The following is a 72,089-nucleotide window of genomic DNA, read 5'->3' on the forward strand; positions in this document are numbered from 1 at the left end:
ACAAGTGCCCAACAAATATGGAGTAAATGAATACATACTAGTTTGGTTTATTTTTTAATTCCATTAAATAAATTGCTTCACTAATCTTCACGGTAGCCTTTTGTAATTACTGTTCTAATCCTTATTTTACAGACAAAGAAAGCTAAGCTCCAAGAGGTTATATAACTTGGCCAAATCAGACAGGAAAAAAGAGTGATGGGGTCCAGATTCAAACCCAGACCTCCTTAATTTTATTGCCTCTGCTCTTTCCACTCTACATCTTAGGTGCATTTGTGGGCACCTAGAGACAGAACATCTAACTCAGATTTCTGTGCCCAATACTTGCTCAAAGCTAACACTATGGAGCCCTTAACCCACACCTTCACAGGTGGCATTATCCTTTTACGGGTGAGAAAGGGAGACACGTGTAAGACGTTAATGTGACCTGGCTGAGCGCCTCAAACAAGCAAGAAGTAGAAGGTATTGAATCCAGGACTTGGGCCCAAAGCTCATTCCCTCTTCTTTGATGTAGGAATTGATTCCAGAAAGAAACAGGGAAACTTCTACTTTCACATTAGTACGTGACTCAATGAGACAGAAGAAGTCTGGCTGGAGGGGCTGCTTCCTGAAAAGGGGCGGGGCTTTGCTGGCACTATGTCTGGAGACTTCAGTACTGGCAGGGTCCACATTTCCTGGGACTGTTGCCTTAGAAACTCCTTTCATCCCTTGCTCTGCTCATCTGTATGTCTGAAGCCTTCTTGAACTAGAACCATGGATGGAGTTACTTGCTTGAGACCTTGGTGAGCAACTCTGGACATAGTTTGTGGTTCCGTGGTTTCATAGGTATGCTACAAAACCTAAAGGGGTGGTTTGAAACGTTGGTGTGGGGATATTTTGTCAGTGAGGCAGTAGGGGCTGGAGGCCTCCAGAGCTCGGCATTGGTAGCACCTGGCTCCAGGTGGGATACAGCTCTTGCTAGTGAATGCTTGATGTATGTCGGGCACTGGGCTGGGCGTACTGCCTGTATTCTCTCACTCAGTCCTTCTAACAGTCCTAGGAGTGGCGTTACGATCCTCACCTAGAACAGTGCCTGGTCAATAAATATCAAAAAAAAATTTGCGAGTTTTTAATGAATGGAGGAGGAAATCATGGATCTGAGACGCTGAGTCCTAGCTGGTGCATTTCTGAGCTTGGGTCTGAACTCAAGTCATTCTGACTCTGGAGGCTGCACTCTTTCACCACACTGTGTTTCTTCTGCACTAAAACTCCTGACCGGGTGATGATACGTAGAACTTGAGCTTGTGGATCCTTTTATCCAGCTGCCTTGTTTAAAAGAGGCAAAAATTGCCTACGAGAAAAGGTGCTGCTCTGAACACTTTAGATGGATTTATCTTCACATTTGACAGATAAGGAATACGAGAGGCAGTGAAGTGGTAGAAATGGGATTTGAGCACTGGTAGTCTGTGCTCTTTGCTATTCAAGTTGATGAGATTCTGGGACCTGTTTAAGATCCTGGAGTTACTTGGCAGTAGAACCATTGCCATCATCATCATCATTGTCATCACCACCTTTGTCATTATCACTGTCACTGTTGCTGCCTTCATAACAATGATCTCTACTGAGTCCAATTTTGTGCTGATGGGCACTTTTCATAGTAATCCCTTTAATTCTCCAAACAAGCTCATATTCCTCTAGAAGGAAGCTGAGGCACAATGAGGTTAAATAAGTGCTGAGATTTTTGTGGCCAGTCAGTGCAGAACTGGGGTTGCGACCCTTTATGTTTGATCTTATCTGTTCTCATTTTCATTCTCCAGACTCTTTTTTTTCTTTGCTGTTCTTAAAACCCAGCAAAGCACAAAATGATGAAATTTTTCTTGGCTGGCTTTTCATTGTTAGCCCAATGCTCAGAGGATCACTGTCTAAAAAGACACAGGCTTTATCTTTCAGGGACCTGAGTTTTTCCTCCTATCTTGCTGTCAGGTGGACGAAGGGTTACCTGAGGGTTCCTGTGTGTCTTTCAATTCCCTGGAAATGGAATAATAATGTTACTTGCCATGTTTCCTAATATGGTGATGGGAATAGGAAAATTGGGGCCCTTGTGAGTTTACCTTCCACTTAGAGAACAAGAAGCATCTTGTGAAAGAGAGAAGGGAGTATTTTTCAGGTTGAAAACAGCTACCTTGGGCTGCTCTATGACACTGATTAGCTTGAGCCAAAAAATGGCCATCACTCAGGCTCTTTGGTGACAGTGCAGGAATCCTACACAGTTAATATGTACACTTGTGACTTAAAACAGCCATACTGTGGATGACAAGAGACCCAGTGACATCAGACACACTTTCAATTTATCTAGCAAAGCACATGCAGTTCCTGTCTCAAAGGGGGCAGAATTAAATAAGAATGAATACCAAATAAAGAATTCATTTGTATTCATAGGCTTTTAATAAATAAGAATCTTTTTTTTTTGAAATGAGCTCTGAGCCCTAGGTCTTGAGACTTCTTGTTTAATTAACATGCAGAATATGACTTCTTCTTGTTTCAAAATGACCATTTTTTTTTTTTTTGGAAGCTTGAGCTTAGATCTTTAGTGACATTTTTTCTGCAAGCAAATATTTACAGCCGAGTTGGAAACTGACGGGAAGGAGGGTTTAAAGTGAAAATGTTACCCAACTGAAGTTTACATCTGAGTGAAACACATGGTGTCACCATGGACAGAGTCCTAAGAACTCAAAATATTTGTCAATTTGTAAAACTTGAAGAAACCAAGCTGCTTTCGTTTGTTAATGTTAATTCTAAAAATCACATTTTTTTGTACATGCATTATGGTGGCCATTTCTACTTCTCATCTCTTTGGTTTTACTCTGGTCCCGGAACTGCAGCTGTTTGCATATTCTTTATCTTCTGTTCCAGATGAGATGGATGCCTGGTGGTAGCCCCATGTTTTCCACTGCCATGCTTCTGACTCTACAGTGAACACCCTCCTTTTTCAAATCTCCTCCCAGTCCAATAGAATCTTAAAGTCAAGTTTAGATCCCATGTCCTGCATGAAGTCTTCTTAGTTAACTCCATGCAATATTGACCAGCACTGACATTGGTTGTTTTTCTCACTTTATTAATTTTTCAATCATATAAGTAAACCAAATTAATTGTAAAGAATGAGCAAGTATAGAAAAGTATAAGAAGCTAGTAAAAAGTCATTTGAAATTCCAGTTGTCTTGCTTATAATTTGGTGACCATCTTTTCATTTATCTCTTTAGACACGTATACTAAAAAATGTAGATATAATTTTACTGATTCTGCCTCATTATGCAAACCATTTTCTGTTTGTTTATCCTGGACAGCAATTTTTTTAATATAGCATTTTGTTTATTTACTCTCCCTTGCCCTTCAAGCTAATCTAACAACCAGGATGCCTTCCATATCTTCCTCTAAGCTTCTTATAACATTTACACATGTATGTCCACACACACACACATATGTTCCTACACACACATATGCAAATGTAAGGATTTTTGTTATTGGCTTAAAACATGAGATCATATATACATTCCTTGGCATATTGCTTTTTATCACTTTAAATACTAGAAAACTACCCCATTCTAGCTCTCCATCAGTCAGATGGTATAGATATAAGTCACTCTTTTCAATGGCTGTATAAGTTTCAGTGGTATGAATATACCACAGATTTTTTTAACCACTTCTCTGCTGATGGGCATTTACTTTTGTTCCACTAATTTTTATAAGCAATGCTGAAATAAGCATCCTGGTACATTTATCAGTATCTGTTGATGCTGTAAGTTTTATGAGTAGATCCCCAAACCTAACACTTCAGAGTCAAAGGAAGTGTGCTTTTTAAAGTTGTAGTAGATGGCACCGTGTATCTTTCTGAAGAGAATATAGTAATTCCCTCACTTCCATTAGCATGGATGCAGCATTTCCTTATTTTATCTTTGCCAGCAGCACATACTATCATTCTCTTTTACTTTTGCTACCCTCAAATGTAACGAGTGATATCTCACTGCTATTCACTTTGTATTTTCTTTCTTTTGTTGTTGTTGTTAACCACTAGCAGCTGCCAATTTATTCTGAATAAATAAGTTAATATTACAGCTGAAAGCTGCCTCCCATTGTCTGTGCCATTGGACCCCAGGTGGAAACAATGGGCCCTACTAGAGTCCGGGTGCTGAGAGTTCTCAGCATCCTGAAGAAAGCAGTGCCAAGGTGGGCCAGTTTCAGATGCTTATGGTGCTGGGGCCTGGGGCTGCACATGAGGTGAGGGAAGGGCTTGCAGGTGGCCCCTTGATGGGGAGGACCCGGCTGAAGGTGTCTGTGGGCATTTGCTCAGGCCCTGTCCAGGTGGCAGGCTTGGGCTCTTCCATGGGAGGTAGGAGCACCAAACCTGGTTCTCAAGATGTTACAGACTCAAAATGCAAATCCCACTGCAGGGACGCAACGGCTGTGCAGAAGCCTGGGGTGGAGCTGAGAGTGATGGGAGGGAGATCTGGTTGTATGGAGGCAGGACTCCTGGCTCCAGGCATGAGTGACATGAGACACAGAGGGTCCACCCCTCTGCCCTGCGACACCACTGGTACTCAGGCTGTACATGCTCCTCAATCTGTAAGCTTACTGAAAACTGCGAACGAGCTACAGTTCCTTATCCTAAGTTTAAGGTCCCCACCACGTCCTCGCCAAGTCTGTATACAGATTTGAAGCTGCCAAATGTCCCAACTTTTCCTCAAGCATCACTGATATTGTCGAGATGGAGGCTGTGGCAGGATGTGGCAGCCACGAGGTTCTCCCCAGCCACCTCAGCGAGCCATGAGCCTTCTTCCCACCCTCCTCCTCCTCCAGAATGGACTGGATGGGGCTACAGCCTTATCCTGGAGAAGCTGGACATCTTGAAGGCTGATCAGCACAAGAACCCTCAGAGAGACCCTGAGTAAACTGATGGGTGAGTTGACGGGCTGGCAGCCACGGGTCAGCTAGACATACTTGACTGACTGACCCCAAAAGGAAGGTGGTCCCTCTATAGGAAGCACTTGGCTGTTGGAGTATGATTTGGGCTCTCCAGGGTCTAGCCTCAGGTCACAGAACAGGATTTTTGGTGGAGTGGAAAGGATACACTGACCCCTCTCCCCTTGGTGTGGTAGAAAGACAGTCTGGGCCTCAGGCTGGACATCTGGCTGACTGGAGTCTGGGGGAGGCAGTAGATTTGGGCACTGGCCCAGGCCAGAGCCTCACTGGACACAGAAGTGGCTGTGGGAGGTAGGGGATTGGTGACGGTCACCACACACTCCAGCACCTCCCCCGCCAGAAACACAGGACCTCTGCTGGCCCTGCTACCGCTTCAATCATGGCAGCTCCGGAACTGGATCTAGAAGAAAACAAGAGGTGTCAGAGGTCAGTACCACGGCAGGGAGGGATGTCTTGGCTCGCCTGGGGGTGAGGTCCGAGGAAGTGGGCGGTCAGCACCACGGTGTCAGAGGGAAGTGTCCAGATCTGGGGAGAGGGAGGGCGGAAGGGGAGGTACGGTGGCAGCTGACGCAGCACTACCAAGGTGGAGGCCGTCGCTCCGGGGCCCAGCCCTCGCCCCCTGTATTTTCTTGATGCTGCCAAGGAGGAGCGTCATTTCACATTCATGGGGCATTTGGATTTGCTTTTGGCTGGATAGCTGATTCATTGTCTTTGCCCTTTTTTTGGATGGTTTTTCTTTTTCTTATCACTTTGTAAGGATTCTTTTATATTATAGATAGCAGTCTTTTTTTCTTTTATCTACATTGCATCTGATTTTCCTTCCTTAGAGGCTTGAGCTGGTGTTATAATGACTTCCTTATTTGTCTATGTCAAAACTAGACCAGGAGTTACCAGACAGCAGTGATGTGTCTGAGCCATTTTTAGGACATCACATCTAGGGCAAAGCCTGAGAAAGTGTAGGTTTAGAATGAATGGTTTTAACACTGACTACATGTATGATATCCAAGTGTATTCTGTTGAACATTGACTTGTATGAAATAATTTATAAGTGTGGCACCACACAGACTGAGGTATTTCAAATAAGCCAAGTTTCAACATGACCAATGTTTTGAAAATTTGTAAGTGAATTATATCCTTCCCTGCTTTTTAAAAATAGATCATGACTCGGGAATATCATTTTGAACATCAACTGTTCTGTCCAGCTATATATTTGGTATTCCTAAGGGCTATTTAGAGATGCAGGACCACTTGCCTTTATAGATGAGTGGCTCTCAACCTGTGGAGGTATGAATTTTAAATTCTCCTTCTATTTTTCATACCTTTGTAGCCTCTTCCCTCACTGTTGAATTGCACTATCATGTCTTGCTACTGTCAGTTTTCCTGCCTCTAAAAGCAGTCTTCTTCCCTTTCTCTCCATCCTTGTGTTGGCTAATATATTTCGGGAACCATGCTCACTGGAGACGTGGCTCTGATAAGGGTCAATAATCACCACCCAAGTCCTGGCCAGGGTACCACTTCTATGAATAAAGTGCATCAGCCTCCAGTGAAAATATAAGTCAGCTTTTTGGGGGTGTTTTTTTGTTTTTATCTTTGTTTACAGCTTTTCTGGAAAGCTAAGGTTTCTAGGTAAGTGATGGGCTGGCGTGCCATCTGAATTAATTAGGATATAAACCCAACTGCATGTAGCCAAGACACCAAATAAAGCAGTTTAAAATGTGTCTTTAAAATGGTAGAAATGCATGTCTCAGTCTTGTAAAAGTCTGAGCGCACAGGGCAGCTCCCAGCTGTGAAGTCATTCAGGGTCCAGCCTCCTTCCAGCTTGCTGTTCCCCATCCCTTGGACTTTGTTGACATCTTCATGATGGTACGTCACCAACTCCACATTCGAGCTAGACGGCTGGGAGAGGGGAAGGAGGTCAGAGGAGGGCCTCCCTATTTCTTTTAAGGGCACGGCTAGAAGTTGGACCCATAGTTTTTTTAGATTCTCATTGGCCAGTGCGAAGTCAACTGGACACTCCTAACAAAGGGAGACTAAGTAGCACTCTTTTAAAACAAGTTTTTTAAAATTTATGTATATTTGTTTATTTACACCTAGATTTCTATTCTTTTTAAAAATTTACCCTGTGGCTTTTTTCTTCTTATTTTTTACTGAATTGTAGTCGATTGACAATGTTAGTTTCAGGGGTACAGCAAAGCAATTCAGTTGTACATATACATATATACATATATATATATATATATTTTTTTTTTTTCAGTTTCTTTTCCATTACGGCTCATTACAAGAAACTGAATATAGTTCCCTGTGCTATACAGGAGGTCCTTGCTATTTATCCACTTCACATACCGTGATGTGTATTCATCAATCCCAAGCTCCCAGTCTATCCCTCCCCGCTTTGCCTGCCTGGTAGCCAGTTTGTTTTCTCTGTCCGTGAGTCTATTTCTGGTTTTTAATAAAATGTGTATCTTTTTGTTTTTTTAGATTCCACATATAAGTGACATCATTTGTAAAGAGCATTGCGTTTGTTCCAGGTGGCCATGTGTTGGAATTGGGTGCGAAGATGGGGAGAATGGACGTTGGGGGACACATTAGAGGCCTCTGTCCTCCTCCTCCCATCATTCCTGGTGTCCTCTCAGCTTTCTTGAAGGGTTGCCAGCCCTTAAGTGCGATTGCCTATAGTTTTGCTCCCCACCTCCCCTTGTTGTATAGAATGTAAACTAGTTACTCAACAAAGAAAGCTTTATTTACAGTCGTTCTCTCCTTGTTTTGGTGAGGGGAATGTTGAGCAGTGGGGAGAATTGAGCTTGCCAGTAACAGGAGGCTCAGGGACTAGAAACCTTTGGGCTTCCTGGCTGATACTTCTTTCATTTAGCCCATGTCCTGTCTCGTCCTTTATGGCTCCACGCAGGGTTAGTTACTCTTGTTTCTTATTCAGCCTTCATTTTCAGCTCTAAGAGGTTCAGGTGTGGAGACCACATGCTTTGGAAGCAGGTGCCTTGGGCAATTCTGTGAGTGTCAAGGGGGAAATCAACCCCCTGCAAATAATACAAGTGAGCTGAGAGTTGGAGATTATGACGTCTTTTGCGAAAAAAGGGTTTCCTGGTAATCAGCAGATTGCATTTCTGAGCAGAAGTTTCTGCTCCCCATGGGCTCCCATTGCCTTTCTGATTAATACAGAAGCATCCCTTCCCTTACTCCAGACTGACTCTGGAATTGGGTTTACTCCAGCCAAGCGGCTGATTCTAACTGGTCTCTCTGCTTCCAAAGCACAAATGTGATCTTGTTATTTTTTTTTTTTTAGTTGGGGGAGGATTTTGAGGGATGAGACTTACTCGCACCCCGTCTCTCTCCAAGTTAAAAACCAAGGGGGAGATAAATACTGGAGTTAGAAAAAGATGAAACGTGGGTCTGATATCTGTTAATGCTTGATTGGAGAATTTAGGTTGTGCAGCTCCATCGGACCTCTCGAACTTTCTCTTTACATTGGCCTGGGCTGGATATCTACATGTTTCCCTTCCCCCGTAGGAGCAAAAGTGGCCTTGCAGGCTTACTTCGTGGGTGAGCAATGAATGAGGATCTTCTGAAGTCAGAGAGCCACGAACAAGGGAAGAGAAAAAACTGTTCTGTTGTATCAATTAGGTTCTTAGTTGCAGATGCAATAAATTAAGCAGAAAGGGATTTATTCATGGGTGTTGGGTAGCCAGTTGCATTCCAGGAGGGGCCTGGGAGCCAAGCCTGGCCATCAGCACGGTTACCCAGACACCATGGAATGGTGGAGATGACACCGTTTGCTCGAGGCAGATAGGAGGATCTTCATCTGAGCTGCCCCGGAAGAGTTGTTCTCCGCACACCCGGCAGATGCCGCCTGCCTTTCTCTTCCTCCCTCCAAGCCTCGTGCAAGCTGTCTGCCCGGTCCCCAGAGCACCCTGCAGTCACTTCTGGATCTTCCGCAGAAGGATAAAAAAATGCAAATATGGAGCTGGCATGGTGCTGGGAAAGCCCAGAGCATATCTGCTCTAGCCACACGTGTTTGCTCTCTTCTGATTTCCCCCAAAAGAGAAATCAGTCCCTTTCCTTTGAGGAGCGAGGATGGACGCTCTGCTGCCCTGCTCTTCCCTCCTGAGGAGTGGAGAGGAATTAGCCAGGAAGCCTTTCCCTTGAACATCACACATAGGCTTACAAACCTTACAGGCCACCGTGGGTTTCAGGATAAATCTCAGACTCCTTAGCATGGCAGAAAGCCTCTCCTTTGTTTCTGTCCTGTTTTTCAGCCTTGTTCCCCTCCAGTCTTCTTTCCATTCACTGTCTGCCTCTCTCCTCTGGGTGCAGAACTGTCTGAGCTACTTGGAAGACCTTGCACGTGCCTGTGCTCTCCCACGGCGCCTCGTCTCTGTGCCTCCTGCCCCCACTCCTCCCGCCGTGCGCGAACTGCCCCCTACGCCCTCCTGCATGCGACAGACTTCTACTGGCCCTTCCAGACCGAGGCATCATTTCCTCTGGCAATCTTCTTCAGCCCCTCCTACACTGACTTAGGCATGTCCCTCCTGGATATGCCCAAAGAACCCAACATCCATTCTGGGACTGCACTTCACACGTAATATGTGCCCTTGAGTTTATCCGACCGCTCGAGTTACCGTGTGCTTCCTGAGGGCACGGTGTTTATTTTTTACCTCTGTATCCCAGCAGCTAGCACAATGTCTGGTACACCGTGGTTGTGTTAGAGCAGGCAGGTAGCTGGATATGAGCAGAGAAAGGGGGGTGCAGACCAAATGCCAGGAATTGGGCAAAAAGGAGGGGCAAGGGCCAAATGCAGGAAACCTTACATCATGTAAACACCATGGGTCCATGGGCGGAGAAAGAAAAGCAGGAACCCCTGGCTGATAAACAGTCACACATTTTGGGGTGACAAGTGGCCTGAAGGCCAACAAAGAAAAGTGGGAAAAGGCAGGAATCTCCAGTGTCTGAAAGTAAGACCTTTGCTCATTATGCCCTCATTTCAATAAAATTAGCCTTGCAGATTAGAAGTACCCATCATGCACCGACGCCATGACACTTCTGATCCATACTAAATAAGGACAAAAATCCCTCCTCCCCTCGGGAAGGTGGAGTTGGGATGAAAACCAGGGAATACGACCCCAAACCCTTCCCTCCCCAGTGAGTATTCTGCTCATTCATTTTCACGCTCTATGTAACCAACTTGGCAAAGAAACTCAGGGCAGCTGCTCACCTGAGCCTGCCTGCTCTCTCCTTGAGAGTGTGCTATCCATCCCTTAATAAACCCTAACTATACTTTCTTGACCTCCGTGTCTTGTCTCTGAATTCTTTCTGCAATGGGACGAGAATGTAGTCATTGGCAACAGTTGTACAAACGAATAAAAGAATGAATGAGAGAGTACTCGTAAAGAACATGGGTTTTAAATTTGGAATCTGACTTTGCCACCATGTAGTTATATAGCTTGGGGCAAGTTGAACATCAGAGGGTTGTTGTGTGAAGGCTAAAAAAAATTATGCATGTCAAGTGCTTAGCATAGAACACATAGCAAACATACAATAAAAGTTAGCTGTGCTTTTGATTATAAGATAATCATTGTCATTGCAGGTGCTCAATAAACAGTAGTGACCACTGGAACATTTTCTAGACCAAAGTGTAACATGGTGACCTGTGACATTTCCTACCTCCTGTGGGACTTACCCCTCCCACCCCCCAATACTATGAAGCCACCAGTGGATTGAAAGGAGGAGTGAAAATAGACAGAAATTGACAGGAGTCACCATCAGGCAAAATCCTTTACAGAGCAAGCTCAGTGACAGTGTGAGATGCCTCCTGACATCAGGTTACAGTAATTGCACTGTCACTAGGATTTTACTAACAGTTCTGCCTCCTTTACATACTTCTTTCTTGACTTCAGAATTTTTCCCTTAAAAAAAAAAATTGACGCTGAGGTGACACTGAAAACAGTGTCAAAACTTCAGTGAAGGTCAAACATTTTCCAAGGGATTGCCTGGAAGCACACTTCCCGCTGTGTTCTCTCTGCGAGCGTGCGATGTAAAGACAGTGGGAGCTTTAAGCTGATGTCGGAAACCAGCTTGGAACGTGGCAAATGTCTTCTTTGTGCCAAACTCCCAGCACAGTGTCTTACCCAGAGTAGATGCATTTCCATCCATGTATGTGCAAAATACCTTCTCTTTTTTCTCTTTTCCCTGTGGGTCCACGCTGATTTCGCTACATTCAATTCAGCAAACATTTATAGAACCCCTACTGCGTGTAGGGAACACTACTGATTCTTTTCTTCTCTGCTTGTTCCTCCTACCACATTAAGGTTATTGCTTTATTAGAAGTAAAAGCTCATGTCAGAAAAGAAATACATGAGTTGCTGGCATCTACTGTTTTTAAGGGGACAACATAAAAGTGTTTTTATTACTGGTGTCTGTAGAAAGAGTTCCTTGTTATTGGGGACTGAACGGAAGGAGCGTGGGCAGAATATTGACCTGGAGGGAGTATGAAGACCGAGGACCCAGTCCTTACGTGTGTTAATTTGGGCATATCGCATAACATCTCTGGGTTCTAGGTTTCCCGTAATTATTAAGAACCTTTTCAGGGACCTACTGTATGGCACAGGGAACTATGTTCAGTTACTTCTAATAACATATAATGGAAAAGAATCTGAAAAGAAAAAATATATATAGATGTATATGTATAACTGAATCACTTTGCTGTACATCTGAAACTAACATTGTAAATCAACTACATGTCAATAAAAAATTAAAAATAAATAAATAAAACATATAACCTTAACATCAGGGGGGAAAAGAACCTTTTCAGCCCTCACATATTATGATTCAAAAGAAATGTAAAAGGAATATAACAAAGGTTGGATCTGATGTCCTACATGGAAGGTGCAGTGGCTTTGGAATTCAAAGGTTGGTTTGGACTGTGGCATTGACACTTGGCTTGTGTGATGTTGAGCTTAACCTCACAGCCTCCTTTCTCTCTAAAAGGGGGACACTGCTGCTCTCCTTTCCTGCTGCATCAAGTTGTAGTGAAGCAAAGAGATGATGCATGTGAAAGTGAATTGTGAGTGACAAGGGATTACACACATGAGTCCAATCTATGATTGCTGTTCATAATCATTTTGACTTCAATGTTTTATTTCAATCGACACTTCCACATTTTACCTTCTGTGTTGTTTGATGGGAGCATCTCCTTTTGGCTTTTGTGGGTTTCGCTTTTTTTTTCTCCCTCCTGGAAGCAGTCAGGGGATTTCTCCAAGGAGCCAATGCTGTGTCCTCTGCATGTCTTTCCAACCGGACTTGGGCCCCTGTGCTTGTCTGAGTGCATAATGTTTTATTTGTTGGCCTGAAAGGAGACCATTTGTTCCCTGCTAAATGAACTGTTACTGTGCGCCTCTGCCCCTCCTCCCCTGTCACCTGGGGCTGTATTCATGGGAGAACCCAGCCGTGGATCTCAGGAAAAAGTTTATTAGAAGGGAGAAAACATTTCTCTGCAGGTTGTGTCCTCCATCACTGGCCTCGGCTCATTAGGCAGAGCAGGGTGGGTCACCGGTGGGCAGGTCTGTATGTAGGCCTGGGTTCCCACAGGTGCTGCCAGCGGGCTCGGGGACCAAGGGGAGGCGCAGGGCTCTCCCAGCCTCTTTCTGGCCTGTCTGCCGCCCCTGCCCTGCAGGTGGCTAATTGGCTCTAATTGGATGGTGCCTTGCTGCCTGTGGTTTGGGCGGCTTATCTAAGCTTGCCGCCAGGGGCATCTTTCCCTTATTTGGCCCCGGGCCTGACCTAATCTCACAACCGACCACAGAGAGACCTCTCTCCTGCAGACTGGGCCCTCTGGGCTCTGTCCACCGTGCATGGACTTGGGACAGCTTCTATCCAGACTGTGGTGGCTGGATCTTCTCAGCACAGACCACGCTGCCAGGTCAGCCCTGGTCAGTTTGGGCGTTCAGTGCGCTGCAGTGATGCTGTGGTTATAGTTGTACCAGGTGTTGGTCCTCCCAGTCCTGGGTCTCTCATGACATCCTGTTGACAACATGAGCCCAAAGTACAGGAGAGAGACCCAGAGAGATTATTTCACAACCACATCCTCCCCACTTCCCCTGTACACACCTCACACTCACTCTCCGTTCAGGCAAACTGAACTTGTGGTGTCACCAGGACTAGAATTCGGGGCTCCCAACCTGATGGAGAGTGTGTGTCTGTCTTCTGCCCTGGGGGAACCCTGCTTCTTCGTCTTTTTACCCTCATAACCCAAGTGCTCGTGAAATCCTCATGCAATTAATTTCTAAGGGCTTCAAAATAGGAAGTTTTCATGGTTAAAACATTTGAATACTGGATTCAAATCCTGGTTCTGCACTTAATACCTGACTTTCATCAAGCTATTTAACTTCTCTGAATCTTAGTTTTCATGCTGTTAAATAGGGATGTTAATAATTGGATCTACTGTGCCGGGTGCTTGTAGGCATGATATGAGATACAGCACTGGGCTCAGAGTAAGACTTCATTGAATCTTAGTGATGATCATTTTCATTTAGATCCCTAACCCTCCACCCATCACACAGACGAGGATACTGAGGCTCGGGGGAGGTGGGGGAGGCCACGGGCGTTGACTTGTCCCGTGTTAAACAGCTAATGACAGACAGAGGCAGGTACAGAATCTAATCTTCACTGTATCCTGTTCCACTGGGACCCAGATCTGAGACTCAAGTCTACCCTGGAGTTGTCCTTCAATTAGATGCACATTTGTCTTTCTGCTTTCTCTTGTCCATGTCTCCTTGGTCAGGCCCCTTCAGATTCTAGGAATCCCACCAACATGGGGCTGGGTGAAGGTCACAGGCGCTGGAGTTAGTCATTCAGAGCTCAGAGCCTGGCCTTTCGGTCTCACTCTCTGAGTATTGTCTGGAAAATCCCAAATCTGAGGGTGTTACTTCCTCTGCCTGCAGCCTTCAGTGGCTCCCCATTGCCTCAGGACCGAGCCCAAGTCCTTCCCATGGCTGACCCTCCGTCCCCTGGCTTGGGCAGCCCAGTCCTAGGGACTCACTTGCAGGCAATCGTGTGTGCCACACTCGCATTCTCTCCTGAGCCTTCACATGTGCTGGGACATGGTTTATTAGATGTATGGTGCTGAGTGACTCGAAGCTCTTCCAGCTTTCCAGAGCTGTGTCTCCAGAACTCCCAGGACAGAATTCCTGGGGACTAGGGAGCAGCAGGGGGAAGGCCCACCCTTTCCACAGCTGCCGGTCCTTTGCCCTGGCCACCCTTATCTTGCTCCCAATGGCGAGCACACTGCCTGCTGGGCAGGTTTTTTGTCCACGGGACTGTTTTCCACGCAATGTGAAAATATGTTTTTGCCGGACTCTCTCTCTGCTCTGCCTCTGAGCACCCTGCACGTCCCCATGATGTCACCCATCACAAGGGATCACCATCCTCTTTGCCTGTTTGGGAGCTCCAGGAAGCACAGACCACATCTATTTTGCCCCACATTGTAGCTTCCGCCCTTGGCAGTAGGGAACCAATAAATATTTGCTAAAGGACTGAAAAAATGAACAGATCCAGGGTTGGAGCAGTGGCAGAGAGGCAGACAGGCATGCGTCCAGGAGAATGTGTGGTCCCCAGTCCTGGCACATCTGACGTCTTTTGCACAGCTGATGCTAAACATCGGGCCTAGCCTTTATTTTTCTCATTATGTTTAAAACCCACCAGTTGCCCGATAGTATAATTTTCTAAGTGGTTTCATTTCAGCTCTGCTAATTGAAGAGAACCAAGCTCTTTTTGAAGGCTTACTTTGTGTGTGGCTGTCACTGGTGAGAGGCGAGACTGGTTGTCAATCACTGACAATAGCTCGCCGTTCTGGAATAATTTAAGTTTAGGTCTTTCTTTCACTCAGGCATTCATACCCTGTTATATGTTTTCATACTGAGCTGAGAACAATCTGGGGTGAGAAACTGCCATGTGTTCCAGGAGCTGAAATGTAGATTTCTTTTGCGGTTTCAAATTCCAATGCTCCCTGGCTCAGAGTCGCTTGTGGGGGAAAGTCACAGGTTTGGAAGTCAGGCCTCCTGGACCCCAGATTTGAATCCATTGCTTCCCCACCCACTTCTCCAGCCGAGAGAACTTGATATAATTTAGTCAGTTTCTGAGTATATTTCCTTAGACCGTTAAAGAGGCTGTGAGAACTTTGCACCAGAGACGATCATGAGAATTAGGGAGATAATGAGAAGACCTAGCTGAGAACAGAACCTTGGGAAGCAGCTGAGCCACACACTGCATGCAGATTCCCCAGGCATCTCATTGTAGGCGGGCCCCCAGAGGGAGCTCTGTGTGGTCACTGTGCAGGCCCTGGGGATCAGGCAGACCTGCCTGCAAACCCTAGCCCTGCTATTTCACTCACCAGCTGGGAGACTTTGAGTAAATCCTGTGCATCCAGCATTTTCTCACCATTTGTTGGGGATCATGATGCCCACTCATCAAGTTGTTAGGGAGATGGAAATTATGTGAACGTTCAGCATAGTCAGTCCTCCAAAAAGGTGCGTTCCTTGTCCTGAGTTTCATTTCTGGCTCCTCCACTTCCTGGCCAGGTGACTTCCAGCAATGCACTCACTGCCCCTGGACTCAGGCTCTTCGCGTGTACGGCAGAGATGGTGACTGACGCAGCAGGGCACACGTGGTGAACCTTGCCCTGTGCCGGGTATTCTTAGTATTTATTACTTTACATCCATTAACTTATTTACTCAGAGTCATCCTATGAAATTGGCATCCTCATCATCCGCATTGCACAGCTGAGGACACAGAGGCACAGAGAGGTTGAGTAACTTGCTGAAGGTCCCACAGTTAATAAGAGAGAGGTGGGAGCCTAACCCAGTCTGTCTGGCTGTGGAGCCCACAGTCTTAACCATCACTTCACCCTGCCAACCATGATGCTATACCTCTTACCTTGCAGAGCTGTTGTGAGGTGCAGGGAGACTAAATAGAGAATATCTATGATGTTTTGGCTGTTCAATCAGTATTACTATTATTATGTTATACCTCCTTGGAGCTTTGCACAGCCTAGGTTTAATAAACACTTATTTTATTGCTGCTTTTGGCCATATGTCTGCTTCTGATTAAGCTTTGATTTTCAGGACCAGGCATTTATCTGGAGCTGCTGTCTTTTTGCAAAGCTGGGATGTCATAAGCAATACACCAGGACCTTCCCAGGAACCCTTCCACTGTGCCCTTTGTATGGGTTCTTTGTTGGTGGTCAAGCCGTTGGAAAGAACGACATTAAATAAGGAACTGAGCTGTGTGGTAGAGGTGGGTCTTCCTTGAGCACAGGGAAGGCGAGGTCAGGTCTGCAATTTTTTCTGGCTCCGGGAACAAATAGTCCTCCTGCTTCTCTAAGCCGGAAAATCTCGAGAGATGTGGGGATTGAGGGTGACCTCCAGCCTGCTAGCGATGACACACAAAGCTGAGAGCAGTTTTTAAGGTCTCCTCATCATTTTGCGCTCTCTTTAAAAATTAAATGCCTGACACAGAGGTGTTTTATTCCCAGACCAGCTGGCCTTTAAAAGGATGGCTTAGAAGTGAGAATGCCTTGTGGCTTCCTGACCTCAGGAGTTTTCAAGGGTGGAAAAGGCCACGGGAAGGAAGTGTGACCTCATTCTTTGTGTCAACTTAGTGAAAAAGAAATGAAGGCATCAGTCTTAATGACTGAGTTGTCTAGTGAGGAAGCCATGGGAGAGATCCAGGAGCAAGTATGTGGCAGGGGATTCAGGACTCAGTGGGACGGGAGGTTGGTCGGCTCTGTGTGACACAGTAGGAATGGGATGGGCACTGGGCTGGGAGCGGGAAGGCCTCAGTTCTCACCTCAGGTCTGCCACTAACTGTCTCTGTGATTGTGGGTAAGTTTCTGATCCCTTTGAAGTTTCTAACACCTTTGAAGGTGTTATATTCTGTGTTTAGCCTGTGAACAATACAGTAAAGTGATTAAAAGCGAACTTCTTCAGAGTAAATCCTACTTGCACCACTTCCCACCTGGGTGATTTGGGTAAGTTACTTATCTCGCGAGTCTCAGTTTTCACATCTGTAGGATGAAGGTCTTGGAGGCCGTGCTTTTGCTTACTCTGCCCTTAGAATGCCCCCATCACCCTTTTCCACCCTGATCCCTACATTTTCGCCTGGCTACGCCATGTTCCTCCTTTGGAATTCAGCTCTAACTGTCCTTTGAATGGAAAATCTTTCTTGATGCCCAGACTGATTGAGATGCACCCCAACCCCGCTGTCCTGGTGCTCTCATCACCCCTAGGGGACTTCTCCCTGTCTGTGGGGACCTTGGGAACCTGAGTCCACTTCCTCCCCAGCTCCTCAGAGCCTGCCCTGGACCTGATCCCCAGGTGCAGTCTGTAAATGCTTGTTGATGAAATGAATTTCTTCTCAGTTCTGAAATTCTATGCTTCTGAGTTTGTTTGCCTTACTGGTACCTAATTTCCAAAAACAGACCCCCCAAATACAGTTTTCTTCCTTTCCAAAGAGGTAATAATTATAATCCTTTACATTGGTATAGAAATTGATACTTGACAGAACAGTTTTCACACTTGTTACTTAGTACCCTACTACTGAGTGGTTTACAAACACTTGAGTTTCAAAATAATTCAAGGCCACAGCTGGATTTCATCCAAATAGATCTAGTTTTTGAACTACTGGAACCATCTGCAGGTAACACATCCTTGCCTGGAACTGACCATATTCACAGGACTACTGCCCTGTCCTCCACCCCAGATGGTCTTTTCATCAAGCTCTGAGGTCTCAGTGACTCCCAGGTCATGGGCCAGTTTAGGCTGCTGGTCTGGTTTCTAAGCAACAGTGTCTGCACCAGGTACATGACCTCCAAATTCACAGCCTCCCAGAGGAGCCTGCTGTTGACAGAGTTGTCAGCAGGGGGATAAAAAGAATGCAAGATTGTCCAACAGGAATAGATCTCAGAGAGTGTTTTGCCAAGCCATCCGAGGATTCATACATTTGCTGCTGCATGCAGGATACTGGGGAGGGAAGGAGAAGGAATGGGGAGAAATGGGCAGAGGAAGAGCCGAGACTGCCTTGTGGGCAAATCAGTGCTCTTCTCTCCCACCACACCCAGCTTCTCCCTCCCTTCCAGAAAGCCTTGTGTGAGCTGCATATGGTATCTTTTCCTTCTTCTTATTTTCTCTCTGTGACTTTTTCCATTGTTGCTTAGGCTCCTGATGGGCTACCTGAATGGTCTCAATGCCGTTGGTGTGGGGCTTGAAGACACTGCTGAACACAAGCTGTAATTTACTAAGCAGATCTTCCTCAATGACGTGCTGTCTTACCTGGGCTCTCCTTTGCTACTTGAGTCTGTCTCTAGACCTCACTTTAATTTTGAATCTGCTGTCCCCCTGCCTGGAATACCCTATCCATCCAAGTTTCTTCCCGTCTTCAAGGCCCACATGGAATTTTGTCCCTCCATAAAGCCTCCCCAGATGAATCCATCCTTTGGCAGAATCCACCCTCTCTGATTTTGGATAGCTTTGGGATTAGAACAGAGGGCCATGTGGCTCCGTTACCTCCAGTTTCCCTCTTTGTAACTTTTTCCTTTGTGTATTTCAGATCACTTACTTTTAGAAGATTCCAAAGTTGTTGAAGGAAGAATGAACTTTTCCCTAGATACTTCTATGTTTTCAAATGATTCTGCTTTTAGAAAGTTCTGCAATCTTGGACAGTCAAAATCTCTTAGCCACAGTTTCCTCCTCCATACAATGGGGTAGCAATGTCTATCTTTTGGAGCGCTTGTGAGAATGAAATGAGTCAGGATAACTATCATGGAGGGCTGCGTCTGGCGCTGAGTAACACTCAACAAATACCATCAATAAACACTAGGTTTCTCTAGAAGACTTTGGTAGGAGATTGTGCCAAGGATTAAACAAAGGGTGGTATCATTAGGGTCTGTGGGGTCATAATGCCTGGGTTCACATCCAAAATCTATCATCCTGTGCCCAGAGCTAGCTGCTTCACCTCTCTAAACTTCAGTTTCCTCATGTGTGAAATAAAGACGATCAGGGGACCTACCTCATAGGGGTGACACAAAATTAACCACGGAAAGCACTTGGTAAAGTGCCTTGCGCTAAGCAAGCTCTCAGCAAATGTCAACTATTTTTGAGGAGGTGGATGGTATTTTCTTTCATTTTCTTAACAGTTCCACTGCCTTCCAGCTGCTCTGATGAGGGAACTGTGGCCCCATCTGGCATCATGCCTTTGATGAGTCAGATGACTGCAAGTTAGCGAGAATTTCTGTACACCCACCTGAAACCCAGCCTCTGTGCCTTACTTATTTTGTGGCTTTGAGAAAGTGAACCTCTTTAAACCTCCTTTTTTAACAGCTGTGAAACAGGATAATAACATCTACCTTTAATGGTTAAAAAAAAACCCTAACAACAAAACCCCCAAAACCTAGTACCAGCATATGTGAAAGCACTTGTGAACTGATGAGTGTGCTACAAAGGAAAGTTACCTATATCTGCTGCTATTACTCTTATTATAATCAACCAAGCAACATTAGCGTAACATCGCTTGTGTGCCACTGTGGGTTGGGTCTGAGGAAGTCTCCAACGTTTTTTCTTAATAGAGGTACTGGCCAACATTTTTTGAATAGAATAACTGTAGTCAGTTGAAATGCCTTGCATTCTGAGATGGCCTGAGTTAGTGCTCCAATCGCAGGCCAAGCCCGGGCCATCCTAGAATGGTTGAAGCCCAAAGCAATCAAGAACTGGGGGCGAGCAGTTCAAAGGTCCACCCCATCCTGGCTCTGCCACCCATGGGAATTTAGCCAAGCCACTTCATCTCTCTGGGTCTCGGCTTTGTTTTTGTTTTTTTTTTTTTTAATGTACCAACTGGGTAGACAACAAGTCTTGAAGGGTTCTGTGAAGGTCAAATGAGATGGCCGATGTTAAATTACTAGGGACATTGGAGCATGTAACATGTGCTGTGACATTTCCCAGTTTCCCCGCTGGTGTGCAAGATTTTGGAAGGGAGCAACTGTTGTCCGTATTTTCTCAATGCTTAAACAATGCTCATAACATCACATTCAGCAGATGCTCAATAGCTGGAAATAGATAAATAGAGCATGGTTGCTGTTCATATTATTAATAAGCTTCACTCGTTCACCCCCTAAACTCCTTGCTAAAAAAAGTGCTGTTCCTCTAATGAGGTGGCCTTTTAAGCTTTACTAGTTGAAGCTACTACCGCCCCTACTACTGCTGCTAATTGCTATTGCGTATTAAACACCTCCTATATTGTAAACCCTTGTGTTAGGCTCTTACTGTGCAGTATTTTTAGCACTCAGGGCACTTCTGCTGTGAGGCAGGTGCAGAACCTAGGCTCACAGAAGCAAGAGGAAACTTGCTCAAGGGCACGCATCTTACGAATGGAAGAATGAGGGTTTGAACCTAGTTTGTCTGATTGCAAATTCTACGCTTGTTTCCCATACCCCGCCACCACTGCGAAGCCAACAAGCGGCCCAATTGTCCTGTAATAGCCCACAGTTGAGTGAGGCAGTGATTTCTCCTGTGAGTGGATTAGAAGTAATTCCCACTTTGAGAACGCAGGGGGTGGGAGGAGCAGACAGGCCAAGGTAAATAAATAAATAAATAAATAAATAAATAAATAAATAAATAAATAAATAAATAAATAAATAAATAAAAAAGCCAGAGAAGCAATCCTTCTTTCAAAGGAAAAAAAAATCACCTGTATTTGGATTCTTTTTTACACATCCAACCCAGCAGAAAATTGGTTTGTGGAAGATGTAGGTCGTGGCTCTGGCCCCAGCATCTGGACGCCTAATATTGTACACTATATTACCGGAGTAATATCGTGCACTTTATTAGCACCTGCAGGATTTGGGATTCCCATGGGGACTGTTCTTTGCTGTCAGATGTATAAGGCCATTTAATCTCCTTTATCAGATCTGGTACTGCCGCCCCCACCCCCACCTCCTCTTGCAGACCAATAAAGAGAATTTCTTCAGATGCATTGGTCTGAAAACGGGCTTTTAAATGCTCCTCCATCCTCCCCAACCTTTGTATTTAATAATCAAGCCAACCAAGGAGGTGTCAATGCCTTGAAAAGCAGCTTTGTGCAATTGAGTAGCAATTTTCTCGGGAAATTTATAATTGGAACTTCATCTTCCTTAGGCAGAGACTAGAGGAAGAATTGGCTAATTATGCCCAGCCAGCTCTGGTCTCACCCAGGCGCTGTGATCTTTGGGGACAAGGTTGGCATTCTTTCCTCAGAAACCCAATGACACCCTTGATTCTGGCTGGGAGAGATGGCTAGAATCATTTGAGGGAGAAGGAGAATTTTCTCTGGACAGAACCCGGGTCTCTGCCTGGCCTGTTTGTGGGCCACTTTTGACAGAACCAAGTAAGTTGTTCGGGGCTCAGAGAGATTGATGTTCAAAATCCAGTTCTGTGTTTATGCCCCGTGTGCTATGATGTGTATACATACATGCAGTATGTGCCAGCCCTGGAACCAGTACAGGGGACCTTGACATTAAGACATGGCCCTGCATTTGGAGAGACCACGATCTCGTGGATAGAAGACATGTCTGAACAGAACATGGCAAGTGCCAAGGGGTCACAGAGCAGGCCCTTGGCCCAGTCATGCAGCTCTGAGCAGGCACTTGGAGGAGAGGATGGCTAAGCTGACTGCATCCTTGGGTTGGTCTCCTCTGCTGTAAGCCTCAGTGTCCTTAGCTGTAAAGTGGGCAGTAATACCTACGTGGAAGGGCTGTTTGACAAAATCAGCTGTATACGATCTGTAAAATCCTTAGCCCTGTGTCTACTACATAATAACTAGTATTATTTAAAAGAGACAAAGGGGCTGAATAATAACACTAATACTCCTTTTTAATTGCAGTATATTCAGTTTACAATGTTGTGTTAGTTTCTGATGTACAGCATAGTGATTCAGTTATGTAGTCTTTTTTATTTGTATGAGCGATCTGGAGAGAACTGTGGATAAAGATCTGAGAGATCAGCATTTGACTCAAGGCCCTTCTTAGCTGTGTGACCTTAGGGAAGTCACTTCACTCCTCTGAGCCTCAGGCTCCTTTCTGTCCGAGGGCGATAAGGTCGGGAGGATCAAATCAAACAGTTAAATGGGAAGGGCCCTATGTTATCCTTATAACTACAGGTTTAAATGACGTGAAAAAGTCAGCTCTAAAGATGAGAGGGTGTTGGGTTCCCAGGAGGTGAACTGGTGATTGAATAAGCCCCGGGCTTGGTATAATGAGTGTCTATCTGTAGGATATGATGTTAAGCAGGAGTTCTCAACCATGGTGGGATGGGAGGAGAGAGACCGCATAACAATTACCCAGGAAATTGTTTCCGAAACATTTGTGTACATATTCCCAGTCCTCTTCCTCCCCATCCCACTGATTACCCCAACTATATCAGAATCTGCAATGAGCACTAGTGATTTGCATTTATAAAAAGCTGATACTGCCCCCCGCCATTTCCCTTATGTTGAGTTCTGCAGTTTCCAAGAGCGTTGAAAAGTCCACTTGGTGCTAAATCCACATCGTTCTACCTCTTATCTTTGTCACTTTAGCCCATTAGCCTGTCCTGATGCCTAAATGGTGTTCCAGTGGATTAAACACTTAGCCTTCATATTTGGCCTCCATCTCTATCAGTCTATTCGGTGTATCCAGCCAGTATCCCACAAGCTGGGCAGTTTTAAAACCTGGAACATTGGTTGTTTGAATTATAAGGCTATGGAACCTCTAGGACCATCAGAACTGGGACCTCTCCAGGAACAAACCAGGCTGTTAAGAGTCCTGGTGGAACTGAAGTTTCTGTAAGACCCTGAGATGTGCAGTCATGGGCATAGCCCCGTGCTAGTGATGCCGCAGTGCGTTTGCACAGCTCTCCGCTTGCCCACACGCTAAGCCAGTGAGCGTCAGGCAGCGCTACCCGGTCGCCGAGCACATGTTGTTGCCCCATTTTACATATGAAGTGAAGGGTTCCAGAGAGGTTAGGTGGTCGCAGTGGGTGAGGATGCAGCCACGTTCATCTGATGGGGAGGCTCCCTGTCCACTGTGTGCCAGGCATGCTTCCTGCCCGGGGAGCTGTGTCACTGTGGGTGGATGTGACATGGTTTGCTTGCCTGTGCCAGTGGCTGTTTCAAATGGGACATGCTTGGGAGCTGCCATCACGTTACCAGCTGATGCCAGAATCTGCTTAAACTTCCATTCTTTGCGACGCAATCCCTTGAATCGTCCCCATTGTTGGGGGTCAAGTGTTGAGTTGTATAAGGACCCTGTGAGCAATGAATGGGCAGATCATTTCTAGCAATATGTATGTGACCGCATCACCGGGGAGGAAGCCGCACAGCCCGATAAATTCTGATTCATATTTTCTCAGGCATGCTGTCGTTCGGTGGACACTTGGAAAAAGAGAGAAATATGTCTATGTTCATGTGTGTGTATACATTTGTATATATGTGAGGGGGTGTGCATATTTTTAAGAAAACTTAATCAACAGCAGAACGTGAGAGAAAACCATAGCTCTCTAAGAATGTTTCTAGGGTTAAAAAAAAAATCAATTTCATAGCTTTCAACCTGGGCTGTCCAGGAGTCACAATGATAATGCCTTATAACTATAACTTAGGCTTATAAAATGTATTCACATTGATAATAATAATATATTAATTATTCATTGCTCAGGACTTACCTTGTCCTAACACTTACTGGACCCCTTTTATATCTTGTTTTATTGAATTCTCCCAGAATCTCTATGACATGATTATCATTATCTCCATTTTATTTATTTTTTTGGTGGGGGGAGGAGGTAATTTAGGTTTGTTTCTTTCTTTATTTAATGGAGGTGCCGGGGATCGACCTGATGACCTCAGGCATGCTAAGCACGCGCTCTACCATTGAGCTGTACCTTCCCCCCTCTTGTTATCACCACTTTAAGCTGGGTAAATGGGTCCAGTGAGGAAAAGCGACTTACCCCAAGCTGCACAGCTGGAAAGCCTTACGGTTCTTCAGTAGAGAAGACCTGAAACTCCAAATCCAGTGCTCTCTAAATTTCTACATGGCTGACTCTAGAGTTACACTTCTATAGGTTTTCATTTTTTTAATTAAGGAAAAACATGGCTGTGCTGAAGGATTCTTTTCCTTTCTCTTTCTCCCTCCCTCCTCCCCCTCCTTTTTCTCCCTCTCTTCCTCTTTCCCAGAAGGAACAAGTCATCTTCGCTTTCCTGCAGTGACAGCCTCTCGTGGCTAGAAGAAAATTTAAAGATCATCTGTTTTAGACCAGTGTTTCATAACCATGGTTCACGTCAGAATCACCTGGGTTAAAAAAATTCCCGCCTTGATCCCATTCCAGAACAATTAAATCCGAATCTTTGGAGTCATCAGTGACTTTTTTTTAAACTCTCCATTTGATTCTAATGTGCATCCAAGATTGAGAACCACTCATCTGGGGACTCACTGACCATCCTTCTACAATATCCCTGCAAAATCATTACCCACCTTGTGTTCCAAGGCCCCCAGTGGTGGAAAGCGTACAATCCCAGCTGATTTCATTTTGAGCTCTTCTATTTAGGGAATGAACAACCAACAAAACAAGATCTTATGGTAGCTCACAGAGAAAAAAGTGTCTCAGTGCATATATATATAATATATATATAAATATATGTTCATGTATGACTGAAAAATTGTGCTCTACACTGGCATTTGACACAACATTATAAAATGATTATAAATCAATAAAAAAATTTAAAAAAGAACAAGCAAGTAATTAATTGTCAATTACAAATAAAAGAAATCTAAACACTTAAAAAAAAAGAAAAGAAAACAAAACAAAACCTTGTTGCAGGTCGGGCAGTGCCACTTCTCTTATCTCATTTAATCCTCATTGGAGTTTTATTATTATCTCTACTCTACAGATGAGGAACCTGAGGCTCATTTATTTTTTTCATTCAACAAATGTTTACTCCATTTATACCTTCTTGGTGAAAAGCCTGTTATAAGCACTGGACATGCACAGATGAACAAGACAGGCTTGGTCCTGGCCCTCTGGGAGTTTTCTTTATCTGGGGAAGTCAATCGTCGAAAACCCAGATTACACAGCTAGCTAACCACAGGTGCACTGATGGTTTGCAGAAGGTGGATCTAGCCTCGTGTGGGTGCAGGGAGACCAGGGAAGGCTTGTTAAGTGGAGCACCCCTCTGAGCTGGGCCCTGAAGGACAGGGAGGAATTGACCACAGAAGGGGTGGTGTAGGGAGTGAGGCTAGAAGGTCACAAGGCAGGAAAGGGCTCAATGCTTTGGAGGGACTGGAAGGTGGCCGACATGTCCCCAACACTGGGAGAGGGATTCCAGAGGTTGGCACCAGCAGAGGGTGGGCAGGCCCCGCCCAGTCCACCCACTCAGGCCAAGAGAAGCCTTTGAAGGATATGAACCATGGGAGAGGTGTGGCCAGAGGACGGGCCTTCTTCCACTATCCCATCGCTTCCTGCCTTTCTACCTGCACAAAGCATTTCCTTCCGCCCTTCCTTCGTAGGCGTGCTCTGAGGGGTGAGCCACAGCCAGAAACAGCGCATCAGTCAATTCCAGTGGGAGAATCCTATGTGAGGAAGGGAGGGACCCCGAATGGACAGAAACCCAGAGTAGGAGCTGCGGGTTCAGAGCCCGTCTCTCTTTACTCTAGTGCTCCTATCACTCTGTTCTGAAGAACAGCGTGTATTTATTTTAAATTGAAGCAGAGAGAAACTGTCACACATCTAACTGTAAATGAAATGGCCAAGATTGAGGGAGTTTTACTCCTTAGAAAAGCACTTAGAGAACGTGTAAACCTCATCTTCAATCCCTTTTTAAAGAGCACCCACAATCTAAAAGGAGGATCTTAAGCACCCGATGTTGTAAGAATCTCCTTGTGGGAAGTGATCCTCTTTGGGAAATCGGGGAGATGGACTTTTTTTTCCCTCTCTGTATGTAAAAAGCCATGTGCAAAAGCCTCCTCTAGGAAAGATGCAGAGATTGTGGTCGCTGAGTATTTTATTTAAATACTCCGCTTCATTGATTTGTTCTCCTTTCTTATCTTCCAGCAACCTGACACAGGCAACACACAGGTACTGACCCAGGGATTCAAACCCGGGTCCAGGACAGAGGAACCAACAGATACAGGCACCCATGGTCCAGAGCATGTGCAGGCTTTATGTGCCTGTATGTAACAGGCACACACTCACGTACTCACGCTCACGCAGGCAGCCACTGACCTCTTCACTCTCCTGCACATACATATGCAGACACCAAACACGTAAAACTTTGACCTTTAGGAAGCAAAACATGCCTCATCTGGGCTGTGGAGTAGAAGGAGCATGGGCTTTGGAGCCAAGGAGACCTGAAGTCAGATCCCTGCCCATCACATTGACTTGGACAAGCTGCTTATCCTGTCTCAGCTCCCCCCCCCCCCTTTTTTTATTTGTGAAATGCAGACAAGAACATCTAGGGTTGTTTCAAGAATTAGAGTTAATGTGTAGGAAGTACTGAAACATAAAAGATGCTCATTCTAATTATGATGTGCTTATCAGAAAACTCAAGCCAGAATAAAACTGCCTAGATCACGCTTCAGTTCTAGTGATCCAGAATTGAACCCCAGTTCCAGGAGCCCTGAGAGAATGCATCTAAATTCAGCCCCCTTTGTGCTGTGTTTTAGAGGCATCTCTGTCACAACAATCAACGCTTCTGATTTTTCTCTCCATTGGTCATCCCAAATATCTTCAGCCTCAGTTTCTCCTGCAGTCTCTGCCTGGAAAGAGCATCAGAGTCCATTGTCTTCCTTTTGGATTGGTTGGCCTGTAAGAGTTCCATCCATCCATCCATCCATCCATCCATCCAGTCATCCATCTTTCCATCCATCCATTCAGGCATACACTAAGGTTGGAGTTTCCACAGTTTGGTCTATGAGGTATGAAAGGTCCAGGGGCTTAATTATTGAATCGCATTCTCCAAGAGCAGTCTGCTGGTGGCATTAGGATCTCCTGCAGAGGGCAGAACCCCACTCCAACCCACTGAAACAGAATCTCTGGAGGTACGGCCCAAAACCTACATTTTAAACCAAACCCCAGTAGTTCTAATGCAGCCTACACTTGAGAACCACTCACTGGACCAATATCCTTACAAGGAACACAGACTGGTTTTTTAGGGAGCCTCAAGGGGTAACTGGGGTGAAGTATTTGGAAATGTGCAGAACTTGGCTTATGACTGAGCATTTGTGGCCATTGGAAAACCTTCATTTATGCATTCACATAACAGGTGCCTAATCTGCTCTGGGTGCTATTTGTTTAATAAAGATATATCAGTGCAAGGACTGATGGGCCCCCTGTCTTCAGGAGGCTAGCAATCTAATAAAGAGAGACAGACAGTGACCACCCAGGCACACAGATCAGTAAAGCTATCTCTTGGAAATATTAGTGCTGCAAAGAAAATATTGCCAGAGAATGGGCCAGAGGCTGACTGGGGTTGAGAACTACCATGACCATGGTGGTTACAGAAGGCCTCTCTGAGGTGGGACACATTTGAGCTGATGCCAGAAGACAAGAAGGAGCCAGAGTTGCAAGGATCCTAGAGAATTTTCAGCATATGGAATGCTTTAGGGTGTTTAAGGTGGGCTAGGAGGGTCATAGTCTAGGGAGCCAGGAAGATGTGGGGAGAAGAGGAGAGCCCAGCAGTCAGCCTTGCAGACCATAGCAAGGGCACATGGTTTTTATGCTAATATCCTAGGTGAGGCCCGTTTCTGCAGCGGTATCAAGGCAGAGAGGGAAACGAGCATCTCTCTCTCCAAATGGCCTTTGGTACATTGACTTCTCTGACAGAGGCTCTCTGAAACCTGCCCGGGCTGAAAAATCCCACTGCTGGAAGGAAAACCTGAGCTCTGACTCCTACCTACTGTGATTAGATTTTCCAAGATTGTTCACTCCAGCTAGAAGACAAAGGAGCCCTGTAGAGGCCATGGTGACCTGCCCTCAAGAGCACTCACTTGGAATCCGCTTGCCTGGAGAGAGTGATCTCAGCCAAAAACTTAGCCTTGCTGCAACCAACATTAAGGCATAATCCCATTTTTAAAACAAAGTTGCAAAAATGTTGCTCCTACAAACCTGTTGCTTCTGCAAACGAGCTAGCAAGAATTGAGGTCAGTAAACAAAGAAATCAGTGTGTTCTTTTATTAGCCAACAAATCCGAAAAGCCTTTTCTGAGATCACCAGGGACTTCTATATTGCTCAGTTCAGTGATCACTTTTCAGAACTCATTTCACCAGATGTCTAAGCAGAATTTTATACAGGAGATCAAATCCATGTTTATTTTTTATCCAATTGTTTTGTTATGGTAAAATATACAGAATGTAAAATGTCCCATTTTAAGCATTTTTTAGTGTACAGTTCAGGGATATTAAGTACATTCATATTATTGTATAACCATCACCACCATCCATCTCCAAAACTCTTTTCAGCTTGTAAAACTGAAACTCTGTATCCGTTAAACAATAACTCCTAATTTTTCCCTTCCCCCAGTTCCTGGCAACCACCATTCCACTTTGTATCCCTGTAACTGACTACTCTAGGTACTTTGTGTAACAGGAATCATACAGTAATGGTCTTTTTGTAACTGGCTTATTCCATTTAGCATAATGTCCTTAAAGTTCATCCATGTTGTAGCAAGTGTCAGAATTTCCTTCTTTTTAAAGGCTGAATAATATTCCATTGTGTGTACAGACCACATTTTAAAAAATCCATTTACCTGTCAATGGACACTTAGATTGGATTGATGTTTTAGCTGTTGTGAATAATCCTGCTGTGAACAATATCTGTTTGAGTCCCTGTTTTTAATTCTTTTGGTTATATACCAGAAGTGGAATTGCTAGATCATATAGTAATTCTATTCTTAATTTTTTCACGCACTGCCATACTGTTTCCTACAGCAGCTATACCATTTTACATTCCCAGAAACAGTGTACAGGGGTTCCAATTTCTCCACATCTTTTCTCATCAATGCTTGTTATTTTCTGGGGGTTTTTTTCTTTGATAGTAACCATTCTAACAGATGTGAGAGGCTATCTCATTGTAGTTTTGATTTGGATTTCCCTAATGATGAGTGAGGTTGAACATCTTTTCATATGCTTATTGGCTATTTGTATATCTTTGGAAATATGTCTATTCAGTTTCTTTGAACTGGGTTGTTTGTTTTAGTGTTGTTGAGTTTTAGGAGTTCTCTCTATAGTCCCATCTTTTTAAAAATTCCTTTTTATTTTGGTGTTTCTGCTGCCACACTCTCCTGGTATATGTGTACTCCTCGGTTTATCCTTCTGAGTCTCCTTTACCAGCTTTTAATCCTAAGTGTGGCCTCGAAATGCTGATATTCCTTACAGCTTAAAGATGATTCAGCTAGTGACGAGCAAAAAGTATGAATTGGGTATTCTGGAAGCACACAACATTATTCCAAACAGGGTTCAAGAAGTGATCTAGCCCAGAGGTTCCTGAGTAAGAGGTACTGATCTGAAAGAGGAGGGCAGTGCACTCCTGACAGAACAGCCAAGGCAAAAGCTCCGAGGACTGAATGGCGTGACATGGCATTGCAGAACCTGGTGCTCTTAGAGCGTGAAATTTATGATGGAACACAGTGAAAAACAAGGCTGTGGAAGTGTAAGCAGAAGTTGGTTGGGAAGATCTTTCTTTTCCTCTTTCATTCTTTTTCTTCTGTAGACTACAATAAAACACTGAAATGCTTCAAACTAGGGAATGACGTGTTTTGCATTTTAGAATGATTCTTGTGGCTACAATATAAAGGATGGAATTAAATGGGTAAAATTAAAAGGCCCTTGGAATAATCCAAGTAAGAGATGGTGGTGGCTTGGCCTAAACTGTTGGCAACAGAAATGGAGAGGAGCAGATGGATCCCAGTAGATGGACATGAGAAGCCATTTTGGAGGCAAAATCATCAGATACAGAGATTGGATGAGGAGAGCAGATATTAAACTCCTGATTTAGAAAAACATGAAGAGGTAGATTCTAGAATATAGCCCCTTCAGCAGTTCAACAAAGTAACTTGGTTTTAGCCAAACTTATATGACTTTTCCCTTTGACTTTCAGACTTAAAATTTCTCTGTATGAAATGCCTAGGCTGGAAAAGACCTCAGTGATTCTTTAAATTCCTCTTGTTAGAGATGTGGAAACTCAAAACAGAAACAGACTCACAGACATAGAGAACAAACTTCTGGTTACCAGGGGGTTAAAGGGATGGGAAGGGATAAATTGGGAGTTTGAGATTTGCATCTCTTGAGGAGTGATGGAAATGTTAGGTAACTTGACTGTGGTGGTGGTTTCATAGGTGTCTACATCTATCGAAATTCATCAGATAGTACATCTGAAATATGTGTAGTTTACTGCGCAGAAATTGTACTGCAATAAAGTTGTTTTAAAAAAAAAGAGATGTGGAAACTGAGGCCCACCAAAGGGTAAGTTGCCCAAAGCTCTTCACTCCCATTCCTTATCATGTGAAATCTGACCTCTAAGAATGATCCGATCACCGCAAGTCTTTCTTTCTCAACATCAGGTACTTACCTGAAGATACTGATATTGAAAATACAGCTTTAGTGTTATGTGTGTGTGTGTCTGTGTTTTTAGCATTTTTTATGTAATTGACTCTAGAACCAGCATTCAAAAGCAACAAAATACCAGGTGAAGGAGGTTTAGGGGTTTCCTTACTATATTGGATCTGGCACACTGATGACCCTGCCACCTCCACCCAGTTCTGATTTTTCTCGTTTAACTGTAAGTTTCAACATCCAGCTGATTTGTACCTAAATGGAACTTGAATCAGAAGAAATCAGAAATCATTCCAATGAAACGTACATTGGTTCACTCCTTCTAGCTTTGTGGAGTTTTCTTCCTAATTTTAAGGGGATGTTGGGAAGAAATAAAAGCCTTGAGATGTTGTACTCCATTAAGTTAATATAAGATGGGATGCGTTTAAGTTTCTGCCCACCAGCTGCATTTATCTTAATTTCAGGGAACTCCAAGAGCAGGGGGATGGTTTTTCCGTAACCCTTAATGTACCCAAGAGAAGAGGCAATAAATGTATTAAGGTTTGTACACCCTTCCCAAAGCAAACCAATTAGGTGGCCCCAAAGTCAGAGCTTCAGGCAGAATTGCCTGAAAGAGTCCATACTGGTGTTAAGAATGTGAACCTTGAAGTACATGTCCATGAATTCCATTCCTGGCACTACTGCTTATCAGGTGCATGGTCTTTATATGTTAACTAACTTTTCTGTGACTCGCTTTGCTCAGCTGTAAAATGGGGATCATTACGGCTGCACCACAGGATCATTTTCAGATTCAATGAGTTGTCAACAAGGTCGTGCATACAAAGCACTTAGTCTATTGCTTTGTACCTAGTGGGTGTTCAATCCGTTCTCTTCTGGCTTCCAAATGTGATGCTGCTATAGGAGACTTACATTGGAGCCAGAGTATGAGGAAGTGGTTCATTAACAACTAGCCCAGGGAGAATACACTCCACAGGAAACTGCAGGGTCATTAAGCACCAAAGGTGGTAACAAGGCCATTAATTTCCCAGGGTTTCCTTTATCAAGCTGCACAGTGAGATGATGCTTAACCCAGTGGGAGGGAAAGGGTTTGGTGGGATCTGGGGGCAGGAGAGCACAGCTACTTTGTAAGGTAGACCAGCTGTGAAATGCCAGAAAGGATTGTGTATTCACTGTGTCTGCACTGATCAACCCTAAGGACAGAGCATCCGAAAATCACTCCTTGTGTTCATTGCAGGTAGTGAGGCGTAGAGTAAAGAGCATTGATTTTGAAGTCTTAGACCTGACTGTGACTTCTGTTTCTGCCATAACTAACAGTGAGACCATATGCAAGCTGTTTTCTCTCTTCCTGCCTCGGTTTCCTTATCCAAAAAATGGGGAGAATCATGAGTTACTGTGAGGGAAAATACAGGACAAAGCCCTTTAAGAATATTTTTTTAAACCTTAAAATCCTAGGAAATAGGAGTATTATAATTTTACGATTGTAGCCATTTAAATGTGTGCCTTTTCTCACTTCCTTGTATTAGCCTTCCATTTCTCCTCCATTTGTTTGATTGGAATAGTAGATGTATGATTTATTTCTAGAGATTGTCAACTACTCATGCTTTTGCTAAAATCCATTGCAAAACTCACCAAGCAAAGAGCAGGTACAACATGATCTTCAGAATAAGTTATTTCATTAGAATGAATTTCTGAATGTGAAAAATCAATATCACTTCACAGGAAATTTCTGGAAGAACTGAATAGACCCACATTTCACCATATCGATTTGAATGAGATGTCTAAAATAATTTTAGCTTCAATTTTTTTTAGGCAACTAGGACAAAAGGGAGAGATTTTAGAAGTTATATACATAACTATGTCAGATCGTAGAGGGTTTTTTTTAGGACAAACCTTAAATGTGGAAATAGCTCTCAAGAAGTTTTTACAAGTCTCCAGATACCAGTGCAGTATCCTTACCATGGCTTATGAGACCTTACATGATTTGGTATCCACCTGCCTTTCTGACTTCATCTCTAGAACAGGCATGCCTCAAATATATTGTGGGTTCAGTTCCAGACCACCACAATAAAGCAAATACTGACATAAAGTGAGTTATATGAATTTGTTGGCTTCCTAGTGCATAAAAAGTTATGTTTATGCTACACTGTAAGTGTGCAATAGCATTATGTCTAAAAAAGCTATGTACATACCTTAATTATAAATACTTTACTGCAAAAAAGAATGCTAAGCATTATCTGAGCCTTCAGTGAGTGGTAACCTTTTTGTTGGTGGAGTGTCTTACCTTTATGGCTGCTGACTGATCAAGGTGGTGGTTGTGTAAGGTCAGGGTGGCTGTGGCAATTTCTTAAAACAAGACAACAGTGCAGTTGCCTCACCCATCGACTCTTCCCTTCATGAACAATTTCTCTGTAGCATGCAACGCTATTTGATAGCATTTTTACCACAGTAGAACTTCTTTGGAAATTGAAGTCCAATCTTCTGAAACTGCCACTGCTTTATCTGTCAGTGACACAGAGACAGGAAGTAAGCAAATACTGTTGGAAAAATGGTGCCGATACGCTTGCTGGAGGCAGGGTTGTTACAGACCTTCAATTTGTGAAAAACGTAATTCGTGATAATAAAGTAAAGCACAATAAAAACGAGGTGTGCCTGTACTCCCCGCCTTACACTCTGCCCTAAGCTTTTATCTATTTGTCCACCACGCCATGGTAACTTCTTTCTCAGGACAGTTGCAAAATTGGTTCCCTCTGCCTAGAATGCTCTCTTCCCTAACTTCACCTGGTTAATTTCTATTTACTTTTCAGAACTCATCTGAAATAACGTTTCCTCAGAGAAAGTGTCAAATCTGGGCGTAAGTCCTCACAGCATCCTTACCTTCCTGGAACCTGTCTCACCTTGTGATTAAGTATTTGGTCATTGTTTATTTTCTATCTGGTCCACAGATGAGCTCCCTGGGAACAGAGGCCATGTTCCTTATGCTCACCAACAATTCCATGTACCTAGTACAAGACCTGTACATGGCAGGTGCTAAAAACAAGTGGAATAAAAACCAATACTGAATAAATGAATACATGAATTCTTTATAGCAACACAGCTTCTCCAACAAAAGCCTTTTGGACTAGAGCATTCTGAGGTTACTCATCTTCACCCTGGCAATGGGAATGATCTGGATGTGGATTGCAGTACATCTCAGCTCAGAAAGAAAACATTGATCAGGAAGAATGCTCCGAATTATCTTTACCTATTAGCTCATTCTTTGGTGGGATAAAGTCCAGGCTATTTCTCATGACCTGCCAAATGCTCCACAATGTGGCTTTTGGATCATCCATGACCATTCTCCATTCACAGTCTGTGCTTTACCATGCATTTCTGCTGACAGTTTCATGAGCATGACGTGCCAATTCCAGCCTCTGTGCCTTTGCTTGTGCTCTTCCCCCTACGCCCTGGAATGCCTGTCCCCAGTGAGAAAGCATGCGACATGAGGTCAAGAACTCCAGCTCTCCAGCCAAGCAGACATCGATCCAAATCCTGGTTGTACTACTTATGTTGCTATGTCTCAGTTTTCCCATTAAAAAAAAATTGGGATGATAATATTTACCTTGTAGAACTGTTGTGAGGGTTGAATTTGATAATATATATATAAAGTTTATTGCTCTGAGTGGTACTTAAGTGCTGTTGTTGTTGTTGTTACATCTTTCTGGAAAACTCTTCTTGTTAAGAGTTAGATCAAAGGTCATTCGAAGACTTTTCTGATTCTCCTGGTCAGACTAAAGGGAATTTTCTCACTGTGCTTTATATACACCTCTGATATAGCACGCGTTGCATCATTTTCTAGTCTGCATTTTCACTTGCCCATCGGATTGTAATGACCTTAAAGGCATGGTTCAAATAGTCCCCATATATGTTTTCAGTACCAAGGACAGTACCAGAATATAGTAGTAGGTGCTTGATGAACATCTTTCAATGAAGGAATGAATGAGTTAATCCTAAGCCAGAAAGGAAAAATACATTCAGTAGAGCAGTTGGACCAGACGTTTTCATTGGCTCTTTAATTTGCTCACATGCCTTGCATATATATCAATCAAACATATTTAGTCTTTCTGCAGAGAGGTCTACACAGTATTAACATTCCTGGTCTAAAAAAAATCCCAAAACATTATGCAGTGGCTCAATGGTGTCTTTATTTTATTCTATTTGCATTGGAAAATAGCTACTTAGCACATTTGCCAATGACTTTTCATAAGGTATACTTTTTCCTCTTTTTTTTTTTGTTTGTTAGCCTCAGGTTCTCAGCATGTGATACTAAAATGTTTTTGCCTCAGATTTGCAAGTGCAGTGGTGTTAGTTCCCAAATCAGTTTGTCACATGGAAAATGTTCTACAACAAAGAGGATTAATTGTTTTCCTTGTGTAAATGTTTTGAAATATAAAGAAGCTCATCTCTCATTGGATCTGGTTGGCTATATCTACTAGAATTCCAACCTATAACTGACTCTTTTGCCTCATTTCATGGAAGACCCCAACTCATGCTCTACACTGCAGTAAAGCAAATCAGACTATAGTTTCCCACATATCCCATGTGGTTTCATGCTTCTGTACTTTTGTCCAGGCTGTTCTCTCCACTTGAAGTGTCTCACCCCACTTACCTTCCGACAAACTCCAGTTTATCTCTTGAGGTTCATTTCAGTTATCACTTCCTCCAGGGAGCCTTCTTTGAATGACCCAGTCTGGTTTGGCTTCCTCCTGATTATCCTCTTCCCCAGCCCTGTTCTTTGCATTCATTGGAGTGTATATGTGGTGGGGGAAGTTCAGCTTAATGTTTAAGAAAATAAGCTCTGGAGTTAGCCTGAGGCTGAATTGAAGTTCCACAATTTACTAATTTTGTGTTCCTGGCCAAGTTACTGACTTTCTCTGAGATTCCATTTTCTTCCGTAAAATGAGATGACTTTACAGAACAGATGTGACTGTTAACAAGGAACTCTATATCAATCACTTTACATAGTACATTACATGGAAGAAGCATTCAATATATTCTGGGCATGATTTTACGAGTAATACTACTACTAATAATAGGACTACAACTACCTATATCAAAGCACTTACACGCCACGTTAAACCTGTCTGTTTAGGTATCTGCCTCTCCTACTGGATCTAGAGCAACCAACCATCTCAAGTTGCCCAGAACTGGGAGGGGAGGGGGTCCTGAAATATGGGACTGTCAGTGTTAAAACCAAGATGGTCCCAGGAAGCCAGGAAGGCTGCCCACAGTCACCCTCACTGGACTGTATATAACTTGGAGGGAGAGACTTTAACCTCTGTATTCCTAGCACTGACCACATTGCTTTTTAAGGAGCAGCAGGAGTAGGGTGAATGGAAGCTTTCTCACTTTTTCCAACCATGCATATATGTTTCCATACTCTGTAGATTCTTTCATACTTTCTACTTGTAGAAAAGTAGAGTTAAAGGTTGTATTCCATTTATAGTCAATAAAATATTGGCTATATTCCTTGTGTTGTACAATATATTCTTGTAGCTTATTTTATACCTAATAGTTTGTACCTCTTCATCCCCTCCCCTACATTGCCCCTCCCCCTACGTTGTCCCTCCTCCATTCCCTCACCCCACTGGTAACCACTAGGTTGTTCTCTACAACTGTGAGTCTGTTCTCTATAACTATGAGTCTGTAGGAGCCCCACTTCTAGTACAGCCACGATGGGGGTTAGGTCTTCAACATATGAGTTACTAGAGGGGGCACAAACACTCAGTCTGCAGTACCACTCTAACCTCCATCTGCACCACATCTAAAACCTGCTGTATCAATCAGTTATTGCGGACTAAGAAGCCACTCCAAAACCCAGTGGTTTATCTCAGCAAGTATTCAATTAGCTCACGAGCCTGTAAGCCAGCTGGGGGCCTTGATGCTGTAAGACGGCTTTCCTCGTGTGTCTGCGGGGCGCGTTGGCAAGTCAGCTGAGGCTCTTCTAATCTTGGCTGCTCTCTCGCACGTGTTCGGGGCTCCATCTGGGTGAACTGGCTAACTCGGCTCTGCTTCATGTGGCCCCTTCCTCTTCCCATAGACTAGTCCCAGCTTGTTCATGTGGTGGAAGCAGGGTCCCAAGAGAGAGCAGAAGTGTATAAAGCCTTTGGGATCTGGGCAGGGAATAGGCTCCCCATCACTTCTGCTGCATTCTGCTAGCCGAATTCAAGGCCCAGTGCCAGCCCCGACTTAAAGGGAAGGAAAATGGATGCCGCCAATTGAGCGGCAAAAATCACAGAGCAAAGGGCATAAATACACAGTCGAGTGCAAGGATTATGGTCATTTTACAGCACGGTCTGCCACAACTACTGACCTAACACAAAGCTGATGCTCAGTAAACATTTCAGCTCAGAGGAGACATGATGAGTCACGTAAAGCAGCAAAATCTGGGGAATAACAGTGTCTAGGCATGAAGAGAAGGTTGTGCAGCCGGCAGCAGGTGAATCATTTGTGGGAGTTTATAGCCCAGTATTAATTCAGCAGTGAAGTGTTCTTTCTGGAAAGTGACACAAACAAATAAAGCCCTAAATGGTTAGGAAAGTACTCGGCTTGTCAGTTTTAGAACGTTTCACAGATTGACACCAGACAGGCATATGAACTTGACCTTGCCTGTCTGGGACAGACGGGGTCAGCTCTGCATTAGAGAAGGAGGAAGCATCAGAGAGAGGTTTCAGAGCACCGAGAAAGGGAGAGCTCATTCGGTTGCTATATCATCTTGGTGTTTCCATGCTCCTCCTCATGACCAGTGCTCATCAGGTTTGCTGACACATTCATTATTCAATTAATAAATTTTAATGACAGCATTGGGGAAATCACATGGTTTGGACCCAAAGAGCTGATGAAGTGGAAAACAGGGAAAACAAAAGCACTAGGCTAGAAGGGAACCATTTAATTCGATATTTTTTTTAGTTCAATGAGCTAAACAGCTGAATTAATTAAAACCTACTTTCGGGCCACTTTATATACTTAACTAGCACAAACAGGGTCTCAGGGCCTCTAGGGGCCGTGGGTGAGAAGACCTCAGACAAAGAGTAGCAGCAAGCTGCAGTTTTAGAAGCGCGTGTTGTCTGAAAATCACACCCCCTTTCGGGGGAACACTGGAGTTCACTGTGCATGTGGAAATAAACCAGGTCATAAGCTATGGCGTGAAAATGCCTGGGAGGGTGGCGATCTGGGGAAGGCAGATGAATTAAGCTCAGGCAGTCTCTGCGGAACAGAATGGGACTATTATTAGACCAGAGCCTGTGAGAGAAAGAATAAGTCTTGCCAGAAGGCGTTGTCCAAAAGGATCCCTACTCAGATGGATGTCCTGCTTGTGGACTGTGAATTCAGGATGCCTAACGTGTGCTGCTGGGTTATAGAGCAGAGCGCCTCCCATGGGGGCCACACGGGTTCCTGTGTCGCTCTGGTTCTGCTTCCAGCTTGCTGTGTGACCTTGCGCAAGTCGCTTCTGCAGTCTTGGCTTCAGTCCTCTCATGGGTTACGTAGGTGATATTATCATAGTCGTGCCTCTTACTGTAGGGCTGCTGGCAGGCTAAGAATATCACATATGTACTCTGTGCTGAAGTTAGCTGTTAATCACAGTGAACCTTAGAATCTCATGGTTCTTAGGGGCCCTTGGTACTTAGTTGGAATTGCATCACAGATGATGGTGTATGTTCACTTCCTCCTTGTTTATAGGCACTTCTTGTGGGTAGGCGTAATACATGCTTTCAATGCCCCACCCATACCCATTGGTGCTCACCCTTCTGCTGGAGGCTTCGTGGTGCACCTGCCTACCAATGCAGCAGGTTGGAAGTAACCAGGAATTCATGTCCCCAGGAGCAGCCATCAACCACCTATAAAGGGGAGGTGGTGGGTAAATACCTCCGCTTTCTCATTCCTGGGGTGGCAAGCACTGAAACACAGTCTTTGTCATCTTCTAGAGGTCCCCAAGGAGACTGAGCTGCTGTTGCCCACAGAGATCATCTGTGTACTGTCACCCCTGGTACTGGCTTCCTTCCTTCCATTTCTCATGTCTTCCCTCCCCTACTGGTGCTTCTGGGTGCTGCCTCTCAAATAAACCACTTGCATTTAAATCTTTGTCTCGTAAGACAGTAGGGACTGTGTCTGATTCATTTCTGGATGCTAGTACTTCGATCCTGAGGCAGAGATAAACGTTTACTGATGGAAGTTTAAGTTCCACCCTCTGAGACTACAGCAGTAAGTTGATTCTGTTTTTCTCATGACAGTTCTTTCTGTCAACCTCACTTTAACTCCATGTCTTCCTGGCCAATCTCCCACCTTTGGTCTTATCTTCTCCAAAGCTTCATTTCTAATTCTTTAAAAATGTCCTCTTATGACTTGGTTTCAGGTTTGCTCCTCATCCTGGAGTGTGTAGTCACACAACACACTCAGACGGTGGTAGTTTGAGTCCAAGCCCAGTAAGAAAGTTGGTGCTCGCTCTGAGGCTGGGTAGTGTGCTAACTGTTGCAGTCAATGTCTTAAATCCTTAGGTATACCAGGTGTGTGGCCATTCTCTATATCCACTGGCTAAACCCTTGAGTCTTTCTTAAATGCATGTGTGCATGCCTTTGACCTCAAGGTGTAACATTCATTCAGTCATTCATTCAACAAACACTAAGCCGGCTCTGGGCTTACAAATGTAAAGATGGCAAATGCCACTTGAAACAGTTCAGCGTGGTCTACTGGGACACACAGGAGACAATATATCTTTATAGACTGAGAAGTGCAAAGAGATCATTTCAGTGCAGTGTGACCAATGATACATGACCCAACAAGAACTCATTGTATATTCCTCGGACCTGCAGCATTGGCATCAGCCGAGACCTTGGTCATGCACATTTTCTGGTCCCACTCTTTCAGGCCTGCTGCATCAGAAATTCTGGCTGGGGGTCAGCAATCTGTGTGTTCCTAGATTTTGAGATGCTTCCTAGAGTTTGAGAACCACTGTAACATACAGAAGTGGAGAATTTTCTGGCAGAAGAGAGAAATATCTGGGTGTATCTGAGTGTGTATATATGTGTGTGGAGAGAGTAGGGTGTATATAGGAAGCTAAGTCAAGGAAGTCTTCCTAGATTAGGTGAACCCTGAGCTAAGTCTTGAAGGAACAGAATGAGGGTATTGGCAATGACTGGCCGTGGTGCAAATCCATCCTGAGATGACCTTACTAATTCAAAGTCCAGCCCTTCCTAATCGCAGATCAAAACCAGGTTAAGTGTTTTATCACAGTTGTGTCTTAATTAAAGACAAATCATTATTTAACAATTTATAATCATGGCATGGAAACTTTAAGGAATACCTTTTGACATGACAGAAGAACTTTTGTTTTACCAAAGGATCCACCAAGGGTCCCATCAAACAGGCTGCCCCATTTCCCATGCTCCCCCATCACGAGTTTGAACCTCTTGCGAGCAGGACATTCTTGACTTGATTTTCCTTTTTCACATCAACAGGACCTGAGCACAATGCTCAGTGCATAGGTGCTCATCACGTATTTGTTGATCTGATTTCCCAGAAACAAATGGTGCAAGGCAGGTCTGTCTGTTTTCTTTTCTTTTGGCTCGCAGGCCCCTAAGCCACTGGTTTAGGTGACTAAGTGAAAATGGCTAATTGAACCAAACAGATGTTTTGCTGTTGTGGGGGCATAGCCTACCTGTGGAGAACAATTTGGAGGTGTAGATGTTGCATGTTTTTCCTCAGGGTCTCCAGAGTCTAAATTACACATATGGACAGAGCAACCCTATAGTGCAGGTGATGTTTAGTATTATGTAATAATAGAGAGTATAATTAGCTTGTACAAATGATAGTGATTCTTAATGCTTGTATGGTGCTTTCTACTTTACAAGACACATTCACATCTGTTAACTTATCTGATCCTCACAACTTCATGAAGCAGGCCTGGCAGGTGTTGTTAAGATTCTTATTTCTCAGGTGGGAGAAGCTATGGCTGGAGCCAGTAGACCATCACTTCTGCTGTGCTTGGTTGGGCAAAGAAGTCCCAGACCAGCGCAGCTTCAAGAGGAGGAGAGATAAGCCCTACCTCTCAATGGGAGGATGTCAAAGGATTTGTGCCATCTTTAATCTACTGCAGTGACCTTGGTACTTCACCTCTCTGAGCCTCAGTTTCATCTATAAAATGCAGATAATCCTGACATCATATGGTGACAGTAGGTCCTGAGATGGTGGCCATTATTATCAGTTATAATGGGGAAATCGTTTGATTCATTTGAAGAAGAGAACAACCAGATCATAATACCTGGCTACATGGAAAGACAAGCAATAAAAGTAAGAAGGCCAGGCTTAAGCAAGAACTTTGACTCCAGTCGAGTGTTCAAAAATGCTGTCTAATTTCCAGGTTGATTTTTTTTTCCTTTAAAGCTAACACTTGTAAGGCATTTACTATATGCCAAACACTCTTTTATGGTCTTACATTTATGAACTTGTTTAACCCTCACAACAGCCCTATGAGGTTGGTGGGATTATTGTCATTCCCATTTCACAGTTGCATAAACTGAGGCATAAAGGGGTTGAAGAGCTTGCTCAAGTGAACGGTAGAAGTAGAGTTTGGCGTGCTGGTCCAGATGCTCTGTTCTTTGCTCTCGTACTCTGCAGCCTATCAGGTCACATTACCTGTACATCAAGTCGCTCCTTCCATTGCAGGGCACGGGAACCTTCCTTGAAAATAAATAATTAAATCTCAATTTGTTCCACATTTTAAAATAGAGTAAATTTGGACACCCCCCAAGAAATACAAAGAAACTTTTAAAAATGAGAAATTTTGAGAAAGCAGGAGATCAGCTATTTATTTGCTCAGGGTCCTCATAGACCTCTGCTAGGACCCCCTCTCTGCTCTCTGAGGGGTGATTTCCTCTTTCTGGAAAACCTTCCCTGGGCCTAGAGCTATTGGACAGTTTTCTCTCTGAAACCCTGAGAGTTAGGGTTCTTCATCTCGTTTTAAGTGCACCTTTGTCAGCTTCCAGAACTATAGACATCCTTGAAAGGGTTCTGCAGTATTTTCTCCCCATGGGATGAGGAGTATTGAGATGCGGAGGTGGTTGAATTATTTGTCGATTCTGCTTATGGGCCTTTGGTGTCTAGCAAGCACAGGCAAAAACTCGGAAAGATCACCATGTCCAGTGAATCAGTATTCTAAAGAGCACCTGTCAAGTGGCATTTCTAGTTTGCTGCCTGAATTTCCTGGAGAGACAACTGAATTAATTAATAAAGTAAAACAGGATTGGTACTGATGAAGGCCATGCATCTAGTAAGGGCTAAACCAAGCTAATTGCAAAAGACGTTGACAACATTCTCAATTACAGCTCTGTTGATAGTTCTTTGAGTTGTGCTAATTATTAGTTAATTTTAATAGACCTCGGGCTTTGTTTGTACACATCAGCAGGCGAATGTATTAGTGGGGCTTGGTTACTTGGGTGAGGTGCTAGACTTGCAGAGTGGAAACAATTCATTTACTCATTGCCACTGAAGAACCCGCCGCTTAAAGCAAGAAGATGTGGGGGAAAAATGGTCAAGAGAACTATGTTTCCATATATGTCAAATGTTTTCACTGCTACAGGGAGTCAGCATTTTACCTTGTGCCACCTACAGAGTCACTATGATGGTAAATGTATGCACAGTGACCTCTGTCCTCCTCACTTTCAAACCCATGTTTTATGGACAGAGGCAGATGGCGTAAAGCAATAATGTCCCTGGATAAGAAATCTATGTGAAAAGAGTAGTAAATTATCTCTCAAAGACAAACAGCTAGCTCAACCAGTGAGCAAAAAGGGACTAATACATTAGATTTGGCAAGGATAACTTACAGAAGAGATGATTGGGTGGACAAAGGAAAGACATTCATGTTAAAAGTGGGTTCTAGTTACAGCTCTGCCTGTATCTAGCTAGGTGACCTTGGACAAGTTCATATAAGGAGCTGATTGGATTTGACAGTCTCTAAGGGGCTTTTCTTCTCTCGTAATTTTGACTCCCAGCAGCATGTACCGTTAGAGATGCTCATCCAGCCACTCCTTGTATACTTCCCAGATGTGGCAGGAGTCACTAGTGTGCTCCGGTATCTGTGGTCTTTGCATCCAGGTCTTTGAACTCAGGCACACAGTTAGACTTAATTTCTCAATCTCCTTATGTAGCCATTGGTCAGGACCAATGGACTATGAAGAGAGTGGTATACATCTTCCAGGCCTGGCCCATCAAAACCTCCACCTCACCCCTGCTATCTTTCCCCATCATTTGGCTGGATGAAAAGCACCTCAAGGACTTAGCGGAGCACAGAGCCATAAGATGGAAGGAGCCTGGATCTCTGCATGATTAAAGGAAGCTGAGTTCCCCCCTTCCCACAGACTCCCATTGTATTGCAACATAAGCAGGAAATAGTATTTTGTGGTATGAACCCACTGAAAATTTGGTGTTGTGTATTATAGCAGCCAACCCTGATTAATGTAAAGAGATGCAAAGTTCCACTACTTTGAAAGGCAACTCTAATTACTGGTAAGTTCCTTTCTTATATCTGCATTATTATTTGCCACTAAATATAATTTATGTAATATATTGCTAATTTTTTTTAATTTTAAAAACTTGAAGCATAGTTGGTTTACAATGTTGTTGTTAATATATTGTTAGTTGTATTATCATTATAGTAAATTATAAAGTGGCATTTGTGCAGTGTTCTAAGAACTTGACACATTTTTAACTCATTTAATCCTCAGAACCACTCTATAAGCTGGTTCTCTTATTATCCCCATTTTACAAATAAGGGAACTAAAACCCAGAGAAGGAAGCTAAAACACTTTTCCAAGGCCACACAGCTAGTGCAGACCCAAAGCCTATCTTACTAGAGTCTTAGGAAGTTATGCAGGACACTGTTATTTCTGTAAATATATGAATAAGAAATGTATCAATTAGGACCCTTTTTACTGGGAATTATAAGAACTCTGACTCAAATTGACTTAAGCCAAAACAGTAATGAAGGATTCACATAACTAAAAAGCCTGGAAGTTGCGCTCTCTGCCTTTAGGTGCTGTTCAAGCCGGGGCCTCAGAAGACATCACCAGGACCAGTCTTTCCCACACTCTTGGCTCATTTCTTCTTTGGGCTGGCTTTTTTACAAAACTTCTTGTGGGATCGATACGACTGTTGGCAGCTCCAGCCTTATATCGGCTAGTTCTTCCAAGCTAGGAGAGATGAGAGAGCTCCTAACTTCCCTATAGTGAAAACAAAAGCCCTGCCCCTTGTTGATTTGGGTCCTGCAGTTGATCTTGAACCAGTCAATGTAGCTGAGGGACTCTAATACCCTGACTGGCCAGGCTGAATCCCATGTTCAAACTCAGAACCAGAAGCCTGAGTCAATTCTACCAGAAGTGCAATACTGAGAATGTAGAAGGGGTTGGTTACAAGAGAAAAAATGTGTTACTAAAAGAAGGCATGGACATTGGACTGCCAAAATACAGTGAATGGCCTTTGTAGGGAACCCCAGGTCCAAAGAAGTTAACAGACTTGCCTGAAGCCACACAGCTAATGAACTCAATGAAGTAATCTACGTGTAATGAATCTTTGTTATTCACCTTGGCATCTTCACCACCTGGTGGAGTGACACTTGTAAAGCCACTTTTTGGAATGAAGAAATGAATGAATATTATATGATTGAGACTTGAACCCATGTCTTCTGGCTCTGCATCTTAGTATTCTTTCCACTGGGTATTTCCAGAGCCTGTGAAGCACCCCTTACCCTGTTGTGAAGGTGAATAAGCAATTATTGTTTGCTGTTGAAAGCAGCTTCGAGTTTCTCAAGAGAAATGCTTCTTTGAGTGTTGGGACAGCTGCTTCTCCTTTGGCTTTCTCTCCCCTGGATGCAGTTCTCACCATTTCTTGATTAACTCTATCAGCAAGAATAGAGAATCCAGCAAAATGTTGGCATTGCTGATTAGTCCTGAATACCATGATATGAAACTGACAAATCCTTCTTTGAAGAGTCACTTCATGGCTGGTAGTATTGGAACTGAAAATATGATGCAGTGTGAACTACTGTACTTGGGAATCTCAGTCAAACTTGTGATGATGGGGATGGATTTACATTTACAGCTTCCAAGCACAAAGCAGCATGACTGCACTCATGTTGAACTAACACTGTGCCTGGGGTTTAATTTCCAAGTGAGATTTTGCCACACAATTATTTTCTCAGAAGCTGTTAAGTAGAAATTAAGGAAGAGGTAGAGCTCAAATGTAGTGTTGAATTTTGCTAGGTCCTTGATCATGCCTTTTTTTGTATGTCCCTCTCTGTCTTCAAAAGGTGGGTGATTCTACTGAACTTTTTTCCTTCAGAAGGCCATAAAGAGAACAAGATAGCTCAGATCTAGTCTATGGCCAAGTCAGGTCTATTTTACCTTTGCATGTCTGTTATATCCATCCCCTCTGCTCTTTTCCAATTCTCACTGCCTTCCACAGATCTTGTCACGATTTATTGTGGCTTAATATAGTAAAACCTACTTCCTACTCATGTCATAGGTAAGTATGGGTGACAGAGGCACTCTGCTCCATGGAGTCATTCAGGAACCCAGGCTCCTCTTCCATCATGTGACTCCACCACCATCTAGGGCCTTGTTCTCCTCTGCATGTAGCTAGGGGATGGGGAAGGGAGAGCAGGGGCATCTCATGGGAGGTTTTCAGGGACCAGACCTGGAAGTAATGTGCATCATTCCCATCCTCATTATATTAGGACTCAGTCACTGGGCTTCATGTAGAGGGAGGATGTAAGTCTAGTCTAACCATGCCCAGGAGAAAAGGAAACTTCTTTGCCACACTTGGAATATTGCAGTTACCTCCAAACTAAATGGTCTCTTATTAGTCTACACTCTGGCCACATTTGTCACAAGAGGTATCTAAAATATACTTGTCATCTTGTTGGTCTCCAGCTGTTTTAGTACTTGCCCTATGCTTATAAAAGAAAACCCAGGTTATCTAGGAGGGCACACAGAACACAAGAGCTTGCCTTATTTCTGCAGCCTGTTTTCCATAGGGCCCTCCTTTACACCTGGTGCTCCAACTCTTCTCAATTTCTTATGGTCCCAGAAGACACAAGACTGCTTTTTCACATCCTGCATTTGCACATGCTGCTTCTTATCTTTGAATTGGGCTAGTTATCGGTTAAGAAACCTCATGTTTTGGTTACATGTGTCAACAGGTAAATGTATTTATGGGGCTTGGTTTCTTGGGTTAAAGTGCTAGATTTGCTGAATGGAAACACATTCATTTACTCATTGCCACTGAAGAACCCACCACTTAAAGCAAGAAGATATTTTTAAAAAATGCAATCACTCTTTTCCATCTGCTGGTTGAATGGCCATCTGTATCTTTCCATATTCAGTTAAGTTCCCTGGGAAACACTTTACAGTGCTCCCTGAAGTGAGCACTCATGCTTTTGTTCTTCCCTTTTGTCTGTAAAGAGCAAAATACTGTTTAGGAGCATGACTGCACACTCTTAAGAGCAAAGGATTCAGTTTCTGGGTTTGAATCTGAACTCAGCTTTACTCCATGCTAGCTCTGAGCTTGGGTAAGTTACTGAATGTTTCTAAGCTTTTGTTTGCGTGCATGAATAGAAGTAACTGCAATGCTTACTGTTAGTATCATTGTACTTGGAGCATAATAAACACTCAATAAATGCTAGATCTTAACGTTGCTTTTGTTGTTCTGTATCTATCTCATGTTGTAGGCTCTAAGTGACTTAAAGACAGATATCATATCTTCCAATTTGTCTTTGATATACTCAAGTACTGAATCAGATACTTAGAATATATTGTTGAATGAATGAATGAATGAATGAGTGACTTATGCCATTGTTCCACAAAAGTTACCTCTTTATATTTTGGGGGGAAAATATCTCCATAGAACTCCTGGTGAAATAGCAGGTGGGTTCTTTGTCCTGTGTTTGTCCCAACTTCCTTCTTCCCTTTTGCCCTATGTTTTCTTCTTTCTGTAATTTTCTCTAGGCTCTGTTCCTATGAAAGCCTCTTTCCCCTACATCTCTCTGTTTCTGTACCTCTGTGTCTTTGCACTCACTGTGCCAATCCCTTGAATGTCATTCTTCTATCTCTGGTAGCAAATTCTGCTCATCCTTAAGTCAATTGTCTTTCTTCTGGAGGTTTTCTTGATTTTCACCCACCCGCTGCCAGCCAAAAGTATCTTTTATGGTTTTACTTTTTTGGGCTTCACAAATACAAAAGCCACCATGCTTTGTGTGCACTTACCATATGGTAGGCACTAAGGTAAGAAGCTCATGGTCACCCTCTCCTACAGCTGTTTATAGCCTTGTCTGTCTCTACTACTAGAATATAGGCTCCTGGGGGACAGGATTCAAGTGTAATTCCTAATTTTATTCTCCCTGATGTCTTCTTTTAAATTGAAGTATAGTTGGTTTACAATGTTGTGATAGTTTCAGGTATATAACAAAGTGATTCCATTTTTTAAATAAATGCACACACATATGTATTCTTTTTCAGATTCTTTTCCATTATAGGTTATTACAAAATATTGACTATAGTTCCCTGTGCTATACAGTGGTTCCTTGTTGCTTATCTATTTTATATCTCTGATGTCTTACATTTAGTGTATTCAATAGCCAAGTGATAGACAAAGACACAGAAACAACTAAATTATTTCTTCTTATTTACTGAGAATGGAATTTCTTACTATATCAGAGGAAGGACTGAGAACAGCAAAAGCAGAAAATAATCTTGGGACAAGTATGGGCCACAGGTTGAATAGCATTGTGGGCTGTGTTTGGGCAATTATCAGGCCAGGATTTGGGTTCAATTTAATCTTCTGATTCCATTCAGCCCCATTCAGACCCTTAGGACTCTGCTTGCACCAACTCCATGGCTTACAGTGATGGTGTAGAAAGTGGAGATGGATAGATGGAATTGGAATAATTCAACTTGAAGAATGAAGACCTGCAGAGAGAAGATACCCAGAACCTACAAATGGACAGGGAGGATCAGGCATCATCAGCAGTAGAGAGCATTTAGGTTAGAAGTAAAAGATTTTCTTTCATATGACCATATCGTGACTTGCAGAGGAATCTTACTATATAGATCTTTAAAAGTAGTACAACTATTAATCTTCCCAGAACTGTTAGAACATCTTCATACCCTGAGGCTGAAAAGTGTACTAGATAAGTGTTAAGAATTGAGGACAAGATATTTTTATTCCTCAACTTTTTTTTTTTTCATGAGAATGAGAACTAATATTTGCTGAACCAGGCACGGGGGCCATTGTTTTACGCATATTATCTCATTTAGTGTTTACAATACCTATTTTCACAAAAACACCATAATCTCTATTTTATAGGTTCAGAAAGGTCACATGAAATGTCAACTAGCACTTAGGCAAACTGTGCTGGAATCAGGATTTGAACTCGGGTCCTATCTGAATACAGAGTCACTACTGTTTGCCTGTATACGCCTCCCTTAACTAGATTGCTCTCTTTCAGTCTGATAAGTGAATTTAAATAAAAACACATTTTTCAGATGCCCCAGCTTACTGAAGATGATGAGGTACTGAATGCAGAGACAGATTTAGGCAGAGTTAAGTACGTATGCCTAATGTGCAACTTCTCCACTGGCAGCAAATTCCTTATCAAATTGTCTTCCCTTTGGTTCATTTATTGTAATGACTGGAGGTAGATTCCATGGGTTTGGCTCTTGTGTTACTAGACATGTGACTTCGACTGAGATACTTCACCTCTTTGTAACTCAATTTTCTCATTTGTAAATAGAGATGATTATAGTATTTACCTCATCAGGTTGTTGCGAGGAGCAAAGAACATGATGTTTTGAAGATGGTGCTGGCACATAGCAAATGCATAATAAATGTTAGCTACTGATTTTTTTAATTTAATTGCAGTAAAATATAAGTAACAAAATTTACCACCATAACCATTTTGATGCATATGGTTGAATGGGATTAAGTTCATTCACATTACTGTGTGACCATCACCACCGTCCATCCACAGAGCTCTTTTCCTTTTGCAAAACAAACTCTGCACCCATTAAACCATGGCTCCCATTCCCCCACCCCATCGCCTGGCAACCACTCTTCTACTCTATGTTTCCATGAATTTAACTACTCTCAGTACCTCATCTGTCCTTAGCTATTTACTTCTAAGAGCTGGAAGACCTAAGTTCAGTCTTGATTCCTGTACTTCCTAGCTGTGTGTTCTTGGAAAATGAAACTTTCCTTCAGGTGCTTGAAGTCCTTCTCAGTTGGTCTTGAAAATTAAAGATGATGTGAGGCATGTGTCCTTCAGACCATTCATTCATCTAATTCATTTACTGAGTTGCAGCTGTGTGCCAGTCTCTGCGCTAAGTCCATGGGGGAGCTACAAAGATAAAACACACAATCTTTGCTCTCAAGCACCTCATAAATGAGTTAGGCAGTAAAGGTGTAGTAGGTGCTGAGAAGCAAGTTCTCAGTCCAGTGGTGGTTCACAGGGGAGATGAACTTTTCATGAGGATGCCCTTTGACTGTGAAGTACAGTGCTGGAAGGAGCAGTGTGGTAGGCTCCAGCTTCGCTGTTTTCTGGCCCTAGTGACCTTGGACGGCTTCCCTCTCTGGTCCTCTGCTTGTGCTCAGAGAATGGTTTTCTAGAATCCCAGCTGCTATGTTTCTGTGGTATGGGACACTTTCTTCCATCGCTTACCTTTCATTTGTTTGCATTTATGAGGTTTCTGAGTGAAAAAAGGAAAACATCCCATTGCTTTATGAAGTTTGCTATTAGAGGTCTAACCTTCTACAAAGAACCTAGTTTTTCTGCACCTCGGTGTCTTCTTCTATAAAAAGGAGATTATAACAGGACTTAACTTAAGGGAATTCTTGGGAAGACTCAATGTGCTTCTATCACAGTAAATACTCAATGAATATTAACTAACGTTATCATGATCATTGTTATTCTGGAAAGCACTGGACAAGAAGATTTCTCAGTTCCTTCCTGTGATGACCTGGGTCCTGCATTGTCTTCCCTGTGTCCTGTAATTCTGTTTGCTTTCCAGCATCAGGCTCCTTGGATGCCTTCTCATGTGTCCCATGTCTCAGTTCCTGGACTCCTGCCTCTCTGTACTTCTGTAGGCTACTGCATATACCCTGGGATGGGGACTGTGAGAGCCAGTGGGGTGTGGGTGTCACACGTGTCCTTCTCTCAGCCTGCGCGGGAAGTTGGTTTTCCTTTCCACTCCATCCCACAGTCTCATCAGCTGGAACGCAGCTCTCAACCTCAGAGTAGTCAACTTTCTCAGTAAGTGCGCTAATTACACTGGCTGTGCTTCTCTTTTGTTCCCCGATCTTGCCGATTTGCTATTTATAGCATTTCCAAAGATGTTTGCTGGCAGTATCCTTTTTAATTCAGCTTCAAAGATACAACACTGAGGTTGAAAACAGCTAAAACAAAGCATCAGAGGGCTCTGTCCCCTGATCACTTGAGGTGTTGGGGCAGGGAGTGCTATACTTCATTTATTTATATTTTCAACATGGCATTTTCCCAACAAAGAGGCAATAGATGGTAATCAGGGTCTTTAGGGTTGGAGTGGTTTGTGAAAGAGAGGGAGAGAGAGAGAGAGAGAAAGGAAGGAGGGAAGGGAAAGAAAGAAAGGAAGAAAGAAAAAGGAAGGGAGGGAGGGAGGGAGGAAGGAAGGAAGGAAGGAAGAAAGGGAGGGCGGGAGGGAGGAAAGGAAAAAGAATGAAAAGAAAAGAGAAAGACAGCATACTCAGGAAGTCTGTCTGGCTGATTGTGAGCCAGGAAATGAGACAGAGTGGAGCCTACCTGACATCACAGATCAGTGCAGGCATGACAAGCTGGACGGGGTGCCCAGATGAGTAGGTGAGCTGGTGCACCGTGTGGGAGCAGCTGCCGTCAGGTGTCAGGAACCACTCAGCAGCCCTCTGAAGCATGGAATGGATGTGGTGCAGTCAGTCAGGGGTTTTTCTCTCCTTAGTCCAGCATAGGAACAATGGGCTTGTCTTCCTTTTATCCAGCATATATCAGGGTGGAAAGATCACTGAAGTTAGAGTCCTTTGCACTAAGTTTACATTGTACAGTCAGTGGTCCTCAGATTGTAGGCAGCTGGCAATCATGTGGGGAGCTTAGAAGATGCCCCAGTCCCAAGTACTCTAACTCCGTGATAGCTGGCCTGGGTCCTAGAGGGCAAAGCCGAGGCAAAAGCTACTATCTTACCACTTTATTGGGAGCCAGAGTCCCAGAGAAGTACCAGGAAGGTAAAAGGGAGTGAGGAAGGGAAGAGAGTAGTACCAGTAGATGGTACCTGATTGAGCTGGCTACCAGCTCGTGCCAGCTGGAACCAAATTCTTAACAAGACTGTCTCCCAATAGCTTCTTGAGCCTCTGTGTCTCAGGATGGTCAGGCCAGGGTAGAAGGGGGTAGACCTGATCCACTGTCACCCATTCCCGTGCGTTAAAGGCTTGCCCATGGAACATGAACTCCTCTTTACTTCTGAATTGAAAATGCCTGGGTTCCAAGTGGATCTTGTGATATCTTATGCCTCAGATAGGGAAGTAAAGGTGAGAGATGAAGGTATTGGCATAACCAAGATGTTGTCAAGTTACTCATGGGAAGTGAGTAAGGACCTGGGGATGCCCGAGGTCAAACAGGTGGCTGAAGGCCCTAGAGAGAGGCAAAGCCGAGTGGTGCGTGCAAGGTGTCTGCTACAGACCCTAAATGATACTGATCAGGGTGGTTTGGGGCTTATACTTTGCAAAACCTTGTCCTGAACTGAGTGACCTACAGCAAACTATTTAACTCTTCTGCGTGACAGTTTCTTCTCTTGGAAAATGACAAGCAGGACACTTAAACCCACTTTACTGAAGTTAAAACTAAATAAACCTCACGGAATAAACTACTTACATGATGACACTCCATAGGAATCTGCATCTCGGTTTTGCACCAGAGCAATCTCAGGATGACTAGGAATAAAAACATCCTTTTCCTCTCTCAGTAACAACTACAGAGCTGAATGCACTTATAGTTGATACACTTGGATGTTGTAATTAAGCAAATAAGATAAAGCTGAATTTTGTAGAAAGCAAGTAAGCAATTCATTCAATATTTAACAAATTTTAATGATTAATTTTGTGCTCAAATGCTGGGAGGTGCAAAGGCAAATAAAATAGCGCTCCATAGACATGTTAAAAAAAGCAATGAGCAATCTGGGAATTGTACTTCTGCTTATCCTTCTAATTATAAGGCTAATTAAACCCTGATTAGTGGTCCTAGTGTATAAATACTTTTGCTGTGCTTGGTTCCCTTGTGGAACATTCAAGACCCATGAAATTCAGGTACACAAAGTTTCATTTACTGAAGGCTCAGTTACCTACAGCTTTGGTCATGCACATGTCTACGGGGAAAAGCAAAATCAGTGAGTTAACACCTTTCCTAGTCTTTGAGGGTGACAGGTGTCAACTGAGAAAAAAAGCACAACCTAAAAGTTGAGAATTATGTTTTATTCTGCAAACATTTCTGAGAGGCTGCTCCGAAGAGGCAAGGGAGGAGCCAGGGTATATGAGTTTTTGCACCAAAACCAGGTAGTCATGGGATCTTAGCACTAGCCAGGTCTTTGCAGTTACCTGGTTTTGCTCCTAGTCAAAGTAGAAATGTCTGATTTCTGATGAATGTTCACTTTCCTCATGAATATTTGTGGTATTGAGAAACTTAGCACCTAGAGACTCAGCCCCTTCTGTTTGGGGAGAGTTGTCATTTATAGAGAGTTTCTTACAAGTTCTACACATTGGTCCAATGTGGTGCCTCTGCATCTACAAGTCATACACTGAATCCATTCTCTAGCAAATTGTTTCTATGAGAGGCCATATAATAAATATTTTAGGTTTTTCAGGCCAGCTACATATGGTCTCTGTTGCATATTCTTTGGGTTTTTTGTTTGTTTATTTGTTTTACTTTACAAAGTTTAAAAATGTAAAAACCATTTTTATCTCACAGATGATTTAAAATCAGATTTCTAGCTGGGTTTGGCCTGTGAGCTCTTGATTTGTATATCTAATAACCACACACACACACACACACACACATATATATATGCACACACACACGTATTTACAAATATAGAGATGTGTCTATATGCATATATATGCTAGTATGTATATTTAATAAATGTATAAATGTATAAAATATAGTTATCACCACACATACGTTTGTATATGTGTAACAGAATGTTTCTGGATGCTTTGGAGTCAGATTAAAGTGGGTTAACCTTTCATTACCACCACTTACTGTCTTTGGGAGGTAACAAAATTTACCTAATCTCTTTGAGCCTCTTTAACAATCTATAAAACTGAGATGTATATGCCACAGCAGATTGCAATATTGGCCCCAATTCTTCACCCTTTCTTTTTGCATCCACACCTTTTGCCATGTAACTGTAGTGCTCCCTTGCTCTGACTTGTACAACATGGGACGTTAGCAAATGTGATAAAGGCAGAGGTGTAAGTGATGCTAGTGAGTTTCCACTTGTGCCCTTGCTCTTCTTTCATGATCATGAAAACATGCTTGGACTAACCTGTTGGAAGATGAGAGACATGGAGACAAGGAAAGTCAGCTAAATTGCCCCAGCCAGAGCCACCCTAGATTATCTAAAAGCCAATTAACTCTCTAACATTTGAGGACATCCAGGCTAAGTCAGAAGAACCACCTACATGATTCTTGAACTACATAATTTACTGAGTTTAGAGTGGTTTGCTATTTAGCATTCTTGCAGAAATAGAGAACTGATACAAATGCCTACCCACAGAATTGTTCTGAAAATGAAATCACAACTCCCTTCTCTAGATTTTATGCAATGCGTATTTAAAAAGAAAACAAAAAGTTATAAAATGTAACTGTCTACCATTTGTCTAACCCATGTAGTTTACAAGATATTTTAATTTCTATTTATTCCTTTAACTCTTATAACAATGGCTATCTTCAGGCTTTCTGGTTGCAGATAACAGAATCCACTCCAATTGATTAAAGCAGAAGAAATTGATTGAAACATATTATGTATGTATAACTAAATCACTATGCTGTACACCAGAAACTAACACAACATTAAAAATTCAACTATACTTCAATAAAAAAATTTAAAATGACACAAATGAACTTATTTCCAAAACAGAAACTGACTCACAGACATAGAAAACAAACTTATGGTTACCAAAAGGGAAGGGGGGCAGGGGTAAATTAGGAGTTTGGGACTAGCAGATACAAATTATTGTATACAGAATAGATAAACAGTAAGGTCCTACTGTATAGCACAGGGAACTATATTCACTAGATTGTAATAACCTATAATGAGAAAGAATACATATATATATAACTGACTCACTATGCTGAACACCAGAATCTAATACAAAATTGGAAATCAACTAAACTTCAATTAAAAAAAAAAGAGTATTATATATAGCTCACAATATCTAAAAAGAGGAAGATAACAAGGCTTGGATGTCAAGACACCATGGCCAGGAAAAGCTTCTAGTCACTCTACGGTCCAATTTTGGTAGAAAATATATTGCCCTTCAGGCTTGCCCTTTGACTCCTATGTCACTCAGACCCGAAACCAGAAACTCTACGTTGGCTGCTTCAGAAGAACCGGAAGTCTCTGCCACTTGGATTGCCAGATGGTTTGCTTGCCCTGTGGGGCCACTGCCTCGTGGTGCACTTTGTCTGTGTGGACATCTTATGTGGCTGTGTATAAGTGGAGGAAACTATGTCACACGACTGTACCCTTCCTGGAAGAGAGTCCAGGAAATGTAGTTTTGCTTATAGACCAGAATGCATGCTCAAAGGGGATTCAATGGATGCTGAGTGAAGTGCGCCGCAGTTTCTGCCACACAAACTCTGGGATGTACACTTCACAGATGAGCAACCTGAGTTTCAGAGGAACTCAATGACTTGCCCAAAGTCATATAGGTTTTGAAGGGCAGCAGCATCTGAACACATGTCTGATAGAGCTCTGTTCCTTCTGTAATGTAACAGCTTTCCCCATCTATTGGAGGGTGGCCCAATCTAGGTGCAGTGAATGCTGCTGGCTGGGAAGTGAGGGTCGTCGCTGACTTGGTCTGAGCTCCGAGGAGGCTGCTGCAGTTCCAGCACGAAGCCACTTTGCCAGAAGTCTTGGCAGAGGGAAATCATACATCAGAGATTCAGATTTTTCAAAAAAGCTATGGTAGTTTTCAGGAACCAGCATGAAACCAAACCTTATAGCCAGGCTGGTTGTCCAATTAGAAAAGCATTCTAGGCTCCCAAATTGTCAGTGAGGCTTCAGGCTGGAGGGATTCAGTCTGGGTGACCGCCACAAGATGCGGCGGCAGGTCGCTTTCCCAGCGTATATTTGCTGCAGGCCCCAGAGATAAGTCAGGAAAATACCGCTTGGGGTCCCATTTGGGCACAACTCAGCGCACAACTGAACACCACAGATTCCTACAGATAATGAGACTATCCACCCATGGCACTTCACCCATCCTCTTCTACTGGTTCCCACTTATTTCTCAGGTCCGTTGGATGGGTTAGCTTTGATATTGATAAGTTGGACCAGGACTGGAATATGCTGATTAAGCAGTAATTCTCATCAAACCTGCAGTGGTTTCTCCTATGTTGTAACTGGGGACTAGAAAAGATAACTGACTTTTTCTCAGAATATGGGATAAGAGCACTTACCCAGCTGAGAAGGCAATAAGGAGCCTTTCCCATGCCTTGGTGTAACAGGCTGATTTGGGTGCAGCAGCCTTTTCTTCTTCGTGCTAAATATGACTGGTCTCTGACTGTTCCCATAGACACAGATGCAGTCATATCATTCTCTTCTGTGTGTCCCCATGCCTGCGCTTTTAAGAACTCAGCCCATGTAGCCTTCAGAGAGGCAAAATGCATTCTGAATTAGAGTAAGAGGCTTTTCATTTATTCTTTGAGATCCATTATGCATAATAACAAAGGACAACTTTGACTTATTTCTAAATGTCAGCTAGCAAAACATCTGTTAGCCAGAGAAAACATGGCTTTCCCCAGAACATGAGCTCACCTCAGCACTTGCTGTGAACAACTGGTGATTTCTTAGAATTCATGCTCCAGCCAATTGGAATGAACATGAAATTGAATTAAAGGACAGAACATCATTTTTAGCTGGTGTTACTGTGATTCTAAGCAGTTTATACAAGTAGCTTTTCTATGTATTTGGATGGTGGGCTTGGAGACCGCAAAGCCCTCATTTTTTCCATTTTGTTTGTTGTTACCATTTAAAATGAGATGTTTAGAAAGTAGAGCGTTCTCCTTGAAAAAGCTCAATCCAGAATTCAGGGTCCTGGAATTCTAGTGCCAAGTATTGGGAATGCTTCTCTATATAACATGCAATCGAATTAATCCTGAGATTATTTTGTGTAGAAAAAGAACATGTTATATTTTTTAAAAATTCTTTCTTTGTGATAAAACTATGTTGGTGAATGTGGTTTTATCTGTAGGCAAGTAGTTTTCTTAATATCAGATTAAAGAATAAGACTTTCTCTCTATAATTTTAGGCAGTACCGGACCAGGGCAGGTCTTGCCTGTTCCCATAAGAGCAAACACTAGCCCTATAAAATGTATAGGGTAGTTCTATGATATCAGAGCAAACTGAAAGCTGGTAGCTCTGGGGGAGGGTATAGAGCAGTGGCAAAGTGTGTGCTTAGCATGCTTGAGGCCCTGGGTTCAATCCCCGGTACCTCTGTTAAAGAAATATATTAAAAAATAAATAAATAAACCTAATTACCTCCCTCCCAGCAAACAAACAAATGAAAGTCAGCAGCTCTGCCACTAAGGAGACTGGGTTGCTTTGGAGCCGTATGTTTACCCAGTGGCATTGTTAACAGCAATAGCAGTCCGAGTGGCAAGCACTTGGAAAGCCAACTTGCAGATACTGGTTGGGACAAAACACACGTCAACAGATTAAATCAGAAATTTAACAGGGAGATCCAGAGAATGAGATAGCCATACTGGACCCTGAAAGCTGCCACATATCTCCTTTGGGTTGGTCTGGAAGGCTACACATACATGGAAGACTGCATGCATACTCAGGAGACACCAGGGAGGGCCCTCGCTAACTGTTCATCTATGACTGATTGTGAGTCCTAGTGAACTCAAGAGGAGATGCAAGAAGGCCCATCCGAAAGTAAACTGCGCAGATTTTAAACTGCTTGAATTTTTAATATATTCTCCAACCCACATACAGGTCCATCAGGAAAGGGCAGATATGTTACTAAATCAAGGTGTTTAACTACTACTTCTGACCAGTCACTGGCTGACTGCCAAGCTAGGGCAAACCGTAGGAAGCCAGGGATAAAATTAAAACAAGAATAAAAGAAAAAAAGACTGAGCATAAATATTAGCAGCTGAACGGTTTGAGGGAGACATATTCTATAGAATTAGTCCAGTAGAGTCACTAAACAAATAAACAACAAAAACTCTGAAAACAAAAGCAACCTCTAGAGGGAATCAGAATCCAGAATTTCTTCAATATATTATCTTAAATGTCAATTTTTTCAACAACAACAACAAAAAAATGTAGCATGCAAAGGAGCAGCAAAGTGTGACCCACATTCGGGAAAAATTTAGACTTAATAGATTTAGACTTAGTAGAAAGTGACTTCAAAGCAGTTATCTCAAATATGTTTAAAAGAAATCATGTTCAAGAAATAAGGAAAATATGCTGATAATGACTCATTAAATTAAGGATAAAGATCTAGAAATTATAAAAGAAGAACCAAATGGAAATTCTGGAGTTGAAAAGTTCAATAACTGAAATGAAAAATTCATTAGAGGGGCTCATGAACAAATTCAAGGTGTCAGAAGAGAGAATTTGTGAACTTTAAGATATAGCCATAACATTTATCCAGTTTGAAGAATAGAAGGAAAAAAGAATGAAGAAAATCAACTGCATCTCAGAGACCTGTGGGTCACCATGAAGCATATCAACATATGTTTAATGGGAGTCCCAGTAGGAGATGAGAGAAAGGGGAAGAAAAAAATATTTGAATAAATAATGGCCCAGAACTTCCAAGCTTAATTTAAAATTAATATGCACATCCAAGAACATCAATGAACTACAAGTAAGACAAACACAAAGAAATCTATGACTAGACAGACAATAGTCAAATGATTGAAAGCTAAACACAAAGGGACAACCCTAAGAGCCACAAAAGTAAAGCAACTAATTGCACACAGTGGAACCACAATAAGATTAATAGCAAACTTCTCATCAGAAGCAACCGAGGCCAGAAGGCAGTATGATGACATATTCAAAATGCTGTAAGAGAAAAACCTATCAACCAAGAGTTCTCTATCCAGCAAAACTACTTTGCACAGAGGAAAGTGAAACAAAGACATTCTCAGATAAACAAGGCTGAGGGGAATTTGTTGCCAGCAGACCAGCCTTATAAGAATTAGTAAAGAGAATTTGGGGCCTGGAAGGAAATGACAGCAGGTGATAATTTGAATTCACATGAATAAATAAAGAGCACTTGTAATTAATTATGTAGGTAAATACAAAAGACAGTAAATATATGCATTTTTTCTCTTGACTGAAGAGACAATTGTATCAACCAATAATTATAAAACTGTATTTTGGGGCTTATAACATATAATAATGCAATATATATGACTATAACAGAATAGAGGAGAAGAAAGGAAATGTACAGATACTGGGACAAAGTTTCTATATTTTCTTGGAGTTAAGTTGGTATTAATCTGAAGTATATTCTGATAGATTCGGGTGCATATGCACATAAACAGCATATAGGTGGATGTTCTTTTGTTGTCTAGTCTGACATTCTGCTTTTGGATAGGAATGCTATTCACATTTAATGAGAATACTGTTCATATTTAATGTGATATGTGTATTTAATGTAATTATTGATATGGTTGGATTCGCATCTGTATTTTGAAACATGTTTTCTATATGTGTCATGACGTTTATGCTCCTCCTATACTACTTCTCTGATGTAAAACAGGTATTTTCTAGTGTACCATTTTAGTTCCTAGTTGGATTTTTTTTACTCTATCCTTTGAGTTGTTTTCTTAGTGGTGTTTAAAGGATTTCAGTATGCATCCTAATCCAAGCACACACTGAGCTATTACCGTCCCCAAGAGCTGGTCACTTTTGGATATGAGATGGGAATGCTTATATACGGGTTTTAGGGTTGTTGTGGGGCTTAAAGGAAACAGGATAAGTGGGGCAGCCAGGTATTTAATAAATCTGTTTCCATCCCCAGTAGCTTTCTAAATCCAGTGTGCATCAGGCACTGTATGACATTCCATCCAATCTTACGGCAACAAACATGACAGTTGTATGTAGAAAGCGCTCAGGGAATGTATGATCTTTTTTCCTCCAATAACACATGAATATTCAGCTACATTAAGATGGTTATACTGAACTTATTTTATTTGTCTTCCTCTCATCTGAAATTCCATGTTGGTTGCTAAATTAAAATGTCACATTTTTAATCACAGATATTTATGGAGCATTTTTATTCATTTAAACAGATATTTACAGAGCATTTTTTGCATGTCAGATACTATGCTTGGCACTGGAAGCCCAGAATGAACTAGGCAGATTTATCCTAAGTGAGGAGAATGGCCCTCTGTGGGCCACACCGGTGCATATTCACCTCAGTTCCGAAGGACTTCGGGTTGAGTGGACCATTTCCTCACCAGCTGTGTGACTCTGGGCTAATTACTGAACTTCTCTGAGCCCAGTTTCTTCTTCTGTGAAAGAGTATTAATAACACAACTCAAACCTTCTTTTATTCGAAACAGCTCCAATTTTACAACATTGTTTTACATATTGGATATGGAGAGATGAGCTTGAAGCCTTTTTCTTTATATAACTGCCCCAGGGGAACTTTGTTCTTATAGTGAATGCTGTCCTAAATTACAGACTTTTTTTTTGCCCCAGACTATCCAGTTTTTAAAGGCATATATTCTGGTACAGCTGGGTTGTCTTGACATGTACGAAGACGTTTCCTACAAGGGCACAGAATATACCCCAGTGCAGGGTAATGACTGCAGACTTGAATGCCTACAGGACCAGGGATGTAGGTGAATAAAGCAGAAGTTGGGCTGTATGTGGCTTCCTGGTCTGTCTGAAGCTGACACCTGCTACTTAGCTCTTACTGCAGGATTTTTCTTAAGAATATGGACCCAGTGCTCCTACATGTGCTCTTGTTTCACAAGAAGCCAGAAATCTGGATTTCTTTGTTTAGGGATTTCCAATTTTTAAGTCTTTGTTATATTTTTTTTCACGGTGTAGACCATATTAACTTGTCTTTGAGCTATAATCAGCCAGTGACCACCAGATTGTAACTTCAACAGGGAAAAGAATCTCAGGCTTTGGAGCCAGAAGACTGTGGCCATTATTAGCTAGATGGATGACCTTAAGCAGATTATCTAACTTCTGTCCGACTCAGTTACTTCCTCTGCAAAAGTAAGGATAACATTAACTCTAACCGGTGTAGTAGTGAGAAAGATTATATGTAAGATCTAGCACAAGAAACACAACTTCAAAAATGGGCAAAAGTTTTGAATAGATATTTCATCAAAGAAAATATGTAAATGGTTAATAAGAGCATGAAAAGATTCTCAACATCACTAGACATTAGAGAAATGCAAATTAAAACCACGAGATACTACCCCACCTGGAACAGAATGTCTATAATCAAAAAGTCAAATAACAACAAATGTTGGTGAGGATGTGGAAAAACTGGGGTAAACATTGTTTCTTTTGTTGCCAGGGAAAATGTGTAATGGTATAGCCAGTGTGGAAAACAAATTTGACAATTTCTCAAAATGTTAAACAGGAATTTACCATACAACCCAGAATTCCACTCATAGGCATCTCTCCCCATGAAAACATGTATGCCCAGATGACTTGCTTGGAAATTCTCATAGCAGTGTTACTTATAAAACTCCCCAAAAATCAATTCAAATTTTCATTGACTGGTAGAAGGGCATACAAAATGCTGTATATCCATATGATGGAATAAAAAGTAGTGAGATGCTAAAACATGGATGGACATTAAAAATATGCCCAGTAAAATAAGCCAGATGCAAAAGACCACATACTATATAATTCTAAGAACTATCCAGAAAAGCAAATCTATAGACGAAGAAAGTAGATTAGTCATTGCCTGGAGCAGAGGTTAGGAACAAGGACTGACTACATATAGACACAATGCAACTTTTCACGGTAATGGGAATGTTCTAAAGCTAGACTGTGGCATTTTGGAAATATACTAAAAATCTTGGAACTGTGCACTTAAAACTGGTGAATTTTATAGTGTATAAATTATTCCTCAATATTTTTTTTTGTAAAAAAGAAACCCTAGCCTAGCACATAATATTTACTTAATAAATGCAACTTCTCTTACCCTTTAAGTACAGAGAAGTAAAATTGCATTGCAATGAAAAATTCAGGACCTAAAATAGACATATGAAAAAATGCTCAGTATCACTAATTATCAGAGAAATGCAAATCAAAACTACAATGAGGGATCACCTTACACCAGTCAGAATGGCCATCATTCAAAAGTCCATAAATGATAAATGCTGGAGAGGGTGTGGAAAAAAGGGAACCTTCTTACACTGTTGATGGGAACGTAGTTTGGTGCAACCATTATGGAAAACAGTGTGGAGATTCCTCAAAAAACTAAAAATAGACTTACCATATGATCCACCAATCCTACTTCTGGGTATATATATACAGAGGGAACTCTAATGAGAAAAGGTACACACACCTCAAAGTTCATAGCTGCACTATATACAATACCCAAGACATGGAAGCAACCTAAATGTCCATCAACAGATGACTGGATAAAGAAGTTGTGGTATATTTATACAATGGAATACTACTCCATCATTAAAAATAAAATAATGTCATTTGCAGCAACATGGATGGACTTAGAGATTGTCATTCTAAGTGAAGTAAGCCAGAAAGAGAAAGAAAACTACCATATGATATCACTCATATGTGGAACCTAAAAAAAAAAAGAAAGAACACTATGAAATCTCCTACAAAACAGAAACAGACTCTCAGATTTGGCAAACAGTCTTATGGGTACCAGGGAAAGGGGGGTGGGAGGGGATAAATTTGGGAGTTTGACATTTACAAATGTTAGCTACTATATATAACAATAGATTTTTAAAAGGTTTCTTTTGTATAGCACAGGGAACTATGCTCAATCTTGTAATAACCTTTAATGGAAAAAATATGAAAGCAAATATATGTATGTATATGCAAGACTGGGACATTGTGCTGTACACCAGAAACTGATACATTGTAAATGACTGTACTTCAATTAAAGAAAAAAAAAGAATTCAGGTCCTAAGATTGAACTCTGGCCTTTTACTTACTTACTAGCTGTGTGTCTTTGGAAACATTACTTAACTTCTCTGAGGCTCAGGCTCCCCATTTGCAAACTAAAAATAATAATACCTAGAGATTTTTTAAAAAGAATTATGAGATCACACATATAAGATGTGTAACATATAGTAAGCCCACAATGAATGATAGCAACATTGTTTTAGATTTATCACCTCCTCTCCCCTCATCGCCTGTCTTTTGCAACCATGATTATAACAGAGTTCCTCTCTATTCCTCTTCCCCACAACCCCGGGATTTTCTCTACTGAATTTAGTCAGTTTATAGGACTGCAGTAGAGTCTGGGCTAGAAATACTGCTTAGCATTATTTGGCCATGGGTTGCTCACCACTTCTATGAATGCCACTTGGACGTAGATAAGCAGTGCTAATATTCAGCATGCTAATAAGCACGCTCCGTTGTATGCACTTGCATCCGGGAAGCTCATCGCCCTATTACAGATGTTATCAAATGGCTCCTACAGCCCTCCTGTCAGGTAGAGGGAACAAGGAGCCAGAAGAGAGCCTCTTTTTGCAGATTGAAAAACTGATGCGAGAATTTGCAAACTGATGAAGAGAGGTGACTGATGGGACAGGGGGCCCTTCAGCTCTTCTCATAGAGTGGGGTGGTTCTCACTGAAGTGAGTAATCTTAATATAAGAAACCAGAGCTCTTTCAAGATGCTCTTTCATTCCCCAGAGAGGTCTGAGGACACGTGTTTTTCTTCACCATAAGAAAAACAACAGTGCAAGTGTGGTGATGAATGTGGTCCAGTTGACATTAGGGAGTGGTGGGGACTGTGGTAAACAAGAGGGTTGATGCTCCTTTCCAAGGGAACATCTGTTCATTAGCCCCATTCTGTTATTTCCATGTGGGAATGGGGCCCGGAGGGGCCAGAATTATGATACCTTAAAAGAAGGTAGGCAACCACGTTTTTGTGCAAAATTGCCTAATTTTTAAATCTTACTAACAATGAAAAAATACTAAAAAATTATCTATCAGCTGGACATGACCCCAGGTCTAACCTCTATTTTGAAGGAATCTTCCTGCATCCGTTACAGGGGTTCAAAGAGAAGGTGAGGGAACCGGGGAGGATGTAGTAGAGGGACTCCTGCATTTAGTAAAGGGTGGGCTAGATGATTACCGAGGCTCCTTCCTTTTTCTTTTCCTATGATATCAGAGGACCAGGAGTAGCATCCAGGCTCAAGGCTGAACCACACTTGGATGTCCCTAACAGGTGATGTCACTAGTGGTATTTCACAATGTTAATTCACTACAATTACAAAATGCAGCAAACGCTATAAAGGAAATAATTGGGGTTTTATGAGAGAGAAAAATAGGAGTGAGTGGGTGGGCTCTGCTCTTGGTTGAGTGATCACGGAAGGTTTCTCCAGGAAAATATTTAAGCTGAGAATTGAAGGACTAGCACTCATTAGCTTTGGAAGATTGGATGCGATGGAGAGTTCCAAGAAGAGGGAACAGCATGCTTCTTAAACTTAAAAGAAAAATTAAATAGAATGGCAAGTACCACTAAGAGGGCTAACCCTGGGTCAGAGGGCAAGCAGAATTATTTAATGAAGACATCCTTTGGTGCAACATGTCTACCTCAAGGAATTTATCCTTGGGAGATAATCAGACAAACGTTCATTCCAGCATTACTTCTGACAACAAAATATTAGACACATGTCCAGCATGCAGGGGACTCGGATTTCTCTTGCTACTTAGATTTTTCTCTCTGTTTTTGCCATTCAGCAGTTTGACTATGATATGTGTAGGTGTGGATCTCTTTGGATTTATCTTACTTTGTGGTTCATTGAGCTTCTTGAAGTTTGTAGATTAAGCTTCTAACATGTAAAGTTTGTATGTTTCCACTGATGTGGGAAAATTTGGGCCAGTATTTTTTTCAAATAGTTCTTCTGCCCTTTCTCTCTTTCCCATGTTGCTTATACACATTCATCACCAAATTCAATCCCTTCCAAGCCAACTTTGCAAAACAGAGAAGAAATTAAGTGGAAATAATTAGTTATTTCTATCCACTGTGGCTTAGAGATGTGTTGCAAAGTTTTGAAATTTGTTAGTTCTTGGACCATTTGTAATTGCTGCTTGAAGACCTGTTCTGCTTAATCCAACATCCGGGACACTCAAAGACAGTTTCTACTGACTGCTTTATCCCTCCAAGTCTGGGTTCTACTTTCCTGCTGCTTTGCTTGTCTCATAATTTTTGAGTTGAAATCTGGACATTTTAGTTACTGTATTTTAGCAACTTTGAATTCTGAATTGTTACTATTGCTGTTATTTTTCGTCTGTCTGGTTGCTTCTTTGTTTAGTAGCCCATGTGAGCTAAACTGTGAGCTCTGCCTCCTCCTCTCTCAGTGTACAGCATTTAGCTCTATGCTTGTTTCTTGTTTGTTTGCTTTTATTCTTCTTCTTATTTTTAAATCAAATCCAGCTGCCTTGGCTCTGACTTTCTGCTGTGCCTTTTCCTGTGACCTACGTGTATGTGCTCAGTCTCAAGATCAGCCAGGAAGTGTGGACACCTGAGCAGTCTCAGCTAGGAACACGCTTATCTCAACCATGACTTGCAGCCTCAGACTAGTGGAGCCATTGGCTGTCCCCACTGGCCACCTCAAGGGTCATTACTTGCACTGAAAACACACCTAAGAGTGGGACTCTCCCACCCCTAAAATCCAGTGAGCCCATTTCTACCTGGTGGAGAAGCCGTTCGTCTTTGAGGTTTGCCCTATCCTCTGAGAACTTCATGACAACTGAGCCTGGAGGGGTGGTGGGAATGGAGGCATTCCAGGCAAGAATGCAACAGATTCCTACTGTTATGACCCAAAGTTCAGCAGATGTTCAAGCATCAGTGTTTCTCAGATTATTATATGCTTTTGGTCAATTTCCAGGCTGCTTGAAATGGTTCTTTTTGTTAATTCTGCCCAGCTTTATAGATGTTTTGAAGGGAGAGAATTTGCCCATCTTCTCACTTGGCCATTGTTGGAATTCATAATAGACTATGGTATATACAGGCCATAAAATACCACCTAGGCACTGAAAAAGATGACTCCATTCCATACACATTGACTTTTAATATTTCCATGACAGTATAAGTGAAAAAGACAGGTTTTCAAAATAAAAAGAAGAGTTGCAACATGTGTGACTATGTGACTGTGTGTCTGTGCACGTGCCGTGCAGTCATGAATGCCTGGAAAGCCCTTCACCAACGTGTTCATGGTGGTGAGATTTCAGGCAACTTTTATATTTTTTTGTATTTTTCATATAGCTTAAATTTTCTGAATGTGCATCTGTCATTTTGCAATAAAAACAACCCAACATGGTTGTTCTCATTAGAAGGAAGGAAAGGAAAGAAGGAAAGGAGGGAGGGAGAGAGGGAAGGAGAAAAGAAGGAAGGAAGGAAGGAAGGAAGGAAGGAAGGAAGGAAGGAAGGAAGGAAGGAAGGAAGGAAGGAAGGAAGGAAGGAAGAAAATAGAAGGAAAAGGAGAAAAGGAAAAAAGAAGAATGAAGAAAGAAAGAAAGCAGTATCCTTTTGAGGCTGACAGCCTGCTTAAGGATGGTTGTAATTTATATCAGCCTTCTGAATTCACACACTTGGGCTCAGAGACTTAGCAAGAACATTGTCAATCTTCTGTAATTCTGTTCTTTGCCATTGTAAAACTGTCCTCTTTTCTCATTACTTGAAGGGCAGGATCTGCCTGTCAAGGCTGAATCTGCACTTTGAAGAATCATCCTTTACATCTCCTTCTCTCCTACATCCTGTCTGTCACCAAGTGCCATCACCTCTTCCCCTTGAATAGCCTATCCCACATCCCCAGTACCCACTGATCCCTCCTACTATCAGATCCTCAACCCTGATTCTCTGTACCATTGTCAGGCCTCCTAATTGGCCATCATGGTTCTGTCCACTTGAATCCCATTTTCTGTATTGCAGCCAGCTCATTTTTTTCCCCAAAAAGTAAGTCTGAGCGCAAAAATAAATACACAAACTTTTAGTCAATTAATCTTTCACAAAGGAGGGAAGAACATACAATGGAGTAAAGATAGTCTCTTCAGCAAATGAAATGATGTTGGGAAAACTGGACAGCTGCATGTAAATCAATGAAGTTAGAACACTCCCTAACACCATACACAAAAATAAACTCAAATGGCTCAAAGACATAAACATAAGACAAACACTATAAACCTCTTAGAAGAAAATATAGGCAAAACATTATCTGACATAAATATCAGCAATATTCTCCTAGGGCGGTTTACCCAGGTGATAGAAATAAAAGCAAAAATAAACGAATGTGACCCAATTAAACTTATAAGCTTGTGCACAGAAAAAGAAACCATAAGCAAAACAAAAAGCAACCTACAGAATGGAAGAAAATATTTGCAAAAGATGAGACTGATAATAGCTTAATTTCCAGAATATATAAACAGCTCATACAACTTAATAACAAAACAAACAAACAAACCAATCTGAAAACAGACAGAAGACCTCAACAAGCAATTCTCCAAGGAAGACATACAAATGGCCAATAGGCACGTGAAAAAATGCTCAATATCGCTAATTATCAGAGAAATGCAAATCAAAACTACAATGAGATATCACCTCACACCAGTCACCATGACCATCATTCAAAAATCCACAAATGACAAATGCTGGAGAGGCTGTGGAGAAAAGGGAACCCTCCTACACTGCTGGTGGGAATGCAGTTTGGTGCAGCCATTAGTTGTGTTCGCTCATATTTGAAAGGTCTGCTTCTCTGTAGAAGAACTCTTTAGGAAAAAAAAAAGCCTGTTTTAATTTCTTCCTTCAGAACTAAAGATTTAGTCTCTAAGTAGCTTGAAATAAGTTCTCTGAACAGACTGAAATATCTTGGAGTGTGAAGACTTGCCTTCTGTCCTTGGCTCTGCCTTCACCAGCTGTATTCATGGACAAATGACCTCCCCACCCGAGGCTTTGCCACCCTGAGCTCCTCAGCTGAGCCTTAGGGATAGGAGTGCATTTCCTGCCTCACTCACAGGATGAGTTAGCCTGAGTCCTATTTGAAAGAATCAGGGTTTTAATAGTCAATCTCTAGATACAACGCATTGCAGAAGGCATCCGCCAACACACTCCTTAAATTCAGCCCAACATCCTCGCTCCCTGTAGTCGCTGTCACATAAGGTGATGAGCCATGAGAGGACTGGTGACCCCTAGGCTCTGTCATGCTGCTGCTACCGATGATGATGTTGATAGTAATGATGATGTGATCTTTTGACTCTTTTTTTTTTCCAGTGAGATTAACACTTAGGGGAAACTTCCTCTGGGCCAGACATTGTGCTAGGTACGCTGCAGGCTTATTCACATGTTCTTTTTTAAAAAGAAAAAGAAAAATTGAAGGGTTACATAAAACCAGCAGAGTCCTTAAAGTGCATTGATATTAAGGATACAGCACAAGAAGCTATATATGTGTGTCCTCATATAACCACCATATCAACGTATAGAATGTTTCCAAATTCCCAGCAGTTTCACTCACAGAAGGGGTTTTCACCCTTCCAAGCCGGCACCCCTGGAGGTGCTATTCTGATCATCAGTGAGTCGTGCCTCTTCTTGAACCTCATGTAAATGGGATGATACAGCATGTTCTCTCTGTTTCTGGCTTCCTTTGGTCAAGATGGTGTCTACGGGATTCATTCCAGCTTGTGCGTGTGTCATTGTTCATTCTTCCTTGCTGACTTAAAAGGAGTTCTTAGAGTGAGCCGCACACTGTTGTGTTTGACACATATTTTCTCACTCAGTTCTTTACCCTGCCCTGAGGTAGGGACTGTTATCTTCCTTTCACAGATAGGGCTCAGAGAAGTCAAGCCACTTGCCGCAAGTCACCGAGCCATTAAGTGGTGGAGACTCAGTTCTGGCTCCAAAGCTGGAGCTCGCTAGGAACGGCATGAGCTTGACCAGCTTTCAGAATTCGATTCAGTCAGATTTGTTCCCAGTTTAAAGTGAAGGCCGTGTGATTACGTGATTATTCACAAAGGGGTCTCTATGGGAACTCTCATTTCATCAGAGTATTCCATCAGAATATTTTGTCTCCCTTGCTTAATCATCAGGGCTTCTCACACGTGCATTTGGAGATTTGACTTGCTTCCCCTGCCTGTGGTTGCATCGCTTCCGGACCCAAGAAGTCTGGCTGCTTCTTCGAGCCTCTGCAGGAGGCTGCCTTGCCTCAAAGATTAAGCTGCCTAACAATGTCTTTCCCCTCCTTCCGGGATGTGATCTTTGATGAAGGAGTCTAGGGTAGTGCTGTCTGACTGTGTGGCTACGTTCCCATTCTCAGCTTGTGGGGGTTTCTAGGGAAACACAGCTGAAGTAGATTTTTCTCTCTGTCTGATGTAGCCTGACTAGCTCTCCTCCCACCCTCAAGCCCCAGCTTATCCCCAGGGTGATAGATGGCCCTGGTCTGGGGTGAACTTAGGGGTGGGGAAGCCTTTGGCAGAGCACAGGGGATCATTGGAGATGTGGACTGAGAATTGTGACTCTGGACAGCATGGGCCCAACCCCTGGACTCAGAGGGGTTGTCTATAAACTCATTAGACTTTTCTCTTTTATAAATTCATCCTTTGAATTCATATCTGTGCTCTATATAGCTTTCCTTCTAAACACAGCATGCCTCCCCCACCCCGGGCTCTGAACTAATCCATTACGTCCAGCTAAGACATAGACAATAGGTAAATGCCCCGTTGCAGGCTGGAGCATTAAGTAGATCATCTGAGCTCTGTTTGGGTCTGTGGCTCAGCGCGTGGGGTAATTGGTAAGAGGCTTTGGCTCTCCTTTCTCCGTACAGATGCAGAGAATAAGTAAAGGCAAAAAGGGGTGGAGGTGGAACCTTTCTGCATACTGGCATTAGAGTCACTAGGGCAGGCGGCATATGGCTTTTCATTTAACCCCTTGTGGGCTGTTGTCCTTTAGCAATGTCGCTTAGTCAGGAAAGATCAGCGTTTTGCACTGATCACACAGTCAGTCGATTCCTTACCCGGTGTGATTCCATGCGCGGTAAGTTGTGCCTTGTTCCTCACTGGATCCCCAATGCCCACGAGAGTTAGCTCAGAATAGGCATTTAATAAATATTTATCAAGCATTTGCAGAGTTGTTCGCTAGCAGTATAAAAGTTATTTGGGTGGGGAGCTGCGGCAATCCAGCAGGTGGTAAAAAATAAATGATGCAAACCATTAGCCCTGGTGATTTTTGAGGTCCTGCCACATTGGGCTCTGGATTCCAGCATCTCATGTGGTCCGGGTAACCGTTCTGGGTCTGTTATCTGCCTTCCTCCCCAAGCCGTCCTCTGTGCCTGGGCCACCCTCCATCGCAGCTGCCTCCTTTTTCACAAAGCACTCAGATGAGAGGCCTGGCGGTGCATATACCTGCACCTCCTGGGGCCAGCCACAGAAATCCAGTGGCTCTAACCCAGTGAACCCACGGAGGAGGAAGCCACAGATCTTCACCAAGGAGACTGGGCCTGCTGTCAACTGCCATTTCCTCGTGCTGGCCTCAGCATGGCCTCTGAGAGCACAATGTACACAAAATTATTATGTTATCACACAGGCTGGCACCCGCAGCGAGGACAGCTACTTAGGAAGGCGCACACCGGGGGCAGGAAGGCACAAAGGCCATTCCGGGGCTAAAGTCACATGTATTTATATTTCTAGCAGAGGGGGGCTAAAATACAATTTCAACGAAGATTGCATTATGGATTATTGCTTGAGGAAGCTTTGGGCAAAGGACAAGGGAGAGTCTTTCTTTTTCTAAAGGGGACTTTTTCCTCCACAGGGGTTGAGGGAAATGGGAGGAAAGAGAAGACTGCTGCTTCTTTTTTTTTTTTTTTTGAAACTGACTTGGAATACTGTTGTGATAATGTGTGACAGCTTCATAAGCCAATGTCCATGTGAGTCTGCGTGTGTGTGTCTGTGTCTGTGAGTGTTTTGTTTGAACAATTCAGACCTCGTTTGGTGGGCAGAGCGATGCTTTTACTACAGTTTTACACAGAGGAGATCGAAACTCACACAAGATAAATGGCTGTGCTCACATAATTAACTAGTACCATTATAAAGTGCCAAATTTCTTCGCATAGTTTACCAATCCCTTGTTCTGGTTCCTGCTCATCACGTCAGTCTCCTCTTGCAACATTGTTTTATTGTCAGTCTAAACTCCTTCCACAGTCCACTGGCAGACCCTTCATGTTTCATGATCCTTCACTCATCTGCACTTTGCACATGCTGCTCCTTTCCTGTCCAGCCTGCCCTCTCCATCTATTTCTTCCCTGTCCTACAGGTCTCACCTCATACAGAAGGGCCTCCCTGACTTCTCAGGACTGGGTTCTCTGCCCTGTCTATATGATCCCCTGCTCCCTGAGCCTGTGCAGTAACTCTTCTGTCTTTTTCCTAAATTATGGTTCTTTGGTGGAAAACTAAAATCCTGAATTGTTCCATTGGTTCTGCAAAGGAGTGGGGATAGTATGCATGGGAGAAAAAAGTAAAAGGTTTAGCATACCCTAAGCACCTGCTTGAAACATGCCCAGATTGGGAAGGGCTAAGGGACACAGAAACATCACCATCTCCAAGAAACTTGTTTTTTTTTAATTAAACTATAGTTGATTTACAATATTGTGTTAGTTTCAGGTGTACAGTTTCTGATTCTTTTCCATTATAGGTTATTACAAGATATTGAATATTGTTCCATGTGCTATACAGTAAATCCTTGTTTTTTATTTTATATATAGTGGTGTGTAATTATTAATCCCAAACTCCTAATTTATCCCCCCAACCCTTTTCCCCTTTGGTAACCGTAAGTTTGCTTCCTATGTCTGTAAGTCTGTTTCTGTTTTGTGAACAAGTTGATCTGCATTTTTTTTTTTTAGGTTCCACATATAAGTGACATTATATAATATTTGTCTTTCTCTGCCTGACTTACTTCACTTAGTATGATAATCTCTAGGTTAAGTAAAAGGTAATTTATAATTTACTAAAATTTGAAATAATCTTTTGCTGTTAAACCAAGACAAACTATATGTCTAGTCTATGGCCTCAAATAAATGTGTTTATTGTTTATTTTTGTGGAAAAAAAAGAAAAAAATTCATCTGTTGATGAACATTTAGGTTGTTTCCATTTCTTGGCTATAGTGGATAGTGCTGCTATGAACCTTGGAGAGCATGTGCCTTTTGAATTCGAGTTTTTGTCTTTTCCAGATATATGCCCAGGAGGGGGATGGCTGCATCATATAACCATCTCAAAGAACTTATAAGCCTCTTTTCTGTCACCTATGCAGGTTCTAATTTCACTCTTCCATGAAAGGTACTACTTCACTTCATTTGAGCCTCAGTTTTCTTATCCAAAAATGGGGAAGAAGGTGCAAGATAAAGTGAGTTCAGAGTGGAAAAGTGTATTGTAAGGCATAACTAGCACTAAGCAAATATTCATTAATATTATGCAAAAATCTCCAAGATACTGTTGATGAGTGAAAGTCACATGATCTTGTTTGTATAAAAAGTGGTTGTGAAAACAAAAAGAACTCTAGCACTTTTGGCAGACTCCAAGATCTAAGTGTCAGGGCATTCTGTATTCCTTGTAAGACAAACAAGAAGCAAAATGCCAATTCGGGGACAGAAGAACAGTCACTATCATAAGGCATTATGTTCACTCTCAAGCTGAAGAATTTCAAAGACCACCAGGAGTGCTGGTTCGGAAGAAGTACTGTTTAGGAACCTTTTATCTTGAAGTCATTCACTGAGCAAATGTTTGCTGAATCCCCATCTGTGCTGAGCACCTGCAATGCACTTGGCATTGCTGTGAGCACTCATGCCTCTAGCCCTCAAATGTCACTCCTGGATCTGCTGGCATGGTTTTGTTTATTCTGAGAAGCTGGCCTGAAATGTTGGTGCCTGTTATTAGCTTCCTGGAACTCAGCTACAAATCCATCCTTCTTGACTCAACTTTGTGATTCTAGGGCTGGGACAAATTTCCCCTTTGCCCACTAGCTCCCTTTTGGCTCTGTCAGTAGGGGATGCTAGAGGGAGACA

At 42.6% G+C, this 72,089-nt stretch overlaps 1 pseudogene; it reads right to left on the minus strand.

The window, feature by feature from the left end:
- Nucleotides 1–4,211: 4,211 nt before the first annotated feature.
- Nucleotides 4,212–52,000, minus strand: LOC102534566 (RAB6A-GEF complex partner protein 2 pseudogene; annotated as a pseudogene).
- Between the last annotated feature and the right edge of the window lie 20,089 nt (nt 52,001–72,089).

Source organism: Vicugna pacos, chromosome 13 (genome assembly GCF_048564905.1).
Source record: "Vicugna pacos chromosome 13, VicPac4, whole genome shotgun sequence".
Taxonomy (NCBI): Eukaryota; Metazoa; Chordata; class Mammalia; order Artiodactyla; family Camelidae; genus Vicugna; species Vicugna pacos.